The following is a 59,675-nucleotide window of genomic DNA, read 5'->3' on the forward strand; positions in this document are numbered from 1 at the left end:
TGTCTTCAATTCTTTTCATTTTTTCTTTAGTCTGATCTGCTGCAGTTATTTCCACCATTCTATGTTCTAACTCACTTATCCATCCTTCTGCCTCAGTTATTCTGCTATTGATTCCTTCTAGAGTATTTTTTTAGAGTATTTTTAATTTCAGCTATTGTACTGTTCATCACTATTTGTTTGCTCTTTAGTTCTTCTAGGTCCTTGTTAAACATTTCTTATATTTTCTCCATTTTATTTCTGAGATTTTAGATCATCTTTACTATCATTACTCTGAATTCCTTTTCAGGTAGTTTGCCTATTTCTTCTTCATTTATTTGGTTGTGTGGGTTTTTATCTTGCTCCTTTGTCTGCAAGATATTCCTCTGTCTTTTCATTTTGTCTAATTTACAGTATTTGAGATCTCCTTTCCTTAGGCTGTAGAGTCATAGTTCCTCTTGCTTCTGTTCTCTGCCCCTGGTGGTGAGGTTGGTCCAGTGGCTTGTGTAGGCTTCCTGATGGGAGGGGCTGGTGCCTACACTCTGGTGGGTGGAGCTGAGTCTCTTCCCTCTGATGAGGATGGTCATGTCACATGGTGTGTTTTGGGCCTGTGTGAGCTTAGCATGACTTTAGGTAGTCTGTGTGCCGATGAGTAGGTTTGTGTTCCTATCTTGTTTGTTGTTTGGTGTGAGGGGTCCAGTGCTAGAAGCTGCAGTCAGTTGGGTGGAGCTGGGTCTTGGACTCAGATAGAGGCCTCCATGAGAGTTCTCAGTGATTAATATTCCCTGGGGCTGGGAATTCTCTAGCCGTCCAGCATCCTAGATTTGGCTCTCCCACCCCAGAGCCTCAAGCCTGACTTCTGGTCAGGGAACGAAGACCCTGAAAGTTGCTCATCATGGCAATAAAGGGGATAAAAAAAAAAAAAAAAGAAAAAAGAAAGAAAGAAAGAAAAAAAGACTAACAACCCCCCAGACAAATGGTAAAAAGTAAAATCAAACAAATAAAAACAGAAACAAGGCTTGCCTTCGCTCTTTAACCCTAACTTATAAGTCAGCAATTATTTTCAACCAATCTGCAAAGTTTTCACCTACTTTACTTACAAAAATCCCCATAGCATTATTTAATATATTTGAAGATATGAACATCAATAGTTTTAAGAAGTAGAGTTAGATGCTTTAGATTATAATGTCAGCTTAGTATGAGAGCAAACTGACTGTGACCTATGTGCCTCCATCATCTCCATGATTGCCATGACTGAACTTGCTGACCAGGATGGGAGCCTTTTCCACCAGAGCACCAGTTTCCATCCCAAAGTTACTTGCTCAGCTGAACAGAATGCCCTTCTAAGAAATGAGGTGTGTACATGAGAATCTATACTTTATTCTTCAAATTAAAATCTTTTCCCATCTATTACTTTTTAACCTGTCATTTTCTTTCATTCCTCAGCCTATGCAATGCAGGTTTCTAATCTGAGTCTATAGACTTCTAGGTTGCTCATGAGTGAATTTTTAGGTGAATGTGCAATGTCTATTATTCTAAAGGAAGGTATCCAGTATTTGTCAGATTCTTAAAGGGTTATTTGAACCCAAATGATTAAAGCCACTGTTGACAACTCATGTTAAATTCAGTGGCTCAGATAATCCTGGTATTTCACAGAATTGCCTCCAGCAAAGGGAACAGTAGAACAGTGAACTGCTAATTCCTTATGATATGATTTATGTTTTTTTGTACGTGTGGATCTTGCATAACTTTCCTCTGATCTTTCTACTGAAAAGCCTTTCAGGTTCTAAAAGTTTTATTCAGTATAAAGCACTCATCATACCACCAGGGTGAATCCTTGCACACAACCATGTGATCTGGACACTGGGAGCTGGGCTTGATGGTCACCCACCCTTCCATGTATCCACATATATTAAGAAATATATTGTTGAATTTAAAAAATATAATCATGAAGATCACTAAAATGTTAGCTCTCCTTTTAATTTTCATTTACATTTGGAGTCTAAAAAAACTATCAATCTCATAGAAGCAGAGAGTAGAAAATTTAATACTGGGGGCAGGGAGTGATACAAATAGGGAGAAGCTGGTAAAAAGGTACAAACCTTCAGTTATAAGATGAATACGGTGTTAGAAACTAATATATTACATGGTGGATATAGTTGTATTGTATAATTGAAGTTTCCTAAGAGAGTAGAAGTTTTCGCACACTTAAGAAAAAAAGTGTTGAGAGGTGCCTACTGTCCCCATGGTGGCTGTGCCGGAACACAGGGAGCCAGGGAAGGGGAAGGCCTTTAAGCTCCTAGGAATTTTAGATGTTGAAAACATTCCCTGTGCACGAGATTCAATATTATATGGTTCGTTAGGATCTGTTGTGGCTGGCCTTGGACACTTTTTGTTAACTAGTAGAATTAGAAGATCATGTGATGTTGGAGTAGGAGGATTTATCTTGGTGACTTTAGGATGCTGGTTCCATTGTAGGTATAATTATGCAAAGCTAAGAATCCAGGAAAGACTTACTAGGGAAGGAATTAAAAACAAGATTTTATATGAAAGTACCCACGTTTATCCTGAAAGAAAACAAACCAATGGTGACAGCAGCAGCAACTGAGCAGTCCTGAGCATAGGAAACCCAGATACAACTCACCTTCAGTGTGAACAAAGCTGAGATCAACTACAGATAGCATTTTATGTACCATAAGGCAGCTTTCAATCAAGTAAATAAAGCATGTGTAAGTTGTAAAAAAAAAAAGAAAAAAGGTGTTAATTTGATGAGGGCAATCCTTTCACAATGTCTATATCTATGTATGTCAAATCATCATATTGTACACTTTAAATATCCTACAATTTTATTTGTCAATTACACATCAAGAAAGCTGAAAAAACTGAAAATCTTTTAATTAAAAAAAATTTCTGGTGTTGTAGAAATAAAATAATATATTACTATTTCACTCATATTTAAATAAAAACCATAAAATTAAAAATAAAACCCAAACTGAAACAAAGTAAAAATTTAAAAATGGTGAACATCTTACATAATGAAATATGTATCTCAGCATTAACAGTTAAATAGAGAATGAACTGTTTCAATTTTTTAAATCCTACAAAAGAAGAATGTATAAATTATTTAAAATCTAAAACTGATGTTTGTTCAAAAAACAACAAAGGTAATAATGACTTTCGCCTCTGAAGAGCTAGATCCAGGGTCACTAACCTAATGCTACCAAATCTTATGGGAAAGCAAGATGCTACATTGTCACCTGGAGTTGCTTGTTCATATCTGGACCTGGGGATGACACTCTGTCTCTAAATGGCATAGAGGAGGTAGTCCCTCCAGGCCAGAGTCAAGACTCATTTGTAGGTGACATGTGCAGAAAACCATACCTGCCCTGAACACCTGCAAAGATGACTGGAGAGCAGAAGACCTAAGCAGGCCTTAGAAAGGACTTCAGAGTAGACACAAAAACCTGTAGGACACGTTCAGTGGATGACTGCTAAGCACCGTTGTCCCATTTGTACTACTGCATAAAAGTACCCCAAACTTAGTGGTTTGAAACAGCTCTTTTATTACGCTCAAGGATTCCATGGATCAGTAACTTAGGAAGGACTTGTCTAGATATCTCTCCCCTGAGATTTCTCATTCAGTTGTGGTCTTGGGCTATAGTATCTGACTTGATATGGCCAGATATGGCTGCTAGTTGATACTATTTTTTGGAGCCCAACTGGGACTGTCATATTTGTCTATACTTGGCCTCTCCATGTGGTCTGAGTATCTAAACTTGGCCTCTCTATGTGGCTTGGCTTCCTCAAAGTAAGGGAGGCTCAGGGAAGCTGGACTACTTACATGGTCACTCAGGACTCCAAAATCCAGTAAGCAAAGGAAATTGCATTGCCTTGGAAGTCATACAACACTGCTCTTCTGGATTTTGGTGGTTATGAGTAAGTCACTAAGGCCAGTTCGCATTCAAGGAAGAGGGACAAAGGCCCCATCTCTTGCTGGTGGAGTTTTAAAGAATGTGCAGACATGTAAAGCCACTGCAACCAGTCTTAATGAGAGCCCTTGCTATTGATTGGGAGTCTCATTCTTGCTACCTGATATGGAGACCTAATATTTTCTTATTTATTTATTTATTTATTTATTTTAAAAACTTGTTTCCGACTTTGTCAATAAGAGACCCACACTGGCTGGAATGTTAACAACATTCCCAGGCATATCAGAAGTCTGCATAGAGCTACTGATATACTTTCACAGCTTGTCAACGATCCCAGTCTTTAAATGACGTTTTGTGGATCTGGTCAGAGTGATAATTCTCTAGGGAAAATTCCTTTCTAGTATATTGACACTAGTTTGTACACGTATCTTTTAATGTATTCTCTTTTCTTTCCAAAGAGAATTCCAACTTTCCTTCCCTTGCATAAGCAGCCGGATATTGTCCACATTGAGCAGTGCTCTGACCAGCTGGATTTCAATTAGTGATCAACTTGCTGGTGGAAGCCAAAAACTGCAGCACGAAGTGACTGAGGAGAAAGCAAGAGGAGGGTGGAAGAGTAACTGATGGGAGGCAAGACAGAATAATGAAGACGTAAAAGAGGAAAAAGAGAATGGGAAGTTGCTCAGGGCAGGTGGTTTGGCCTTTATCATAGCTTCTGCATCCTATTTTCCTATTTACAAAGCGTATAGATTTTGTGACTACACAGCAATCCAAAATGACATCAAAACTCCTAACATCAGCTCTTGTGAGGCATAAGGGATGAAATCACTAAGAATGATATGGCCTGATAATGTCACATATGTTCCTTAGCAATTCTATTCCACACATATTAGTATGAATGCATCCATTTGCAGATGGGAAGAAAAAATGACTTAGAGATGACTGAAATGAATCAAACAACAAGGAGAATTTTGTCTGCTTCTGAAACTAAGACAAAACAGGGTGACACTGCAATTGTATACTTCTCATCTAGGTCTTACCTGCGGGATCTGACATTAACAGCATTTTTCAAGTGGTAAGCTAAAAGTTACTATTAATGAAACCCCTCCAAACTGATCATCACCAAGTGATGATGGATTTCTTCATTCTACACTTATATACTTTCCTCAGTGTCTTCTTACCTTGCTGCCATACTGTGGGGAAGGGTTAACTCAACTCCTCCACTATCCAGCAAGTTAGCCTTAGTCCAAACTCACCCAGATTCAGAATGGGCATTTCAATTTGCTCTCAGCATTCCTAAAGTATAGCTACAAATAAAAGAACTGCATTTTTTTCTCATACTCTCCAAATATCCTGAGAACTGCAATTGCTAATTTTGAATCCTAGCACCGCAATTTCTCCTGATTGCAAAACTTTCTTAGAGATTTAATGGATTCCTGCCCATGGGGAGACTGATAACTTTCGAACCCTTGAGAAGGACGGTAAAGGAAGTGGGAATGAAGGGGTGGGCGTGGCCAGAAGTCTGCACCAGCAGGATTTGCTGCAGACTGACCGCAATTTTGAGTATAGAATTCACCGGAATACAACGTGCGGAGGCAAACAGCAGCAAATTGCAGAGGTGGAACTCTGAGAGACTGATGAAATACTGCTGGGAGAAGGGTGGGAAAAGGATGGTGTAGAGCCTTGGCTTCGGTCACTTAGAAAAAGAAATGTTTTGGCCTCTGTTTTCTACGTTGCTCTGTGTATCTAATTTGTTGGCCTCATTTTCTAGCACATGTAATGTTTTTCAAAGGTCCATCTTTTCCAGTGTGGACTGGTTCCCTGAGGTATGACAGAGAAGTTGGATCCCAGCAACACTTAAAAGCTGTAAGTTCAAGGCAAGTTCTTCAAATTGCAGAGTGTGTATCTCCCTCTCTAACAGGGGCACATTCTACATTATTTGCATCATGAGGTTACAGGAAATGCCTCTCTATTCACACAATGGTTAGACTTGGTGCCTAGGGAAGGAGTTTGGTAGATTGGCGGCTTCATTCCTTACACAGAGGGAATGAGAGAGGTAACCTCAGCCTGTGGCCCCGTTAGGCACATGAAGGGCTCCTGAGCATATATCATGCAGAGGTGGGTGGGAAGGGCTTAGTCTGAGAATCATCAGATTTCTCAGAGCTGCCTCTTTCCTATCAGCATCTTTGCTCTCAACCCTTAAAGCAGCCCAGAGTCTTACCCCCACTTCCTCCCTACAATAGACACCATAGGGGAAAATGTAAAATATAGGTGTCTTCTGGCATCCAGGCCTCAGAGTGAAAGACAGCAGCCGCATGCAGGGGCAGGAACAAGTCAGGGAGGATGCTTTTCAGACCAGAGGCCACACATGGGAAGCCGGTTCTCTGGGTCCAGCTGATGGACCTGCACCAGAGCCCTGCACACGGCTCTGGCCTCGGTGCCATCAGAACTGGGGTGTGGCCTAGGCCTCCCGCACAGATGAGAGGCTAATAGGCACTTGGTTTTCCTTCTGGCTGTATGAGCCGCTGTTTTTCCTTATGGTCAAAAATTCCTATCACTAAAATTATGAAAGTATTCTACAAAAAAAGTTGGAATTCTGCAGAAAATCTGATTTACTTCTTGGTCTTTGTGCCTAATTCTAGATACTACTCTATGTATATTCTCTGTAAATATTCTCACTTGAAGAACTTTCAAATAAGTATATATGTTTAATTTTTAGCATATACAGATTTCCTATCTAGGAATTAATTTTTAAAGAAAGCACTCCAGTGGTGTTTGTTGCCTTTTCTTTTGCTGCATAGCTCTCTGCACTAGTTCTACTGAAGTTTTACAGAGAATCCATTTCCTGTAAACTGCACCTGACTGATGCTTCTGAATGAATAAAATGCAACTAATGGCATTATTTTCCTCTCAGGCAAAGTATAAAGTAACTGCAAGAAAGAGAGGTATACCTTTTATTTAAAGAAAGTTGTGAGAAAATAAGTGATAAATGGTAGCCTTAAGAACAAATTTAACACTACTTGCATCTACGGAATATGATATGGAATTGTGTAGCTTTTCCAAGCCTACCACACGTTCCACCTTACGTGGTCCATGTCAGCTACATACAGCTCTGGATTTTTGTGGACCTAGGGAAGGAATGGACGCTTAAAAAGTAAAGCAGACACTCAGTATTTGGGCCTATGGAGAATCGTGCAAAAGCAAAACACTTTTAATAGACTTGATTTTTAAAAGAACAAAACAAGAATAGGAAAAGTACCCGAGGGTTAATTAAAAGTAATGTCTAAGGCCCAGTGAAGAATGAGACATAACGTGGAAACAAGATTTAAGGTTCCTGGAAGAAAAAGAAATGTTTCGTTTCAGGGTTGGTTTGCTGTGTTTCCAGTGGGTCTGCAATTCATGAAGTGCAGTGTGGCTAATTTGTGTGTGATCTAGATAACACAACTCCTTCTATTTCTCTAACTTCTTAACATTTATGATTTTCTGCATTTGAGGCCCCTCGCTGGGTTATAAGATTGGAATGTAACTGTTAATTTTAGTTCGGTGTCTTTGTGAAATGCATTCGGCTATCCACACGACATTTCTCATTTCTTGTTCCTTCAGCTTGGTGTATGCATAAAACACCCCATAATGGAATTGCCTGTTGAATGCCAGCACGTTCATCTGTACCTGAGGAAGGAAAAAAAAGAAAACATGGACCATCAACCTCTCTGGAACATACTACGTTAATGAAATAATATTAAGCTACAAGACTGGCTTGTGCTTGTGCAGTGCTTATCTGTATTTAAATAGACAATTTCCAAAATGGGTCAAAGAAAGGGAAGCACTAGGAAATTTTCCTTGGTCACAACTTTTAAAATTTTAAAGCAGTTTTAGGCTACTGAACTCCCTTTCACGGTAATGCCACTGGCCTCTGGAATTTGCACCAGGTGATATTATGAGTTTTCTTAGGACGCTCTGCAAAAATCTGACATACAGCTGAATTGTTTTATTTCTGCAGAAGACAGATCAGTACAAGAAAATTTTCAAAAAAATTTTTTTAAACTGGGGTACAGTCTGAAATGGAACAATTCCTTTATTCTTTACCATTTAGAAAAAAGGAGAAGGGGTACTGCGTCCCTCACACAGTTTTAAAAACCTTAAGCAAAGCAGTCAGGAAGGGGAGGCCCCCTGCTCTCAGAAACAAGCACAAGTTTTTCCTGCCAAGGGCAGCTCCTTTAACAGCCATCTTTTCAGTATAAGTGCAATAGTGTGGAATTTTAAAACATCCCTAATATATGGGATAACCTGCATTGTTTTCACGTCTTTCTAAAGAATCATTGACAATGTCTAGACTAGGACTTACAGGAAGACCCCCATACTACTTTCTCAAGCCAGTCTAACCTTAAAGTGTGGGTAAATTTCAGTGTTCTCTGTTAGTTCCAATCAGACTGAGATGGAAGGACCAGTGGTTTTAGGGAAATGAATAAAGTACACTAGAAAAAAATTTTCCAGGTTTGGAGGACCTATCAGGCTACCCTCCCCCAAAGTCCTCTTGTTGCACATTTCAGTAGCCCAGGATTTGGCTATAAATGGATTAAAGTACTCTTCAGCCTTTTCAGGGAAAGAGAATCTAGACTGGATGGATTTCCATGCAAATAATTCCTAAGTGTTATAACTGTGCACAGGAGTGATAAATCCTTCTTGAATAAGGGCTAGGTTACAGTGGGATGCACTTAACAGTGTGACCCACGGGGACAGTCAATATGTGATCATGAGAACATCCTAGCTTTGTTTCCCTAGTTAATTACAGAATGACTGCCTTACTGCCAGAGCTTCACTCTGTGCACATCCATCTGGATATGACAATCCCGCAAGAAGCCATCATATGTGAATCACAGGGCCTTGACTCTCCCAGGCAGAGATACTAATATCCATTCAAACGACAAATATGCCTAATTAATTGGCCTGATCAACTGTAAAAAGAAAATCCAAGTTAAAAAAAAATACTAAAACCCAGAGCATGAGAAAAAGAGTTTAAAAGCTAGCAGCATCTCCTTTCACATCATACCTCACGCTCATAAAACACATCCTCCAATGTCTTTCCCCCACTGCTATCACCTACAGCCTCAAACAAGGGCTTGTATACCTGGAAAACAAAGACAAGAAGTTGTTTTTTTAAACAAATTTTCATTTTTTAGTAATATAAAAACTATTTTTCTAGCAACATAGAAATTGGGCATTTATTTTAGAAAATCTATCCAGAAGGCCTGGATGTTTTTTTGTAGGATCTTTGGCCTCTTAAGGAAATACTGAAAAATCCAAACAACGAGAGTATGGATGGAATTCCATCCTGTTGGCTTTATCGGGCCTACAAGGCAAGAGGCAAAAGCGGCTCTACTCCCAGTGTACACTGTTTGAGCTAATTTCCACATTTGATTCTTAGGCTAGTTAGACACATTATAGAAGCTAAATGAGTACTTATGGTTTAATCAGTATGGCTTCATGGGTTCTTTGAGATGACAACTGAAAAAATTTGCATGGAATTTCAAATGAGGAAGGGGTGGAAATGGGGGAGAAGCTCAAATTTTAATATTATGCTAAAGAGCCTCTTACAGTGACACAAGAGATGTTACAAAGGTTCATGCATTGTTTGCTGGCTTATCTTTGCTGGAGGGCTTTGGAAATCCACAGGCAAAGATTAAGAGGGGTGTCATTCAAGTTCTGGAAAAGCTACCTGGAGGGTATGTTACTGTTTGCAGGTCAGAAGGAACAGTATGAGGGCACGAAGTTATAACCTTGAGCTGAGAAGCTTCAGGTTTTCCAAGAGCAACTGGGTGCTGGAGTGGGAGAGGACATAGCAGCCCTCTTTCCTTTCCTGGATCCTGGCCACTCAGCAAAGGGAGTGGTATAAACAGCATGTCCACATTTTCCCCTGTCCTTCAAGTAGACATTCTGTACCTAACACTGTTTGCCCAATGGGCACTTGAAAGGACGGCTGGGTCAGGCTCTTTTACATAACTCTGACATGAGCTCACATTTCCAGAACACTGCACCCGTCCCTTGGGGAACTTGCTTTATCAAGCACTTTCAAAAAATAAAGGGCTCAAATGACCATTCCTTGGAGACTTAAACAACTACTTGCTTGGCAGGAACCTTAAAAAACACCACTAGCTTGCGTTAGAAGCGCGATGTATTTCTTTGGGAGAGACATTATGGCAAGAGACACTGTTTTCAATTCTACAAACATTACAACTGCTTTAGCTAAGAAATGTGAATGTGATATGTGGACTTCTAAAGTACATGTGACAAAATTATGCAAGGCGTTTCGGGGATGAGGGATAAGCACATACTCCGTAATGGTCCGCTACTCTCTTCATCTGCTCAAAGTCCTCTGCTTGGGCCAGGAGGCGCAGCCCCTCGGGGTAGAGCTTGCCACAGGTCGGGTAGAGGGTCTCCCGGTCCTCTTTGCTCAACTCGGTGCCAAAGGAGTTAAGAGTGATGATAAAGGCACGTCTGTCCGCCTCAAACTGAATTTGCAAGGCATAAAAATCCATGAAATCGAACCACCTTACTAAGTGCTCTAGACAAATTCATTTCCAAAATGATTTGCTTTCCTTTCCCGATCTATGTCTAATTATAAAACTGACATATGTTATTAATGTTCCCGTAGTCTCTTCCTGTAATGGAGTAACTCTGCTTGCCAGAGAAGGGTCACACAGCAGTGATGACAGCTCAGGAGCCCAGGACATCCCACTAAACTTCAGTTTCCAGGCTCTCTGTTGTGACTCACGTGTCTCTCTCACGTAGGCTACTAGAGTCTCAAATGTCTCTTCCATAAAAATTGGAATAAAACATACTTGCTGGGGTCGATTCAGAGATAGAACAAGATAATGTAAATAGAAGGGCTTGGCAGAGTGTTTAGAATGAAAGTGCCCTGTCATACGTGTTAACATACCTTTCTGGTTGTTGACGTCAGTATGACTTTTTTACATAATGAAACTGTGCTAATTACTATTTGTTTGTACTTTCCTGGTTTTGGTATTCTTCTTTAAAGTCCTAGGTTAGATATCAATAAATCTAAGTCTGTAGATAAGGATTACAGGGCTCAGGACAAGTGATTGTCTTCTCAGGGCCTCAGTTTCCTTATTTGTAAATGGTGGGATTTGGCTACACGATCTCTCAGGTGGGTCACATACTCTCCCAGCCTGTCTTCTCTGTGCTGAGCACCCACTAGGCACCTGAGCTCCCAGCCCCACGTCAGGCCTCTCTGTCTCATCTAACCACGGAGTCCTTCTTGAAATTGCCTTCTATTCCTTTGGACTCCTCTTAGTTTTCCTTCTATCTACTCTAACCATTTCATCTCAGTCTTTTCCTCCATGGGCACCTCCTCTGCCCACCATAGAAGTTTGCCATGATGTCCTTGGGCTAAGAAGGCCTTCTCCATCCACCCAAAGCAACCGGCACTTACCACGTTATTTTAAAATATGTGCATGTGTCTTTCACCCCACTACACTCTAAAATCTTTGAGGGATCATGTCTTTCTTGTTCACTGTTCATTTTTGAATATCCAGTGCCTGACACAGGCAGATCTGAACTGTTTACTAAATCCAATAAAATGGTCCATGGTTCTATTACTTTAAAAATTCTCTAACATTCTCTACAATGTTGCTACCCAAGGTGTGTTTCAAGGATTAGTAGCTTTGACATCACCTGGAAGCTTGTTAGAAGTTCAGAATCTTAGACTGTAGTCCAGACCTAGTGAACCAGAATCTGCATTTTAACAAGATTCCAAGCGTGTTCACATGCACAGGAAAGCTGAAATGAATTGCTCTACAATATTATTTTTGACTAATTAACCAATAACAAATCCAGACTTGCAATAGATTTTACTGGAACTCTTCTGTTAGAACAGGTGTTTCCTATCAGTAGAGCGAGAGTTGGTTCCTTCTGATCCTTTTGATTGCTCTCATGGAAATGATGGGCGCATCAGAAACGAGGAGCAGCCTCATTGGGAAGCAAAGGCAGCTGCCTCTGGCTACTGAATGTAACCAGTCCTGTCTGTAATTTTAGACCTTCCAGGGATAAGAGAAGAAATGCAAGAGGGAGATTTCATGGCAATAAGAAATATCAAATAGGGTAGGAGGAGCAACAGTGGAGTTAATTGTCCCAGATCATCTTCAAGGTCCTTTCTAGTTCTAAAATGTTAGAATAATGAGAGAAATAGGGCTGGGTAGGCAGCACTGCAGGCATGCAAGGCAGAGCAAGAAGCTCTATATAGAGCTTGACATTTTGGAGGAATGGTCACAGCTCAAACCCTGGGGAAGCAGCTGGAGAGGCAGGATGGACAGGTAGCTGGTGAGGGAACAGGAGAGGCTTCACAAGTCACACCAAGAAGAGAGGACTTTGATGTGGCTGGTTATCTGAACATGCCACACACTTTCCAACTTCCTGTCCTTGTTAATACTTGTTTCCTTTGCCTACAGAGCACATACTCTGTTGCATAACTCTCCAGGCCGAAATCTGCATCTTGAGGGTTCCACCAAATGAAATCTTTTTCACAAGAAGCCCTTCTCTTTCCTCTCTAATTGGATATGATTTCTTTTGACTCCTTATCATACTTTAATTTCCCTTTTATTATAACTGTCTATCTACTTTGCTACTTTCTTCTAGCCGAAAGGCTCTGTGTGTGTGTGTGTGTGTGTGTGTATTCTCTTAGTGAAAAGAACTATAATTTCTGAATTGTGAAGGGGCTATCCTGTCTTTGACCATCCCTAAGCAGACAGTTTGCCATGGCATCTGATTATAGCGGAGAGTAGATGGGGTGTTCCTAGTTTCCTGTAAGCCCTTGTATCATTTTCAGAGGGCAGCCAGCCTGTGTGGTACAGAGTATATCAGAGGTATTTCTGTTCACTCTTCCCTTCAAAGGCTCATGCATTTTAAAACCATAACTTATTTTTTGTTGTTGTTGCAAAAGATTACCATGCACCATGGATGTATTCAAAACCATTATCCATTGCTCATGATGGAGTTGGGCTTGATCAGGTCAAAAATTCTTGCCAGTTCCTTACAGGAGGAAGGGCTCCCTGGTGGGAGTAGCGGATAGAGGTGTCAATGGCAGTGGAAGAGAGTGAAGTGAACGGGGACCAAACCCAGCCTTATTAGCATGTGCACTGACCAAGGGAGATGAAACAAACTTATGCGGTGCTTGTTTTTCACTGCTTCGTTAACCTTACAGACTGTCAGAAGAGCAGGAATAAGAGACAAACACGGCAGCACATTGCCTGGAACATAAGTCAATTTCTTCTTTTAAATATGAAGCTACAATCTTGTAATTAGGTCACATTTTCACCTACAAGCCTAAGTTAATGCCCTCTTCCACTACATTCAGTTTTTTGAAGTCTCCTGTCAATTGAGACCAAATGAGAATATATATGGAAGAACTTTAGAAATTCTAAATGCTCTACAGTTGCACAAATAAAAGGGGAAGTAATTACATGATCTGGTATATATATATATAAAACTGACAAACCTCTTCTGATCATATTATTAGAAATGGTATAATTGCATGCCATGTGTAACTGATATTTTTATATAAAAGTATAAAGATAGTTAAATGGATTTTTATTTTTAACACAGCTTGAAAAAAATCTGATCTAATAAGGCAGTATCATGGGTATAGGAAAGGGACAAAGAGGACACAGGGTATATAGTATGAGTATTTTGACCGAATCTTCCTGATGATGTGTTCTTCTAATATTGTGCTGTCCTTTTTACACTACCAAGGGTTACAAAGACGTAATTCTTATTTTTTTCTGATTTTTATAGCACGTGCAGCGTGATCTTGCTTAAGAATTAGCACTTTCCTTTATACAAAAGAACTGTGTAGGTGAATTTAATGCAGAGGTAATTTAACATAGTAGATAAACATGTAAGAACTGGAACCAGGCTACCTGGGTTCAAATCCTGACATTACCACTTACTAGCTGTTTGACATCAGGCAACTTACTAGCCTTCTCTGTGCCTCAGTTGTCCCTTCTGAAAAAGAGGTGCTAAGCTACCAATCTCATTGTGCTATTTTGAAGTCCAAGTGAATTTGTGTACACAAAGCACTTAGGATAGTATCTGGTATATAATAAATGTCAGCTATTAATAGTGCCATTGTAGCATAAAGAAGATGTGGCACATATATACAATGGAATATTACTAAGCCATAAAAAAGGAATGAAATTGAACTATATGTAATGAGGTGGATAGACCTACAGACTATCATACATAGCGAAGTAAGCCAGAAAGAGAAAAACAAACACTGTATGCTAACTCATATATATGGAATCTAGAAAAATGGTACTGATGAACCCAGTGACAGGGCAAGAATAAAGATGCAGATGCAGAGAACGGACGTGAGGGCATGGGGGGCAGGGGGTGGCGAAGGGGAAGCTGGGATGAAGTGCGAGAGTAGTACTGACGTAAATACACTACCAAATATAAAATAGATAGCTAGTGGGAAGTTGCTGCATAACATAGGGAGATCAACTCGATGATGGGTGATGACTTAGAGGGCTGGGATAGGGAGGGTGGGAGGGAGTCATGGGAGGGAGGGCATATGGAGATATATGTATAAATACAGCTGATTCACTTTGGTGTACAGCAAAAACTGTCACAACAGTGTAAAGCAATTATATTCCAATAAAGAGCTTTAAAAAAAAGGCAAAAAAAATGCCATCGTATACCTCTGTAAGGTTATTATTTTTTCTTTTTTTATTGAATGAAAGGTTCTTTAAATTCTGTAGTGCTTTATAATTTTCAAGTTTCACATTTCACATACTCTCATAACAACCCTTTTTCCCCTTTCCCCTTATACTGCCCTTCCTCCCTTCCCTCTCCCCACTGGTAACCACTAGTTTGTTCTCTACATCTGTGAGTCTGCTTTTTAGTTTTATTCACTGGTTTGTTGTATTTTTTAGATTTCACATATAAATGATATCATACAGTATTTGTCTTTCTCTGTCTGACTTATTTCACTTAGCATAATGCCCTCCAAGTCCATTCATGTTGCTGCAAATGGCAAAATTGTATCCTTTTCTATGGCCAAATAGTATTTCATTGTATATATATACACCACATCTTTTCTACCCATTCATCTGTTGATGGACATTTAGGTGGCTTCCATACCTTGGCAGTTGTAAATAATGCTGCTACGTACATTGGGGTGCATGTATCTTTTCAAATTAGTATTTTTGTTTTTGGGGATATATACCCAGGAGTGGAATTGCTGGGTCATATGGTAGTTCTATTTTTGGTTTTTTGAAAAACCCCCATAGCATTTTCCACGTTGGCTGCACCAATTTACGTTCCCAACGACAGTGTAGGAGAGTTCCCTTTTCTCCACATCCTTGCCAACATTTTTTATCTGTATTCCTTTTGATGATAGCCATTCTGGCAGGTGTGAAGGTTATTAATTGTAACATAACTCTTTTCCCACATATTTTGTAGGTATAAAGTACATGAACCATTTTTGAACCACAGGAATTATGCCATGTAGAAAGTATACTTCTGAGCCATAGGTAATGTGGCTTTTTGTAGTGTGGCTAGTAGTTCAGTTTATGAAAAGAAAGGGAGGAGCTTCATAGGGTCACTAGGCTGCTTGTGTTATGTGATCAGCATGCCTGGAAGAGACTAGCTCACGTACTGACAATTAGTATGCCATGAAAAAAATGTTATTTATTGATGCCCACTGTCTGTGTAATATAGATAAAGACAAAAAATATTTTTTGGAGTTCTCCAAAGAGTTCTTCAAGGACTGCTTTGACCTTAAAGTTTCAACAGTATCTTTAACTGTAAAATGTTAAAAATTAGATATTTGAGGGGAACTAATTTTATCAAATGCACAGCTTCAGAGCGTTAGTTTAAAATATACGTGGGTGAAGTTGTTTCAGTTTTTTTCTCTTCCTGCCCAAAGGGTAGTTCTTATCAGGCTTTTCTTGAAATCAGAAATCACTGAACTATCTAAATATCTACCCACCAATGAAGCTACTATATCAGATAATCTAATGATTAAAGATATTAAAGATATTCTTTAGGCAGAACTTGTTTCACAGGGCAAAGCAAGTGCTTTCTAAGCCCAGTAAGGTTTTTGTTTGTTTGTTTGTTTTGTTTTTGTTTTTTGGCTGCAGGCTTATGGGATCTTAGTTCCCCAACCAGGGATTGAACCCACATTCTTGATTGTGAAAGAGCAGTGTCCTAATCACCATTAGACTGCCAGGGAATTCCCTAAATTTTTTTTTTTTTTTTAAGATTCAAGTGAAATAGAAAGTCAGCAAGAGACATCTATGTAGAACACTCAGTGCAAACTACGCCCAGAATTCCCCTCAGATCCTTCTGATCTGTGGCCTTAGTCTCCCATACATGTGCAGGTTGACATTTGCAAGCCAGAGGACCTCTGGGCACAGACGAAACCTGTGATTAAAAAGAGGAATTAGAGTATAACGTCAATTAAAGAGGTGGTGGCACCTGACACACTGTGAGGATGAAGTGGTCATGCCAACCGTGAATCACCACCCACAGAGTCTTCCTGCTGAGAGCAGGGATGCGCAAGGTTGCTTGGGGTGGCCTTTATTTTAGGATTTATAGAAGGAATGATGCGCACAGTGGACTTTGTTGCCAAATTGTGGGGGTTCCCAGCTGCTCAATGTTGGGAGGGAAGTTGGTGATTATTATAAGAGTACCTATAGAACATCAGTTGTCCAAACCACACTAAATTTTTAACTTATTGTAATCTACTTTCTTCATACTACATCAGAGTGAATCATGATCAAACTTCTATGAACATTATTCTTTTCTAATTCCAAAATAACTCTTCTATCTAGAAAACTAGGAAAATACCGCTTTTAATTGAAGACATCAAATGATATATATATAATAAAATATACTGTTAAAACATAAAGGAACTTCTAAGATTTAAAAAATTGGTACAATTATATAAATTAAAAGTGTGTAAGCACATTACTTGACATAAAAAAATTCAAGGACTCTTTCTTACCTCAAGAATGGGACACATAATTTCTGCTGTGACATCACCATGATTCTTACAGAATTTATAGAATGCCTCGATGTAAGACTTAAAAAGAAGAATGATCATAAAACAAGAAAATGAATATATTTTCCTTTTGGAAATTTCTAGATCAGCTTTTCATGGCTTATTAAACGCTTTAATGGAAATTGAATTACTTCTCCCATAGGGAGATATTTTATGATAAATTTGGTGCAAACTTTCACCTTGAAGCACATTGCACAGCCTAAAAAAGGAACTCCATAAAAGAACAAAATTGCACTTATCATAGCTTATAATTACTTAACAAGCACTTTTTTGCATAGCTCTTAGATTATTTCACATGGTTAATTCTTGCTACTCTAATAAGAGTGCCAAACTCTTTTATGAGCTCAGCAAATAAGTCTAGATTTGGTCCTATGCTGGCATTTAATCTCTCCTAGTGCTCAGGAGACACATTTGGGATGGCATTGAGCATGGAAGATACACTGGAAAGACAGAGGCTAGGCTATAGAGTCAGGCAGCCTGTGTTTGAATCCCAACTCTGTTACTTACTAGCTAACTGACTTCTGCCAAGTAGATTTACCTCTCCATGCCTCAGTCTTCTCATCTGAGGAATGGGGATGGCACACAGTTTTGCTGGGTGGATTAAGTGAGCTAATGCCTATAAATGTTTAAAACAGTGACTTCTGTTAGCTATATCTCAGGGATGCCTCCTCTAAGCCCATAAGTCTCTTTATAAAAAGGAAAACTGCTGCAGTGCAATGCTTTTGAGAGGCCCACATGTTTCAGCATAAGAAGCCAGCTATACAGCATGACAGTGTATATATATACATGTATATATATATATATGAAAATATATTACACAGAGTTACTCAAATGGTGGCAGCACAGTCCAGACAGACAGCTGGTCAGATTATACAAAGTGGTGTCTATAATGTCATGTCCACAACTTGGTCATCTTGATGTGCTGTACACTGTCAGTAGATTAAAACTGTGTGGACAGGTTAACTGTAAAATTCCGGAACTCTGTAACAGGATCGAGGACAAAGATGGACACTACATAACACAAGGTTCACTATATATGCTTGTTCTTCTGAAATGGATTAATATGGCTCATCCCACTCACCTATCCATCCACCCACCCACCATCCATCCATCCATCCATCCATCCATCCATCCATCCATCCATCCGACAGCTTTTATGTTCCATCCATCCATCCATCCATCCATCCATCCATCCATCCATCCGACAGCTTTTATGTTCCATCCATCCATCCATCCATTCATCCATCCATCCATCCAACCAACAGCTTTTATGTTGCAGGCACCATGTAAAGAGCTAAAGATACAGAGAAACATGGGACCCTCTTAAGAATATTGCTGGTTGGGAGAAGTTGACATACACACGTATGTATTTAACTCGAAGACAGGCCAGGAGTAAAAGAGCTTTCTTCCCAGTATGTCTAGCTTCATAATTCAGAAGTTGGCTAACAGGGAAGTACATTTAATAAAGAACTCTGGTTATGATGTATTAGGTAATAAAGAAGAATGTAATTTTTTGGGGAAACAGTTACCTTGTATAGTTTATTGCGCAGTATTTCAATATTCAGTTCGTTTAGAGTATTTTCAGACATGCAGTCTTCAAAGAACGGAGCTGAAAGCAGAAATTATTGTACAAAATAAATTAATCAAAACACGATTACAAACTGTAGAAAACGCCTCCCAAATGCACCATCCTCTGCTCACCCCTCACTAGGACACTGTGGAGTGGCAATCCACAGACTCATTGAGGCTAACACTGACGGTGACAAGAGGAGTGATTACTTGGGAAGCATTTGCTCTGTGCAAGCCCTCACTAAACACTGCAAATACTTGAACTTATTTAATCCTAACAACCTTGAACTTCTCACTTTATGGCTTACTTTTTGAAGCCCCCCTTCCTCCACAACTCGCCTTTAGATAATAGTAATATTTACCATTTGCAACCTTACCTATGTGCCAAGCATTGAGTTGTGTCAAAACTGTCTTATTTCATTTTCAAAACTCTGTTATAGTAAGATATTATTATTTTTAAAATGAGGAAACTGAGGTAAAATGAATTGTTTCAAGTCACCTGCTTGGGGGCGAGCAGAGCCTGGCTTCCTGCTGGCGGATGTCTACTCTCAGATTCAGATTCTTTCTGCCATGCTATGCTCCTTTAGCATTGGACACCTAATAATGATGTATTTTTTTTTTCTTTTTAAAATTTATTTTAAACAGAAACTATTTTGATGAATGATCAACAGTGAATTGCTATAATCCAGGTTTCCTGACAGTCACTGTACAAAATTATCCCATTAGTATTTTAAATACTACAATGATTGTCAGTGCTAAATTATGATGAAATTAACACTTATTTCATCATTGCTTCAGGTCATTAGATAGACACTCCTGAGCATCTCAGAAAAATGGCATTCCTAAATTTCCTAAAACCAAATGTTTCTTATACACAGCCTTATTAAGACAGAAATTTAAAATGAAAAGATAAGGAACTAAACACATAAAACCCAGCTACAAAATTAATTTTTTGAAAAATTAAAAGTTCTATCATTTATTTGTTATGGTCAGGAACAAATTACAAGGGTTCGGAGGTTGGGAGATGAGCCCTAGCTCCTTCTCAGCTAAAAATGGTTTGTATGTGATCTGGGGTAGTATACTTCATGTGTCTTGATCTGAAACATAAGGGAGTTGGACTGGATGATTCTTTAATGTCCCCTTCACTCCTAGGGATCTGTATAGTGTGACACTGTATTCATGGAGAAAACTGTGAATTGAAAATGCATTTTCTAATACTGTGATAACATACACAGGCAGCTGTACAATTATTTATGCATTCATACCTAATGGTGTTTCAACCAGAATAGCATTAAAGAGATCAGAAGGTGTCTCTGCAATGTTGACTGCTTCCATTTCTGTGAAACGGCCCAATGGGTGGCACTTCACCAGAATTTCTTTCACAGCTTTTTTTTGCAATGCACCATTCATCAGTAGAATCACATTGTCTATCATGTAACTGCACCTGGTGTAGAAGGAAGGCTCAATCGTTAGGAAAACAATTGCATGAAAATAAGAAGCATCTCATGGACTGAAAAAAAAAAAGTACACACAGTTCAGGCACATACTCTCTCATTAAGGAAATTATATCTCCTTTTATTTTAAACTATGGGGTTTGAGAGACGTGGGTGGGGTAAAATATCTGACTCTCAGAGGGTACCATAGTTTGAAAAACATATTTACTGTTATGCTAACTGACTGGTGGAACCACGCAGATGACCCCTACACAGTAACTGTAAAATGTTGGGGCAAAACAGAGAACAGTGAGGGTGTAAAATTGTTTGGTTTCTCATAATGGACTTAAAAAGCTGAGAAACACAGACCTAAAGTGTTTCATTCTACTTTAAAAACTGACTATTTAAATCTGTGATGAAGCTCATTGTTGAGGTTTCGAAGTTTTAAATATTTAAAAATAAAAATAAAAATATTTATTAATTTTAATATTAAAATGTTTTATGTATTAAAAATTAAAATACTCTGTATTCTTTTCCTCCATAAGAGCAGAACATGAACTTTCTAAGAGCTTTTTCCCCTCCCAGAACTCCGAGAGTCCATAGGTTCACACTTTATGTGATTTCTTTCTTCAGTATAAGCTCTCCCCAGGATAGAGAAGTAAGAGAGATGCAGTGGCTTCCTTCACAGAGAATACAGCTTAAGGGAGGTGCTAGACAAAGGATCCATTGAGATCCATTGCAATGTAGCATACAGGCTGCATAAAGGAGATTACAGGATAGTGTGGGGATTCAGAGCTGGGTAGTCTGGGATCAGACTTCCTAGGGAGTGACATTCAGGCTGCAACTTGCAGAATGAGTAGGAGTTGCCCAGGCAAAAGCGGCTGGGAATTGGGGTAAAGACTGCTTCCAAGCAGAAGGGAGAGCATGTGAAAAGTCCCAGAGATGAGAGGGCCAGGAACAAGGATGTTCTTTTGCCTGAGGCCGAGCACTGGAGGTGGGGCCCAGGCTGAACGTGCAGGGTCCTGAAAGACAAGATGAGGAATTTGAATTGAGGGCGATGGGAGATGCTGAACGCTTTTAAGGAGAGGAGGGAATTATAATCTATGTAGATAGAACATGCATTAAAACAGGAGAAGAGGTAAACCAACGGTTATATAGTGAAGTGCTTTACAAAAGTTATTTTGTATTTTTACTTAATCATGATAGTCACGCTGTGATGATAATGTGTACTATTATTACCTCTCTTTTACAGATGAGGAACCAGAGGCCCAGACAGGTAAAAATCTCGCACATAATGACACAGCTAACAAATGAGAGAGCTGAGAATCAAACTCAGACAGTCTGCTTCTGGAACCTTTCTCTTAACACTCAGATTATGCTGTGTTTAGTTGTCAAGGATGACATATAGGTTTCTAGGCTTAACAGTTAGAAGCTGGACCCATTTATTGAGATGAGAGCATTAGAGGAAAAGCAGGCTGTAGTGGGAGCAGATGTTTTGGGCAGAATGAGTTTAGATGCCCAGGAGGAGATGCCAAGTAGGCCTTAGATGTTTGAGTTCTGAAAAGAGAGCTGTGGACCAGAGACATTTAGGGGGTGGGGGTGGGGCAGTTTAAAGGTAGAAGCGGATGTCTTCGGAATGCTTGAGACCACATTCTAGAATGTATGTCAAGAGTTCTGTCCTGAGAACTCTGGGGAACCCCAACATTTAAGGACCTTGATGGAACCTGAGAAGGAATGACCAGATGGTAGGCAGAAAACCAGGGGAGAGAATGCTAGGAAGTTTTAGGAAGAAGAGGTCAACGGCCACAAGAAAGTCAATGTCTGCATTGAAGCAAAGTGTTCTCAGGATGCAGCCACTAAGAGGTCATCTGGCACTAGTGTGAAAAAATGTTCAGTGGAGTTTGCTTGTGGAAGGCAATGTTTGTGGGTTTTTTTGTTTGTTTGTTTTTTAAGATGGGAGAGGAGAGAACACGTTGAAGAGCTGAGAGGAAAGAGGCAGCCAAGAGGCTGAGGTGGCGGCTCAGAGAGGAAAGGGACAGCCAAGTGATGAGACAAAGGTTGACAGTGATAGGACTCAACACAAGTTAGGCTTGAAAAGAACACCTTTCACTGGGTGGAAATAAACCTGGTCACTCAGAAGCACTGTCACTGCAGTCTAGCTGTATGCGTTACTGACTTCCTGTGCAAGAATGCATTTCCAGCAAGAAAAGTCTCCTTCATTGCAACTGAGCTTCTGCAATTTACCCCACTAAAAATTTTACCTAAAGAAATTTAGAAGGCAATTATCCCTTTATAAAAAGCACATGATTATAAAGTTTCTTCACCCTCCCCCCCAAACAGCAGTACCAAATTTAGACATTATGGAATTTTAGAATCCTTTTCATCTCTTGAAAATGATATTAAAATGGAAGTGCTTATTTAAGTGTCCCTTTATGGCTCAAAAGCTATTACCTGAGAGGGGAATTGCCAGCACTTAACAATCCTTAGCAGACTCCAGATATTTAATTGTTCCCCACAGCACCCCTGTAATGTAAAAAACATACGAGCCGCCAACATTCCCAATTCGCAGAGGACTATTAGACCACAGTTGATGGGGGTAGCGAAAGTCAGTGCTGTGAGAATTAAGCCCATGCGCGACTCTCAAGCCTATGCCTGTGCAGAGTGTGTGGGGATGTGCACATGTTATGTGTGCACGTGTGTAAGGAGCGCTTTTTTTTTTAATATAAGTTAATAGAGAGGCCCTGTATTGCAAAAAGCAAGGGCTATGGAGATTGAATTGTTTTATTTCAATTCATTTAAGTGGCCTTGTTTCTAAGACAGGGCAATAATAGCAGTTCTCATACTTTTGTTCAGAAAATGAAGTGAGAACTCAGGATTTGACCCATGGCAGGGGAGAGGGGTCTCTTTCCTGTCCCCTCCCTCATCCCTATCACAGAGACACCAGGCATACAATTATCATTAGTTGTTTGGGATGGCAGGGGGATCATATGCCCAGAAGACAGCTTACTCTCTCCAGACTACAATCTTGATAGACCTCCAAGGCCATGTCTCTGGTGATTAGGAATGAAATCACTGCTGGTGTTGCTTGAGGAATGTTTCAGTTTAAAGACATCTGGATGTTCACTCAGTTCAAACTCCTCATGTGTTAAATAATTGTGCTTATAAGTAGTAACAGAGCCAAGAATAGTGCCCACCCAGTTGCGTTAATTTTCCTCCCACTCATAGTCTAGACAAACATCTTCACTTAGAGCACCTTCTAAATATTTTCTTCGGTAACTCTGATATTGGCACCTGTGAAAATCATGCAGTCATCTAAAATTGTAAGAGTAAAATGACTCTATTTCAAAAGTTTTAGGTTGTAAAAATAATACGTTTTTTAAATGCCAATCCTTCTTGAGGTTGTTGCTATGTGACAGGCATTACATGCATTACACTGCATTGCATACATGTTCCCATTCAAGCCTCCCCACAAGTCAGTGCTCTAAGGACCATCATCACCACCACTTTACACATAAGAAACTAAGGCTTTGAGAGGTTCCATGCCTCGTCCAAGGTCACACCGCTGGAAAGGTGCAGGGTTGGGACCCCACAGCCAAAGCCCCAGCTCCATGTTGGATTCAGATAAAGCAGCTTCAGCCAGAAGATATTTTAACATTTCCTTTTGGACTTAGCACTGACCTTTTTCCTTTTGCTCCCAAACTTATTTAAGGCTCTTGCAGCTAACTAAATTACATTTCTTGTATGATAACTATCACATTCTGGCCTAATATAACAGTTGCTAAATGGTCAGATAATGCAGAGCCATAATTTGGTGAGTTAGAGGAACTGTTCTATGGATAAAAATTTTAAGTACTTAAATGTCATTAGCAACAGCTGAGAAATGACCGTCATTCCCTAAGCACTTTGGCATGAGATAGACAAAGAAAGAGAGGGCTTCTGAGAACACAGGTGAAGTTAAGTTCAGAAGAAAGGTGTCAGGTGCTTTCTGAAGATGCAGCTGCTAAGATGTGGGCACAGGCAAAAGCCAGAGGATTTTATAAATCCTTTTAGGCCTCTCGACAGATTTTGGGCTGAGCATATACATGCACTATTTGACCCTCCCCAAACCATATTAATATTCAAGGTATATGAAAAGGGAAACATTCATCATAGAGTGACATGAGGAAAACAGAGATTTCAATAAATTTTTATAAGATCTCAAATAGAATCTTATTGATGGATTAGAGCAAAAGAAGTCACTGATTAGAACGTACACGTGATAAAGCAGCTGCAGAACTGGGAAATTATCAAGAAAAGTGTCAAGCTTGGATTGGTTCAGGAACAGAGGCAAGGACTGGGCTAAAGGCAAAGGATCAGGGCAATTAACTACAATGACTTTCTAGGGGAGTGACCTCCCAGGTGGGATCAGGCAGCAAGTGTGAAGAGTGTTGGCCTGGAACAACATAAAACAATGTTGAAGCTATGCACTACTGCATTTATTTTAAGTTGATATGTAAAAACTTTTATTATAAGTTTAAATACTGCAAAGATATTTCTGGTATATTGTGAATGTCAGTATTTAAAGTGAAACTGTTAAATCAGTCAAATTAAATTATTCAGTGAAGTATCTGGATACCCACTTGCTATAGGCTGATATTTGTGCCCCTAAAATTCACGTTGAAGCCCTAACCCCCAATGTGATGACCTATGGAGATGGGCCTTTGGGGCTATTAATTAGTTTCAAGTGAGGTCATGAGGGTGGGGTCTGCATGATGGGATTAGTGTCCTTATAGGAATAGACATGGAAGAGCTTGCTCTCTCTCCCTGTGCTACACGAGAACACAGTGAGAAGGCAGGTGTCTACACCTGAGGAATAGAGTCTTTACCAAGGAACCAAATTGGGTGGCACCCTGATTTTGGACTTCCATGCCTCCAAAACTAAGAGAAATAAATTCCTATTGTTCAAGCCACCCAGTCTATGGCATCTTGTTACAGAAACCTGAGCTCACTAAGACACTGCTATTATTTAATTATAAATACATAAACAGAAGGAAATTACATTCTCATTTTTTTCCTGGAAATGTTACTTCTATTCCAATTCTCTGATGAGATTTTACCCTAATATAGCATTTATATCTTTACATCAAAAGTCTTTTATGCCTCTCTAAAACTCTATGTACATATAATTGAATACTAATTTTTCATTTCCTGTGATCACAGGCTTCAAATTTTAGAAGAAATTTTTTTGAGTTATTATTACTATTACTACTATGTGGGCACAACAACATGGTATAAGTTTTTAAAGCTTTTTATCTTGAAATAATTATAGATTGACAGGAAGTTGCAAAAATAATACAGAGAGGTCCTAAGTACTGTTCACCCAGTTTACACATAGCTGTAGTAAAATATTAGAACTAGAGAATTGAATTGGTACTCTGTGTGTGCATAGTTCTGTGTTGGTTTATCCCATGTGAAGATTTATGTAACCACCACCACATTCAAGGTAAAGAACTATTGTATCATCCAAAGATCTCCAATGTGCTACCCCTTCATAGTCACACCCCTCTCTTCCCACCCACCATCTCCTAACCTCTGGCAAATACTAATCTGTTCTTTCTATAATTTTGCCATTTTGTGAATAACATTTAACAGGAATTGTATATTATGTGACATTTTGAGATTGGCTATTTTAATTCAGCTTAATTCCCTTGAGATACTTGTAAGACATACAAGTTGTTGTTGCATGTAAATAATTTGTGCCTTTATTGGTGAGTAGTATTCTCCCGTATGTGTATACTTGTTTGTTTAACCATTCAGCTATGGAGGGCATTTGGTTTTGGGTTTTTCCCCCCAGTTTTTGGCTATTATAAATAAAAACTGTTACGGATATTTGTGTATCATTTGTTACATGGAAATAAATTTTAATTTATCTGGGATAAATGCCAGTGCAATTTGAGTTGCATGGTAAGGGTATGTTTAGTTTTTCAAGAAACTACCAAACTATTTTCCAGAGTGGCTGTACAACTTTTAGTGAAATATATAAATCTTACATCTTTTAAAATCTCCTTACCTTCCCTATTTATAATAGAATTGTCTTAAATGCTTCCTCTGCATACAGTAAGGACATCAGACAAGTATTAATTTTTGCTTCAGCTGTCAAATATAATTTAGAAAATCAAGTCTATTGTATTTACACATATCTTCCTGCTTTTTATTGTTCTTTTCCTGTTTTTTTCAGATTCCTTCTTTTATTATTTTAAGGTAGGTCTATGGGCCACAAATTCTTAGTTTTCATTCATCTGAGACTGTTTTGAGTTGCCCTTTATTCTTGAAAGATACATTCATTGTATACAGAATTCTGAGTTGGCATTTTTCCTCTTAGCATTAAAAAATGTTATACCCTTTCCTTCTGAACGCCCTGGTTTCTAATGAAAAATCCACCATTGTTCACATTGCTTTTCCCCTACAAGTGTCACAGCTTTCAGGCATTTTTATCTTTGTCTTTCAGGAGTTTGACTATGATGTGTCTTGGCTTGGATTTCATTGGCTTCTTCTTGTTTGGGGTTCACTCAGCTTCCTGAATCAGCAGGTGTATGTCGTTTGCCAAACTTGGAAAATTTTTAGTTATTGTTTCTTTGAATATATTTTCAGCCTTTCCCCTTTTTTTCTCTCCTTCTGGGACTCATTGCTGCTGTGCATTTTGAGTCCCAGAAGTGAGGGAGAGAATGGAGTTGGGGGAGTCTTAATCTTAAAGGATGTGGAGGGAAGAATTGGAAGCTTGAAATCCAGAAGCTTGGAGAAGGGTTCTGTGTCCACCTGACCCACCCAGTCACCCCTGCAGACTACGTCTGCACGTCCACAAGCTAAGCAGAAGGAGCCGTTTTCATCACATCATATCAAAGGCACATGCTATGAGTACAGTTTGTGACTGTGCTGATCTTGATCGCCTGGCTCAGGAACGTCTGCCAGCTTCCTCCACTGAAAAGGTGCTGCGCCCTCTTCCCATATTGTACTCTTTGGAAGAAGTCACTATGTGCAGCCTACCCTTAAGAAGCAGGGAATATGATTCCCCTCCCTGAGGATGGAGCATCTACACAGATTATTCTGCGAGGGAGATCTGTCTCTTCTCCCTCATTTATTAAGTTATTCAATCATATATTTAGACCAGGATGGCCTTATCAATATTTATTTTACATGTACTTTATATTTTGGGTGACAATTCAGTACAACTTCCTTTATTTTGGGGCTCAAATTGTTCCAGTTGTGGCCACTGGTGGTTCTTGCAGTTGGCTGCTGCGTGCTCTTTTAACATGCCCCAGCCACTGCAGGTTTTTTGTTTTGTTATGTTTCATTTTTCATGGCCCCATATTCTGGCATTACAAGACAGTTTAAGCTCATATTGTGTATTTCTTGCCCCAGTCCTAGAATTAGCTGTTTCTCCAAGGAATGTTGATTCCCTTTATGGGAGAATGGTATTAGAAACCAAGATCTGGGCAACAGGTGGGCTATTTGCTAGTGTGGTTTCTCTTGTAGGGTTTCTCAGCTGAGAGCAAAGAAATATATACACATGTACTGAGCAAGGATTCCATCTGAGTATTATTCTCACTTAGTATGTCCCACTTCAAAAACCTTATCCATGGCCACACTTCCTTCTACTATGTAGAAGCAAACTATTTGCAAATCTTCAGCTCCAGGCAAAACCTTTTTCCCCAGCCTCTGATCCATATTCTTTCACTTCCTTTCTGTGAACCTGATTTTCTCAAAGGCACCTCAGTCACACTATCTCAAAAATCTTATTGCCCCTAATCTTTCTCCTCCTTCTGGAATCTCTATCTGTATCAGCAACCTCACTACTCTTCTTCCTAAAAATCTGTCAATGGCTTCCTTCTGCCTTTAGAATGAAACACAAATTTCTCATCATTGTATAAAGGCCCTTTATTCACTGGTTTTTGATTACTTCTCCAGCTATTGATGTCAATAATATCATTAAAAAGAAAGTGTGTATTTTAGAAGAGAGAATAGAAGAGAGCCCGCACAACTTTTAAAGGGCAGGAAGAGACTTTACAAGGAAGAATGATGAAGGGCCAGAATGGTTAAAGGAGCCCAAAGAGAAAGTGTCTTCACAGAATGCACGGAATGAGGACTTCAACTGTGAATACCACGATGACTTACGAAAAAGCTGAAAATATATCCATTAGACTTAGCAACTAGAGTGGTTTTGAGGGCTTGGTGGGGTAGAAAATAAGACTGAAGTGGGTTGAGTAAATAAGTGAGAATTTAGGAGTAGAGACTATCCTTTTTAAGAAGCTTGGCATCAAGGGGTAGGAAAGGGTAGAATATCACTGTCACTGGGCAAATTAAAGCAAATCACACATATGAACACAGTTTGTAAATCATAAATTGTCACAGTAAAAGGAGCCCAAGCTTTGAAACAGATAAGTCTAATTCTAAGCCCAGCTCTGTTACTTAAAAACCAGTTTAACAAGAGCTCTGCTTTCTCATTCTTAAATGGAAATATTTATTCAACTTGAATGGCTGGCACCAGGGTTAGTCGTACATATGAAAGCATTAGTACAGTGCCTCCTGTAAAGAAGGAGGGTCATACACCCTTAGAGGAAGTTAATTCCCTATAAACCGGACCTTGGAGAAAGAGGGGAAAATTATAAGCCACACACATAATCTTTAGTGTAAAAAATTTACAACGGTTATACTCTCTCATCAAGTCTGAGATTTCTACATCTCTGTACATTTACACTTAATTCTAGTTAACAGAATCCTTTCTAAATTTACCTATTGCTCTTAGAAGATAAGGGGTTAACCCCTGGTATGGCGTGGAGACAAGGAGCTGAGTGGTACAGTCATTTGGAAGACAGAACATCCATAAGATCATAAATCATCTGTTGGGATAGTGGCCCTCAGGTCTGAGTTATATCTTTTATAAAATCTGTTACCATCCTGTTCTGCATCTTATTTCCCTAGAGTTATCCTTGTGTGCTCATTATTTCATATGATGTTTCCTTCAAGATATCTGAACTTCAAAATATTTAATGCTTTCTCTTTGGAAATGTGATCATTAATCTTGAAACAATGCTGGTTAACTCATCATAAATGATAGCTGCTTTTATGTAATAAAAAGGCCTGAACTCCTCTGTTAAGATGGAAGCTCTTTACAACTCAGTCTGAACTTCTCCCGTCCGGCACGACGAGACAGGAAATAACTCGGTGAACTTGGAGATGGCAAAACATTGTGACTAAGGTTTGGCTTCATCATGGGAGCCACACCCTGATGTCAGGACTGGTTCCTTCTCCCTAAGTGGCTGGGTCAGCATCCTTTCATCTGCAACATGTGATACACCGTTCTCAGCGATCACCCTTCCGTTTTAGGCGAGCAGGACTGTGATATGTTTCTAGGTCATAATTGTACATATGGAAAATACAAGATCAGGGATATAAAATGCACAATCAGGAGTAATTGTTCATGGAAAGGACAGGGGTGTGTGTGAAATAACATGAGTTATTTCATTCCTCAGTGAAATGTCTCAATGAAAGGTGCTGATCCACCCCTAACAAGCCCACCAGTTATTTATTGTGACGTGGACAATAGGATCACGTTGAAAGTATTTTCCAATGCGTTAATTTTCAAATGAAAGTTTTCCTTGATCATATTGATAAACATTTCTGATATTCCCCAGATTTATTCAATCCAATGCTAATCGCACATACTCAGGTGGGGCAGCCCTCTGCCACTTAGTCCGATTTGCTAAATAGACAGTTGAGATTTAGAATATCCCAATAAACATTCTGCTCCCTTTTGAAATTTGACATTTTGGTTAATATTTCTCACTTCCCTTAAGTTTCCCATTTTTTAAACAGAGGAAGTGAAAATGAAAACAATTTTTAAAAGCAATTAATTTTGCTTCCACACTCATTTTTTTTTTCCTTCTAGGAAAATAAAATACTGCAAAACTACTCAGAAGTCAGCATTGCCGTAACAGCACTTTTAGAACAAAAATGCTGATCACTACGCATTTCCCAAAACCTTGGTAGCTCTGGAATCTTTAGAAAACTCTTTTCTCTAGTGCTTCAGATTCTCTACAATCTTGGTCTAATCCATGTGTTTGGATTAAAAATTCTTCAAACTGATTCATCCTTTTCTATATGTGTCTTTGCTCCTACCCTTCTTTAGATGGATAAAGTACCCCTTCCCCACCAATTACTAAAAGCTGAACTCTTTCCCATCCTTTATGGCCAGTATTCAAATATTCACTTTAAGCTTTTAAAGTGTCTCTAGCTAGAAATGATATCTTTTTTCTCTCTAAATTTCTGTATTTATATTTATCTTGGTGTGAAATTAATTTTCAATATACATTGGCAGCAGCAACGTTGAACATGAGGAACAGTTAGCTCATTCATTCACACATATTTGTTACATATCTAAGGAGCTAAGACCTGGATTCCTGCACTACTTTCACCACTATTCAATTGCTCTTGGGTGAGTGATTTTACATGTTCATTTCAACTGTAATTATCTACAGATAATTCCTACTCATCTTTATTACTTATAATATTCTTAAAATAAGAACTTTGTTCAGTACATTTTTTGTGGCCTCCAAGAGGCCTGAACCATACTTGCATAGAACAGGGACACACTGAGGATTTTTTGCAATTGATGGGTAAATTGTTCTCTATGTTCAGACAAGTATGTTCACTCTGATCTTCACTGAGTAAACAGAAAGGAGATAACTGGCATTTTTTCTAGGGGTCCTAGCTGCTTGTTCCCTGCTTTTTCTATATTTTTGTACTGAGGAGAATAACCTTAGCGAGAGTGCTCCAGCGTTGCCCCTTCTCTAGCAGTGTATGTAAACATTACAGAAATTCACAGGAAAACACTAATGGAGAGATTCTTCTTGCCATTAGACAGTTAAATGTGCTGCTATCACAGCCTGTTCTCCACCTGGTCAAGAACAGTGACTGGTGAATCTCATGTTAATTATATTCAAAACACCAGTCACAGTGGATTTTGGAGAATCGTATTTCTTCCAATGAGGAAAGAAAGGAAGAAAAAGCTGAGACGACAGGGAGAGGAACAAAGTTTTCATACATGGTTAGAGCAGGAGAGAGGAATCTGCTAATAGCCATCAAAATCAAGAACCTGCACAGCTGTTGACAAAGCAATTTCACTTCTGGGATTCCAATGTAAGGAAATTCTGGCATGAGAAAGCAAATATATACGTACAATGGTGTCTGTTGTACCATTACTTGAAACAGCAAGGAAAGAAAACTATATGGACAAAGGGGGATGCTTAAATACATTATGGTACAACCAACGCAATGGAATATAATGTATGCTTTAAAATAAGACAGATCTATATACATTTATGTAGAAAATTCTTAGTAGATTACATAAAAAAAGATAGTTTGCGGGCAATGCATAGCATAATCTCATTGTTCTAAAAAAACCCCAACTATGTGTATTTATTGGTTTAGATATAAACGTATGCAGACATATAAAACTTTTTTCACATAGAAAGAAATTTGGAAAGGCATGCATAAAACTTATGAGTGTTTGCCTCTAGGCTTCAGAAAATAGGCACTGGAATATACTCTTTACTTAAAATCTCTGTTCCGTATTTCTAAGAAACCATCTCATAGGACTGTAGTGAGAATTAAATAAGTTTAATACATGTAAAGTGAATTGCTATAAAATTGCTGGCTTGTAGTGGGCACTAAACACATTTTTTAATAAAAATTCTTTTTTAAAAAAATACACACATGTGCTTCGTTTTCAACTTAAAAAAATAAAATAGATGAGATAAAATACAACTAAAGCAGTGGTTATCTGGGTTAGTACCAGGGTGGATTTTAATCTCTCCAGATTATGGGACAGCCTCAAGTCTTTTCCTAAACAACGACTGGGGAAGGAGCAATTCTTCGGAATACAGATTACTGGGATCAATCACGCCCCCTGGTGGGTGATTGCTGCCTAGCCAGAATGCTGACAAAGCAAAGGACAACTTGTCCACCTGTGCCCTGATGTATCAATCTTATATGCTCTACTCAGGGGAGAACTTTTGTGGTATCCATTACCCTCATTAACCCTCAGACACCACTTTTGCTGATGTCAAGTGGCACCGGCAACCCAACAGCGGTACTGGTTAAGACTGTGTTTCTGCTTCCCCGCTGGATGTGCCTCCTGCCCACGGACTAACAGGGTCCCATTCTTCAAGCCTCAGTTTGAGCATCACCTCCTTTATGCAACCTTTTCTCACCTTCACGGGTGATAAGACCCTAATGTGTAAAGTTAGCTATATTTTTTGAGTACATGCATGTAGATATACTGCATGTGTGGATTTATTTATATATTATATATGTGCATATTTTTCAATTAGCTTGTTTCATGGATGTGCTATTTGTATAGGCACACAGGGCTCCACACTTAGAAGGGCCCCATGCTTGGCTTAATTCTCTGCTGTTGTTCTCCTGAAATTACTAAACATTTTTTAACAAGGCCGCTGTCTTTTCACTTCACTAGGCCTCATAAAGTAATGTAGTTGGTTCTGTTTTCAATTAAACTCACAACTCTATATTGAATATGATAATTATTATTCTAGATGAGGAAACCAAGGTTTTGAGTGACTCAGGAACTCTTTACAGGGTCGCATAACTGGTGTACACTCAGAACCTACCTACTGGCTATAAGAATTTCTTATGTACACCAGGGTCACCAGAGGGCTTATTGAAAGTGAATGTTCCTAGATCACAAACACAATTTTTGGAGGAATGGTCTTGGAATCTGCACCTTAAGTAACTCTTCTACTGGCTGAGAGAACAAAGTCTACGTTCAATTCACCTCTAATCTTAGAACCTAGCATAGGCCTTCACTCATAGCAGTAACTTAATAAATGTTATGCTAATTAAGTGAGTATCATTCACTTACAGATCGACTAAGTATCACTTTTGCAGAAGAGCACCAGTATTTTTCCATTCAAGTGCTTCAGAGTTTTATACGAGGAAGGCTTTATCAGCAGCTAGAGTTGAGATAGTTTTGCCCTGCACTTGTTCCCCACTGAACATTCACATGGAATCTACGGATATAAAACCTTTAAGTTGGGACAGTCTTTATATTTCAGAACTTTTCTGGCCAAAGAGTCAGAATCACATATGTACCATGCTGTCAAATAGTCAATCCCATAATATTATTGGGAATTCAATTCTTGGAATCAGAATTTAACAAATTGAATACTATGCAGACTTGGAGGTAAGAAAGACACAAAACACATCTAGAATGTTCATGACCAGACGGAAGGCTATATAGACATTTAAAAATATTAGAGTGGGGAGGGGGAAGCAGAGGAGAGGAGAGGAGGTGGAGGAAGAGGCTTGGGCTCACACTGCTAAAGTCGGCTCATCTACTGGATGCCTCCTGACAAGTGGAAGGGATCTGCTGTGGACCAAGGGAAGCGGAGGAGCCTGGTGGCAGCCACCCCTTTTCCCACTTCTCTGCCCTCTCATCTCTCCCGGCATTGGCCTCTGACATGAGAAAGAGATGCTGGTTGAAAGTTTTGGAGATTCCTGTTTTTTATGGAACACAGTTCTGTAAAGTTTTCATAAGATTCCTTGGCAATAACATACACTTGTGATGGACCCTAGAACTACTGCTATGTTAGGATTGGGTTCTGATTCCAACGGATTTTCAAGGAGTTCCTCTGCCATCAATACTGGCACACTGGTCAGCAAGAGAGAAGTAGAGCTAGAGAACAAAGCAAAAGAAGAAGAGGACCTTTGCAAGCGGAATCAGGAAAGAAACATCGAAGTACGGAAAGATGATGGTTTGATGCACCGCAAGTTTTCAGTGAAAGAAACAAATTTTTCAGAGGGAAACTGAAAATTGAAAACTGGCCTTCAGGCTAAGAGAACTAAAAAACCTCCAAGGAACTTAGAGAACTATGTATGTCGACCTGCCAGAAAAACAGCTATCAAGCACCCAAGGAAAGCACTTAAAAATGGGAAGATGATAAAAGAAAAGAATGAACACCATCCTTCAAAACGGTGTCCTCTGATCCACAAATGTTTTCAATTTTGATAAACTCCAATTTGTCTATTTTTTCTTCTATTGCCTGTGCTTTGGTATCACAGCCAAGATATCACTGGCAAATCTAACATCGTGAAGATTTCCCCCCATGTTTTCTTCTAAAGGGTTTTACAGTCCTGGGTCTTATGTTTAGGTCTTTGAGAGATTTTCAGGTATCCATCTCACCCTGAACTTGCTCTCTGAATTCAGAAACTGATTAAGATAGCAAGGGATGCTTTGGACAAGGGAAACTGTTATAAAAAATTTAATGTATAGGAGTATGGATATTAGACTAGCAACTATTATTTTTGAGTAGGTAATACACTCCTAGGATTCAGAATTTAAAAGATAAAAAAGGAAACAATAACACATTGTTACCATCATTATCCTTCTTTCCCGAGTACTCAAATCCATTTAGGAATCTCCTCTTTGGCAATCATGTGATAACCCCCTACTAACTATGATAACTAGTTAAGCAGAACAACCATTTCTGAACCAAAATGAAGAAAACTGTTCTGTATATTGAAATTATCTTACTTGGAAAATAAATAGGAGCAAATTGTTTGGAACCAAAATTGGTGCAAAGAAACCTCCAGGAGTGTAACTCCAACATCAGTGCCTTTGATATCTCCCACAAATATATTATGCTGTATTTATACATATACAAGCAAATATATATAAACCTGTCCATTTAAAAATACAAATGGTACCATACTGTAAAAAAAAAATAAAAAAAACTTTTGACATGAAAATAATGGTGATAATAGATATTTAAAATTAATTAAATAATTTTTACAGAGTGATTTTCTTTTAAAATGTATAGAGAGTATAAAAATATGTCAAATCATGGTGAGATTAAGGATGATTGAGTTATTTATATAATTTTACCTAACTTAAATGGGCTTCTTATTCTTTCTGACTAGACATAAAAAGAAAATCCTGTATTTTACTTGCAAATTCTTTCTTCTCTTAGCTTAGAATTCCCAGGAATCATTGACTGTTTTCTTTCACTTATTATAAATCAAGATACTAAGTTCTAAGTTTACCTCTCAAATGCATCTAACTACTGTCCCCCTCCTTCCTCACTCTAGTATCAATATTTTCACTCTAAACTTTAAAAATAGCTTCCTCTATGGCTTCTCTGCTCCAAGCCTCATTTCTTCAATGCCTCTTTCACAATAACAGAATCATCTTCCTAAAATATGTATCAGATCATCACCCCTCATTTTTCAAGGCAATAAGAGTTGAAAAATAAAAACAAACAAAAAAGAAAAAGTAGCACCTTTGAAATACTGTTTGGAGAGCCCTGATGTCACATCTTAACATCTCTATTACTTACTAGCTACGAGGACTTGGGTACTTGCAGCTTGAAATAGTAGCGCCCTTTCTGAAAAGACTTCCTTGATTGTTACTTAGAGAGACTTAGGTCAGAGCCCTAAATCAGGCCAGGCTTTTGACTCTCGTTCCCCAGTCCATGCTCCTGCTCTTGTCTGGGCTCCAGCCACACCTGAGATGACTTATCTTCAGATACACAATCTTTTCATGCCTCACTAGTACATATGTATTCCTTCAATCTGACACCCACTTGAAATACTGGTTCAAATTCTATTTTCTCTGTAAAATCTTTTAAAACCAGAACTAGTTATTTCATCTTTCAGACCCCTCCAACTGAATGTCCAAGTCTCTATTATAGCTGTTGCTTAATTCTGTTATCTTTTCACCCTTGGTGGACACATCTGCCTACTCCATTAAAATGTAAGTTCTTAGTGACTCAGAATTATGTTGTTTATGTTTTGACTAACAAGTGATGGGGTGACCAACTCATCCAGTGTGCTGAGAACTTTCCTGGTTTTAGCACAAAAAGACCTGATCCTGAGAAACCCTTTAGGGCAAACCAAGGTATATAGCCTCCTAATGTACAGCACAGTTCAAAGCCTGAAGAAAGGTTATAAAGCGTCACTGGGATAGTCCAGAACTTTGATTAGTTTTTATAAATGAATCTCTAAAGATTTCTTCACTGTGTGGTCCTTAACCTATGATTCTTGGTTGATGTTACTGTGAAGAATTGAATATTCCATTTCCTTGGTCATCCTATAAGGAGAAAATTTGATTATTTTAAAAGATTAAAATAATCTTTTACTTTAAGATTAAAATAACCTTAAAGTAAAATTAGTATTTTGAATATTAAAATATTATTTTAATCAGATGGCTAATCTCAAAAGATAGGAGAAATTGAAATGCTGCTGGAAAGTGTTGAGTAGGAGGGAAGAAAAATGAAACAATCCAAGCCTATATTGCATAGTCTCTTCATTAAAATGCTATTGGATTCATTCCTTTGTTTCACACCACTGTGTATAATTATAGTACACAAAACCTCCAGATTTTCCTGCTATTAGGCATTTAAAAATATCCATTTCAGATTTCCAAACAAGTTTCACATATACAGTAATTATATCACACGAATGTGCAATGCTTTGGTTATATTCATAATACCACCTTAAATTTAGACCATCTCTATTAGGGTTGACTTAATCATTTTCATAATGATGCCCTGGACATTTCCTAATAGGGCAGGAAGTAATCCTACTTGATGAGAGCTCACAGGTGCTAGACAGACACTTGACTGCAACATATTCTAAAAGAGAAATAAGAAAAATAGTTTCAGAACTATTGGACACCTGTCCTGCACACATACTTTTATTACCTTTTATTATGGTAACACATCTCTAGGCTCTGCAGAGCACAGCTGGATGCTGCCAGGGCTGGTAGGCCACACGACATGGTGGAACTAACCATGGACTGAGATTCAGAAGACCTAGCTTTTGGTACAGTTGAGCTCTCTGGTCTCTGACAAGGAGATAATGCTATCTGTGTACTTCACTGTGGTGAAAAACTCATACAGTTGAGGCATCATAATGCGAGATTTTAAATTAAGGGTGCACATCAGAATAACCTGGGTGCCTTCCAAAATACAGGTGGACCCCACTCCAAGGCCAACTAGATCAGCATCTCCTGGGATAGGGATCAGAAATATACTTCTTTTTTAAAGGCCCACAGATATTCCTGATTTACTTGCCTTTTTATAAATTATTGGACCCATATAAGACCATTAGTTTTCTAGAATGGACCTGAAATCAAATCCCTTCCAAATCTCTTAATAATGTTGTGACTTTGAAATATACATTAATACATTGAGCCTCAGTTTCTCTAGTTTGAAAATTGGAGTTATAAACACTCCTTTGAAGGGTTCTTGTGTAGAGATGTAGGTAAAACATCTAGGTCAGATGTCTGATAAGTAACCTAAATACCTGGGATCTGATAAGTAACCTAAATACCTGAAGATCATAAGACAAGAGGGAGTGTTGGAGACTGCCACTAATTGGAGAATGCAAGCCTCAACTAAACATATTTTTAAAAATTATTCTAAGGACTGACCTGATCAAACAAAATGTATCTGCAGGCATGGCATCTGGTTTTTACCCCTAACATACTGGCCAATAAATAACCAATTCTCAAGTACTATATGAAATATAAAATCCTGAATTGTCTGAGAGTATGTTTCTATATGCATGTGTAAGATGCTGGCAAATACAGGATGATATATTGGTTCAACAAATATTCAATGCCCATCATGTACTTGTGAGTCCAGATAGAGATACTAATTTGAAGAGCTTACAGCAGAGAAAGAGAGAGAGAGAGAGACAGAAGATAAATTAAAACATGTCCATTACTAACAACACTAATACTACCAAACCTACATTTCCACATCCAATTTTGTATTAACATTCTATCCAGGTATTAGTGACGATCTGTATTCTTATATACAGTTTTTAATAAACATTGCTAATGACTAGAAATATTTGGGATTTTAATTTTTTTTTTTAAGAAACAGAGTATATTTTAACTAGATCAACATGGTAGTTTGTTATAAAATAAGGCTTCCTTAACTAATACTGAGGCTCCTTCCTGGTTTAAGATTCTATAATTAGGAAACAGTAAATCATGGAATCATCTTGTAAGAGATACTGCTGACCAAATGACTCAGAGTCATCCTTAGAGCTAGAGCATCTCAATATATTTGGGGAAAATTTTCATCATGTGAGATTGTCTTGCAACCTAAAAAGTACAAAGGCTGGCAGCTTCCTGATTTAGTTAAAATTGGACTGTCCTCTGTCATCATTATAGGTCAGATTTTCTGAACTCACCTAAAATCTGAGCAAAATAATTCTACAAAGCCTACGGCTAACATTTATTTCTAATCATGACTCCTCCACTTTTTAGATTTGTGACTTGGGCAAGTTACTACACTTGCCCAAGTTTTCATTTTCTTACCCTTAGAATGGTGATGTTCAGGACTGAGTAAGACTTCTCATGAGGGTGAAATGAGAAGTAAAGCACTTAGCAGAGCCTTGGCATATAGTAATAGTGCATAAGTGGTGTCCATTATTCAGATCATCATTTTACTGTCACACAACTAGGGCCATCTTGTCTTGAAGCTTGGGAATCTTTAATGTCTTCATAATCATATGTGCCAGACACCTTTGCAAGAGCCTTCCCTGCTTGCAAAGCCTCTCTCGCAGGAGGCCCTTCAAGATTAGGTATAAACTCAGGTCTGACTCAGTCCAAAGCTCAAGTGCATTCTGCTTCACCCCAACTGTTATGGGGAGGAAAGAATCTTGGGAGCAAACCTGCCCTTATCTTTTATCTCTTTTACATTTGAGGTTTCTGCTTAAGATTTTTATTTTTAAGGAAGGGGCTTGCTGATAACCAACAAAACACACACACACACACACACACACACACACACACACACACACACACACACACAATACTCTAATGTGATAAAGGCCAACTTCCTTAACCTGCCACTCACTGAAGACGCCACAATCTGGCTGGAATTTACTTCTCTAGCCTCCCTTCCCTGTTTCCGCACAGCCAGCTCTAGCCAAAACTGACCTGTTATTCCTCAGGCAGGCAGCATCCTTCCCATCTTCATGCTTGCGCACCAGATGCTCAGCCTTCTCCCAAATCTACCCCATCTCCAGACTTGGTAACAATGTCGGCCCTGCTGGGAAAGCTTTCCAGAATTCTTCTCAAAGAAAGTGCCTGGGCTTCCGACTGAGTCAGAGCCACGTTCATATCAGATCTTCATTGCTGACTAGCTGTATACTGGTGGAATCTTTAAAAATGTCAGCATCTGGACTTCCTTGGTGGCGCATAAGTTAAGAATCTGCCTGCCAATGCAGGGAACCCGGGTTCAAGTCCTGGTCCGGGAAGATGCCACGTGCCATGGAGCAACTAAGCCTGTGTGTCACAACTCTTGAGCCTGCACTTTAGAGCCCACGAGCCACAACTACAGAGCCCACACACCACAACTATTGAAGCCCAAGCCTAGAGCCCATGCTCTGCAGCGAGAAGCCACTGTACTGAGAAGCCTGTGTGCCACAATGAAGAGTAGCCTCTGCTCGCCACAACTAGACAAAATCTGCGTGCAGTATTGAAGACCCAAAGCAGCCAAAAAAAAAAAAAAATCAGCATCTGTGTTTTGCTTATAAATAAAATCCTAGACTGCGGTGCTGATAGGAGGATGGACTGCACAAACAAGGAACACAGGCACGAACAACACGTCTCAGGGACGTCAACGGTCACTTCCTGCTGCACTTATGATCATTTCTTCCACTTGCTTATTTATGGAAATGATACAGAACCACTGGATCACTATCTGGGAAACACAGTTTGAGCTGGATCTCTAGTCTTGGTCCTTACACCAAAATAAATTTTAGATGAATCAAAGTTTTAAATGTAAAAAATGAAACATCATCATCAACAACAAAAGAATGCAACAAAAGACAGGTGAATTTATTGATGAAGTGGAGTGGAGAAAACCTTTCTAAGCAGGACACAATAATCAAAAGATTGTACAATGAAAAGACTGACAATTATAGTAATTTAAATTTTTCAGTGTTCCTACAGCAAAAAAATAAAAATAAAAATTAAATTATATCAAACTGAGAAAATAAATTTTCAATACATGTGATAAAAGGCTAACTTTCTTAATTTACAAAGAGCCCTTATATAGCAACAAAAAATGATGAATACTCCAATAAAAAAAAATAAAGTATTTGGTCAGGTAGCAAATACACATGACTAGTAAGTGTGAAAAGATGTTCCCTTTTGCTAGTAAAAAAAAAAAATTAAAGCAAAGAGAGAATAGCTCTTAACCTATTAGAAGGGCAAAAATTAAAAAGATGATATCTGATGTTGATAATGGTGTCCGGTCATATGCCTTCTCATGCACCAATGTGGGGGTGCAAATTGGTGCTACTTTTGTTGGGTTCAACTTAGCAAATTTTACTAAAATAAAAAAAGGGACATTCCTTTGACTTACTACTCACACTGCTAGAAATTTAACTTAGAAATAAATTCAAGACCTACACAGTAATAAGCTAATTGCACACCTTTTTGTAATTAAAGAAAAAAGTTAGTTATTTGTCAATAGATGCCTGATAAATTGAGTCATGATATATACCAAACATGGACTTCTACGCGGTGATTTAAAAAGTATGACATTGACGAGGATATTTCTAACAAATAGTGGGAAAAAACTGATTCCATTTGTATAAATTTGAAATGTGGGAGTAGGATGGGTTGAGTGTGTATCAATATACATATACAACATAAATTTTTTTTTTTAAGAAAAATAATAAGAAACTGAGAAGTGCTTACTCTTAGGGAGAGGAACTGAGTGGGGAAGGAGGGGACATGTGGAATAGAGGGATATTTTTATTTTATGCCTTTCTCAACCAGTCTAGGGCCTGGACCTAGTAATCATAACTTTGTATGTTACATCTAAATTGTATACACACGATAAACAGCTCATCTATTGAGGGCGTTCGTTCCCAGCTTGTCAGCTAAGACAACTAGAGAGGCCCAAAGTTTTGAGCAGTGGATATAATTTTTTAACTCAAGAAATACAATTTACTATCGTGTATAAGTTCAAACATTTTTTAGAAAGAAGAGCCTTCACACTGAAAGACTGGAAGCACTGGTGACAGAGAGGGGTGAAAATAAAACATGTAACTATGATGGGAGCTCCTTATGCTGTCGAAGGGGAATCAGGAAAGCGTAGGTGTGGCTTTAAGAACGATTTGTGATATGTCAACCCCACCCTTATAAGTGATCCAAAAACACTGCACAGTACCTACCTTCAAGCATCAGCAGTATTTATCATTTTTAGAATGAAAACTGAAAACCTTGCTTTACACGAGGCCATTGCCACCTACCTAATCATGTTTATAAATAAATGAAATCTATTTTCTAACAGTGAAAATGCAGCTCTGTAAGCTTATCAGTTGCTCGGATTTGAATGTATTCAAACTTACAAACACTAGAAGAGGCCTTAAGCCAGCCTAACACCCCACCTGTAACTGTTCGAGGTCCTTTATACCTTCACGCTGGGGAGAAGCACGCCCTTCTGCTATCACTTACGTCATGTACGTGAAAAAGGTGCTCAGGGGCTCCAGGGAATGATTCTGGAAATACTCAAATTCTCTGCATAGCTTTTTCCTCATCTCTGTGTCAATAATGGAAACAGTAAGAGGATTTGTTTGATTAGCCAAGAAGTTGCCATAATCGGTAGTCTGGAGATGAATTTTCAGATCTGAAATTAAAAGAAATCCCAAATTAGGTTAAATTTTGAACATGCACGAATAACCCTTCAAACACTGAATTTATGGTAACTTTATGATAAATGCATATTTAATTATTACTGTCTTATTAGACTGTAAGGTTTACATATGATTTAGACTTGAGGGTCAATCTCTAAAGCAGTAAAAATTTAACGTTAACACAGACAGTTTAGTGCAACTAACAATTTTTTTTAAAGCTCTTTATTGGAGTATAATTGCTTTACACTGTTGTGCCAGTTTTTGCTGTACAACAAAATGAATCAGCTATACATAGTTTTTAATTATCTAAAAAATCTAGAATTATTTAGCACACTTGAAAAGAACATTAAAAACCACCTGGTCCAGGGATTGCAAATTGGTTTTAACTGAACCAACTTAATTGTTTGAAATAGTGCTAAGAAAACTGTTTGAGAATACTAAGGCTCCAACCCAGCTTGATGGAAAAGGAAAGTTTATTACGAATATTTACCACGGGTATGGGAGGGCAGCCATCAATATCCTTTGATGACAGATGAAGAAACTGAGCCTCAGTGGGTCTAAATGGGTTTTGCATAGTAGTGGAGCTTAAACTAGGAGATAGGTCTCCTTACTCTTGAATTCCAACATCATTTCCACGGGACCATACTAGGTACCCTTTAAATACTTATGTTTTTGGTTGACAGACAATTTAATTGATTTCCGACTTCGTTTACTGTCACTTCACCCTGAACAAACCAATTGTTTTCCAGCCCCACACTTCTGTTAATACTGACCTCACTGCACTCTCTAGAATTGCCCCTCCTTTTCAGATTGCCCATTATAATGTACCCTTCAACATTAAAATAATAGTTACCAGCGACAGAGTGCTTACTGGGTATCAAGCATGTATTATCTAATTTACTACTTATGGCAGCCCTATGAGTTAGGAATGATGTTTACCCCCTTTTACAGATGAGAACTCTGAAGCTCAGAGAGGTTAATAACTTGTTCAAGATCACATTGAGAAACGGATTCAAAGCCAGCCTGCTACCTTAAAAATCTGTATTTTATTGCCAGTCAATCAATTCAGATTATCAATTGTTTTCTAAAGCCTTAATTCTGTCTGGTGAAATTATTTGATCTCACTCATATGAATTTCAAAGTACTTGGACAATACTTCTAGCACAGCTCCTGTCTCAGGATATTATGAAGTCTTAATATGTTAACTCCAAAGAGGCAGTTCCACTTTCCTACTATATCTTTTATCTTTTGGTTCCTGTGTGGTACCCAACACATAAGTGTTTTTAAATATCTGAATATCAAAAATGTCTTTGGCACCATCTAGAACACAACTGGAGCCAATACAGCATCCTGGAGCTTATTGTGTTTTTCATTCAAACATTTATCAAGCATCTATTATGTGCTGTTACCAGGGAGACCCAAAGATGAACAAGACATATTCCTCATCTTCAAGGAAACTCTAATGGGACTTCCCAGGTGGCACAGTGGTTAAGAATCCACCTGCCAATCAGGGGACATAGGTTCGATCCCTGGTCCGGGAAGATCCCACATGCTGCAGAGCACATGTGCGCCACAACCACTGAGCCTGTGCTCTAGAGCCCACGAGCCACAACTACTGAAGCCCAAGTGCCTAGAGCCCGTGCTCCACAACAAGAGAAGCCACCGCAATGAGAAGCCCGCGCACTGCAATGAAGAGTAACCCCTGCTCTCCGCAACTAGAAAAAGCCCGTGTGCAGCAATGAAGACCCAATGCAGCCAAAAATAAAAAATAAATACATAAATAGATAAATTTATTTTAAAAAAAAAGGAAACTCTGGTGGAGGTAGAGGCACAGCAAACAGATGATGCAAACAACAAAGTTCAATGATAAAGATAAAAACCTTGATTTATGGGAACACAGAAAATGAGAGCAAGATTCATTAGGGATGAGAGCAAAAAAGCCTAGGAGGGTTTCCAGAAGAAGGTTAAGCCAGAGATGAGCCTTAAGGTGCTATGTAAGAGTGCAAGGAAGGCATTCCATGAATTAGTATGGGCACAGTGAGCCCAAGAAACTCAAAGTAGTTCAGTGTTGTTGAAGCACTGAGTGGGAGAGAAGGAGAGGTGAGAAATGAAGCCAGAGAAATAAAGCAGGGGCTGTCCCCAGGAAGGCTTGGTGTGACATCCTTGATCCTAAGGATAACAGGGAGCCCCTGTGGGCTGTGAACTAATCACTCTGGTAGCTGCGGGGAGGGTGGATTTGCAGTTAGGCACTCACGTGGTTCTTGAGCCTCCGAGATTCCGCAGACAGGCATTCTTCCTCGGTGTCTGGAGTAGATCACGCGTCAGAAATACTCTTCATCTGACTGACTGCAGAATTTATTTGCTCAATTACCTATTTAATTAACTTAATTAAAAAAAATCATACTCCTTTGCCATGTCTTGTTTGGCTTTTATTTTGTTAGTTCGGATTTCTATATAATTTGACAGTTTCCATTCTCAGCACTGAGGAATATTTGCCAACAGAAGTGACACAAATGGTATTTCTTCCAAAACCATGACATATCACTCATATGACATATGTTTCTTTTAAGCAAAATAACTTCCAAACCTTTCAGCTGCCAGTGAGATTCTGAGATTAAATGTGTCAAGTGTTTCAGACCCTATAAACAATCTTGTAATCCTGTGCTCAGGGGAGAGACAGTTGAGATAGAAGGAGTCCTTGGGACTTCCCTGGTGGCAAAGTGGTTAAGAATCTGCCTGCCAATGCAGGGGACACAACTTCGATCCCTGGCCCAGGAAGATCCCTCATGCCACGAAAAAACTAAGCCTGTGTGCCACAACTACTGAGCCTGTGCTCTAGAGCCCACGAGCCACAACGACTGAGCCCACGTGCTGCAACTACTGAAGCCCATATGCCTAGAGCCTGTGCTCAGCAACCAGAGAAGCCACTGCACCACAACCAAGAGTAGCCCCCACTCACCGCAACTAGAGGAAGCCCCGCAAGCAGCAACAAAGACCCAGCACAGCCAAAAATAAATAAATAAATAAATAAATGAATAAATAAATAAATAAATAAATGAATAAATACAAATGCACCTACTCTTTTTTTTTTTTGGGGGGGGGGTACACCAGGTTCAATCATCTGTTTTTATACACATATCCCTGTATTCCCTCCCTTACTTGACTCCCCCCACCTCGAGTCCCCCCCACCCTCCCCGCCCCAGTCCTCTAAGGCATCTTCCATCCTCAAGTTGGACTCCCTTTGTTATACAACAACTTCCCACTGACTATTTTACAGTTGGTAGTATATATATGTCTGTGCTACTCTCTCGCTTTGTCTCAGTTTCCCCTTCACACCCCGCCCCCTCCCATACCTCGAGTTCTCCAGTCCATTCTCTGTATCTGCATCCTTGTTCTTGTCACTGAGTTCATCAGTACCATTTTTAGATTCCGTATATGTGAGTTAGCATACAATATTTGTCCTTCTCTTTCTGACTTACTTCACTCTGACTTACTTCACTCTGTAGTTCTATCCACCTCATTACATATAGCTCCATCTCATCCCTTTTTATAGCTGAGTAATATTCCATTGTATATATATGCCACATCTTCTGTATCCATTCATTTGTTGATGGGCATTTAGGTTGCTTCCATGTCCTGGCTATTGTAAAGAGTGCTGCAATAAACATGATGGTACGTGTTTCTTTTGGGATTATGGTTTTCTTTGGGTACATGCCCAGGAGTGGGATTACTGGATCATATAGTAGTTCTATTTGTAGTTTTTTAAGGAACCTCCAAATTGTTTTCCATAGTGGCTGTACCAACTTACAGTCCCACCAACAGTATAGGAGAGTTCCCTTTTCTCCACACCCTCTCCAACATTTGTGGTTTCCAGATTTTGTGATGATGGCCATTCTGATTGGTGTGAGGTGATACCTCATTGTGGCTTTGACTTGCATTTCTCTGATGATGAGTGATGTTGAGCATCTTTTCATGTGTGTGTTGGCCATCTGTGTCTTCTTTGGAGAAATGTCTATTTAGGTCTTCTGCCCATTTGTGGATTGGGTTATTTGCTTTTTTGGTAGTAAGCTGCATGAGCTGCTTGTATATTTTGGAGGTTAATCCTTTGTCCGTTGTTTCATAGGCAATTATTTTTTCCCATTCTGAGGGTTGCCTTCTTGTCTTGTTTATGGTTTCTTTCGCTGTGCAAAAGCTTTTAAGTTTCATGAGGTCCCATTGGTTTATTCTTGATTTTATTTCCATGATTCTAGGAGGTGGGTCCAAAACGATCTTGCTTTGATGGATGTCATAGAGTGTTCTGCCTATGTTTTCCTCTAAGACTTTTATCTTGTCTGGCCTTACATGTAGGTCTTTAATCCATTTGGAGTTTATTTTTGTGTATGGTGTTAGGAAGTGTTCTAATTTCATTCTTTTACATGTTGCTGTCCAATTTTCCCAGCACCACTTATTGAAGAGGCTGTCTTTTTTCCATTGTATAGTCGTGCCTCCTTTGTCAAAGAGAAGGTGCCCATATGTGTTTGGGCTTACTTCTGAGTTCTCTATTCTATTCCATTGATCGTCCTTTCTATTTTTGGGCCAGTACCATACTGTCTTGATCACTATGGCCTTGTAGTATAGTTTGAAGTCAGGAAGCCTGATTCCACCAACTCCATTTTTCCTTTTCAAGATTGCTTTGGCTATTCGGGGTCTTTTGCGTTTCCATACAAATCGTAAGATTTCTTGCTCTAGTTCTGTGAAAAATGCCATTGGTAATTTGATCGGGATTGCATTGAATCTCCTTTGGGTAGTACAGACATTTTCACGACACCTACTCTTAAAAAAAGAAAAAAAAAGAAAAGAAAAGGAGCCCTGTCTCCCCAGCCCCAGGACGATCCAAGGGACCCTTGCAATCAGATCCTAAGAAAATCTTAAGACCTGAAATATCTGCTGAGATATCATTACCTGCCAATAATAACAATAATGCTTATAGTTTTACAGTTTCTAAAATGGAATCACATATTTTTCCTCACATTTCCCCAAGTGCTTATCTAAATAGGTATGTGATGAATAGAGCTTTGCGGCCAAATACATTTGGAATAAACAGGCTTCTTAACTGTAGGAACTGAAAGCCTTTCATACATTAATTTGAATGATTTTTTTGGAAAGCGTATGGTACAGAACCTCCCAAGCTACTAGAAAACAACAGAGCCACCCACAGAGCACACGTTGGAAAATTACACTCTTTTTTTATCCAGAGTAGTGTGTCAAGTGGCATTTTTTTCTTGTTTTATTCAAATGAGGAACTGTGAGATCACTACCAACTAAATCAATTTTATAGTTCCCACAATAGCAAACAGGGAATAGATTCAGCTATTATAACAAATATCTTAGTATATCACCCAGAGGAGCGTATGTGCAATGTGCCTGCCTTTGTGTACACAGGACCATAAAGTAAAAATGCATCTACTGCGGGTTGTAGTCACTGGGTTCAGGGAATTATCTAAGATCTCTTGGCCAGTGAGGCAAAGACAACTATCTGGTGGTTATCTCTTCTTTATCAATTTGTTGGATAGATCATTGTTTTTTTTCCTGTGCAGCTTCCTATTGGGACTCTATAAAAATGAATGTCCAAACCTTTCACACTCTAGGTAGGTTAGGCCAAGGAAGCACCTTCAGAGGTACCTGTAAAGGGTAGTATCTCTGAGCAGCCCCCCTTCCTCTTCCCCACACTCTGTTGGTGCTGAACTTATGAAAGTTATCTTACCTTTCTGAACTCAGTTTCTTCATCTACAAAATAGGTATAGAATCTATGCTTTTGGGTTGTTGCGGGGATGTAGGTGAAGAGCCTTTTTCCCCCTCACTTGTACGCATCTGCTTCCAAAATAATTTGATTCAGTTGGCTAAGACTTTGAATTTTATTCTCTAAACCAGAATTTTCTTAAATAATACGTTGGAATCTACTATCATATCTTATGATTACTCAGACATTAATAAATCTATCAGGATCTATTAAAACCAGGGGCTTCTTCCTCCATTTTTGCTAATGTACTGCCATTCTCATGGTGATAAGACTTCAAGTCCTGTTTGATGCTTTTAACTCCACATCCCCTGCATTATTCCTTAATATCTTCCTGGACTTCCTCTCCTTATATCCCCAGTTTAGAATGACCATATCATTAACCTAGATCACTGTGGCAATCTCTTAATAGATTCTCCCAGGCTTGTTTCTCTTCATGTACTCCATGCCTCAAAATTTAAGCTTTCCTAAGAAATATTTTGATCTTATAATGATCCTATAAGTAGTTTGGAGCTACTGAGTTTTAGGCAGATTAAGAGCAACTTGCATAATATCTGTAGAGTATTTTACCACTGACAGGATGATTTTAATATACATTACCTCTCAACCTTAACAATAATCCCCATTTCACAGATGAAGACACCGACACTCAGAGAAATAACTTGTTCGTGTTTTCTATGCTTACAAGTATTTGACTGAAAATTCAAACATGTCTCTTTCCTCATTCAATATTTTGAAATTCCATAATTAGACTTTCAAGGGCCTTCAAAAACTTTCCCAGCCTAAATTCTTGCCTTATTCTCCAGGTATGCTAGTATTGCAGTCAAAATGCTTTACTACTCCCTCAACCATATGCTTTTATTGTTTTTTATCTATAGTTCATTAATTCTCCCCAAGAGCCTAGAATGTCTTGCCATCTCAACTCCCCTCCCCCCACCTCCCATTCCCCATCTCATTGGCATTTTCCCAACTTACTGTCTTTCAAGATTTGATTCACTTTCAAATATATTTTCTATCTATAGGTTTAAATTCTTCTTATATTTTTAATTGTTTTTATTTATTTACAGAATGAATATTTCCAAAAGAAACCAGTGCTCTTTGAAGGCAAACAGAATCAACTGCTTAGAATCATATCCAAAACACCATTAACCATAACCAAGAAATGGAAGGGTTATTTTAGGAATTCAAAAGTCCAGCAGAAGAGGGTAAATTAATTCTTGTTATATATATTGCAGTTCAGGGAGTGTTCTTATGACTTCCCAGGAATTCTTATGATTTACAGTTTACAAAACATCTTCAGAAATTTCTATTTCCCTTGGTAACTGGGAGTAAGGCCAGGAAGATACCATCTAAATATCAGATAAGAAAGCACCATGACTAACAGTTAAGCAGCTGGCTTAACATCCCAGAGCCAGAAAGTAGAAGAGCCAGGACTTAAATATGCAGGCATTTCTAATGTGTATTTTCAGATACTTACTATGTGCAAAACACAGCCTTAGGCTAGAGCCACTAGGAGACAAAAAAGTATAAGGTGTGGTTTCTACCCTTAAAAAAGAGTGTTCTTTAAAAAAATTTAGTTTGATGGAGGTATAACCAACAAATAAAATGGTAAGATCTTTAAAGTGTGCATTGGGGTGATTTGATAAACATTTACATTGTGAAAGGATTCTCCCTCCTAGTTAATTAACACTTCTATCACCAGACATGTTTATAGTTTCTGCCCTTAAAGCTTACAGTTTAGGAGAGGATAGATTCATTTATTCATTCAGTTAACTGTGATAATTCAGGGGAGTAGATAGATAAACAAGACAAATGTCCTGCCCCAGGGTGACATACTTATGCAAATATGACAGATGCTACACAGAATTAGGCCCATTACAAGGTACAAGAGAGCACAAAATTGAGACTTGTCAATTCTGTCCTTATAGGGATACAGTAGAAAAGGGTTTATAGAGAAAGTGACTCTGAAGTGGAGACTTTGAAGAGGAATGGGCATTCCCAGGCAAGTGGGACAGAGGATGGAATTTGTGGCTGAAGAATAACTGTCAAAAGGCAGAAGGGTTCTGAGGAAATGCTTACCAGGTAGAGATAGGACAGACTGCTCCAGCCTTTAAACTGAGTGAAGCTTATCTTGCCTGATGAAGGTATTTTTGAACAGAAAAGTGACAGTAGTGGTATGCATTTTGTGTGTGTGTGTGATATGCATTTTTAATACAAGGCAGAGAAAATAAGTACTATAATTACAGGTACAAATAATATCTAGAGGAGCTTGGTGAAAGCCCTTTGAAATAAGAGTCTTCGTTCCATATGATTTTTTTAAAATATAAAATAGGTAAACAGTGAAAGGTCTCCTATTTGTCATCTACCTATCCACCACCCCCACCACTCATTACTAGCCCCAGTAATTACTATTTTTAGTTGCATTTGAACCCTTTCAGTTTCTTTGTATCGAGACAATCATATAGAAGATATATTTTAAGTGTACTTGCATTTTTCAGTAAAGAGTATCTATATGTTACACAGTTCTTCCCCTTGCTTTCCTCACCTAATACATCTCAGCTATCTTTCCATATCAGTCCTCTGAGAGTGTGTCCTCATGCTTTTTCATTTTTTTTTCTTTTCTTTCTTTCCTTTTTTCTTTTTTTGTAGCCGTATAATATTCTACTACATGACTGTTCTGTAATTTATTTACACTAGTTCTCTGCCAATGGACATTTGATTTATTTTTCATTTTCTGCTATTCCCAATAATGCTGCATGAAGTCCCAGATCAAGTGTACGTGCCTTTGGAATTTTGAGGCCCAACTGCTCTCATTAAGGGGTTCTTATTTTTTCAATATTCTCTAGAATGGGAGCCCTTTTAGGGCAGGAACTATATCTTTTCCATCTTTACTTTCTCAGCTCTAACTAGAAAGTGCTCAGTATATGAATTAATTCCCACGTGAAGGTACAGTTGTGAAAGAATGAAGATCATGTCCCTTGAAAAGGAAGTAATTGTTCATGAGCTATAATCAGCTCCTCTCATTCTCTTCCCAAAAACAATGGCAGAGAGGATGCGGTAAAGGCTGGGTCCAGAGTGCTCTCACCCTACCTGGAGAGCCAGGGATCTCTTTCACTATATATTTTAGAAAATGCTATTTCTTACTAAATTCTAAAGCTCTGAAATATTAACGTTACCAACTTTGTCTTTTTTTTTTTTTTGGAAGAGGAAAGAATACTTATAACAGTCTTGTTTGTAATTAAAAAAAAATCTGATATAAATAGCAGTGTTGCCATGAAAAGACACGGAGAAGCCTCAAATGTATATGACCAAGTGAAAGAAGCCAGTCTGTATGATTCCAACTACTTGACATTCTGGAAAAGGCCAAACTAGGGAAACAGTAAAATGACAGTGGTTGCCGTGGTGGGGGTCAGCGAGAGGGAGAAAAGTCAGAGCACAGAGGAATTTTAGGGCAGTGAAAAATATTCTGTATAAATACAATAATGGTGGATACATGTTATACAATTGTCTAAACCCACAGAATGTACAGCACCAAGAGTGACTGCAATGTAAACTCAGGACTCTAGGTGATTACAATACATCAGTATAGGTTCACTGATTATAACAAACGTATCACTCTGGAGGGGGATGTTGATGGGGGGGAGATTATGCATATGTGGGAGTAGGGATTATATAGGAAATCTCTATTTTCTCCTTAATTTTGTTGTGAACCTACACAATTAAAAAGTTTTAATTAAACAAAATAGCAGTGTTAATTCCTCTCAAGACTATTTTATGTGCCTTTAACATTATTATTTTGGTTCAAGTTAATTTTAAAGAATTTTTTAAAAACTTACTTTTTAAGAATTTTCTATGTGAATATAGCCTCCGAGCAGTACCAGTGATACAGGCCTTGTGAACTGGCTTCCACTCCCGTCCCCGGGAAGGACTGAGTCACAGAGGGTCCCCGTGACTGGCTCAGGTTACTTAGTCAGGGTCAGGCCTTGGAGCGGATGAGTATTTCTGACCACACTGACACAATCATAAATACTAGGATTTTTCAAAGCGTTTCTGGTCAATTTTCATATTTCTCTCTTCCACATTTACCTGATACCTTATGTGTTCCTGGTAAGTGGTTCTAAAACAATTTGTTGATATCAGGACACTTTTCTCTTAAAGATTAGAGGACCTTAAAAGACTAAAGGCAAATTTAATCTTCGCCAAGTTAGCTTTGCTTTACAGAAAGTGTCTGCTTCAGCAGATAGTACTATCCTGACACTGTTTCACCTACTCTTCTTTACCCATAATTTGTATGGTGCATATTATGTGCAAAAGTAAACAGAAATCCTAAAGTCCTTAACTTCTGTCCCAAAGAGTGTCCTTGTTTCTTCTCTTCATGTCTTAAGACAGCTCAGAAGGTGGCTGGGTTTCTCTCTACATTCACATGTGTAACAGTTTCCTTGCTTTTCACAAGTGATTTATTTCCTAACACCCTATACAATAAACAGGCAGGGCAGACCTTATTATTTTCTATATCAAAATGGAGCTCTGAGCAACATGGACCTATTCATGGATCTTCCATTCACATGCAGGAGGCAGACATTTTAGTGGAAAAACAGATGCAGATGTCTGCATACCTCACCCCAACAAGGCGGATAGATTAGTCACAGCCACGCTAAGCCTCAACTGTTAAGGGAGGACATTGAACACTTACTTTACTTAGATTGATTTTCTCAGCAGTCATTATAGTTTAGAGTTTGATGGCTCATATTTGATATTTTCAGGAGTCTCCAAACAGACTGGCAACAGATTCAAACACAGTTGTGAAAGAAATGGTTGAAAAAAAAATTATTGGGAGGAAAGAAAGGTAGAAACCATGAGATACAATGACAATAAAGCAATGGTGTACATAGGAGGGTTTCTTACTCAGGTGCAGGATGACTGCAGGTGGTCCATGACCCCCTGATGTTATATGGAAAATTCTATATGTCTGCACCTGTGTGTATCTTTCTAAGAAGTTCATTTTTCAGGTCTTCAAAAGTGTCTGAAACCTTTCCTTCTCCCTCAAACTGAACTGAAGCTGAGGGTGGTTTCTCTGTGAATTCTTTAGTGAGCTGGCTAAACCTTGCTTTGTATTACGAAGACATTTTATGTATTGTTTGTGTTTAAATTTTCATTTCTCAGCCCATTTCAAAGTTTGACTGAAAACTATTTAGAGTTCATTCAAATGGCTTCTCTCAGAAGCATTCATTCTGCCCTGTGTTCATTAATTTTTCTAGTTCAATTTATGCTGATTTTCTATATATAATTAACATTTTCCAGGCACCAAACTCCTAATTAAATATGCTGAAGTGATTTAGGGTTTGGGATTATATTTGTAATTATTTGTAGCCAACAGAATTAGTTATCACCTACAAGATTTGTGTAGCTGTTTCCATCATTAATAAAAGGAGATGGTTTCCCTCAACTTGGGCAGTTCTGCCTTAACTCTGGCTTTAACTGGTCAGAATCATAAACAAATGACCTCAGGACCCTCAGCCCTACTTGAGAAGCCTGCAAAGTCACCTTCCGGTTTTTTGTTTTGTTTTTGCTTTCTAATATTCTTCCTGGCAGTCCTGATCCTTACTGCCTTTTTGCTTTTTCTAGAATAATCTAGAAATTTTAAAGCACCTTATTATTGACTATTATATTGATTTTATAAGCATGTTTCAAAATAAGTGAATGTAGCTGTTTTTAATAATGAAAATACTATATTATAGATGTGAAATTTTTGGTAAGTCTTTGAAAATACTGTAGCTTAAAGATAATTTCCAGAAAGGCAGGCAAATGAGGAGGTATGAGTCAGAGGGTATCAAGTGTTTGTTATACAAGATGAATAAGTCCTTGAGATCTACTGTAGGGCATAGAGCCTATAGTTTAAACACATACACACACACACACACACATACACACTAATAGAGGGCAGGAGGAAACCTCTGCAGGTGATGGATGGGTTTATGGCATAGATTGTGGTGATTCCCAGGTGTATACTTATCTCCAAACTCAGCTGTACACATTAAATATGTACAGCTTTTTGTATGTCAATCAAACCTCATAAACTGATTAAAAAAAAGAATTTCCATTTATAGAGTGCTTCACAGTTCTTAACACATTCTTTTGTGTACTGCCTTATTTATTTCTCCAAACAACTCAGCAAAGCAGGCGTTACCATCAAGTTTTACAAATAAGGAATCAGGCTCAGAGGCTTTGAGCCCCAGGTCACCTACCTACACCTGGCAGAGGTCAAAGTCAGGACTTTTGAATCTAGGATGGCCTCACCACATGCTATGTCTCTTGATTTTTTTCTTAAGCTCCATTAAAGACAAACCTCAAATATACATACTCTCATATTAATAGATACTGAGAAATGAGATAGAATAAAATTCTCTAGACCAAAGTTTAGGGGTTTTTTTGTTTTGTTTTGTTTTGTTTTTTTGGCAGTGGACCCCTGGACAGTTTGGTGAAATCCTTCTCCAAATAATATTTATAAATATGTAGAATGAAAATACACAGCATTACAAAGGAAACCAAATATATTAAAATATAGTTATTAAGATATTTTAAAGTTTGTAGTAACGTGCTTCTTTATTGACATTAAATATCAAGGATGAGTGCAATATCTAGTATAATTTTGAAATAGTGAAAACATAAATGGTATTTCAAGGTATCTGCAAGAACTGTATGAGGATATGAACACTGAATTTTTATTGGTGACAAAGTACTAACCGCCGTGATTTCTTGCCTACATTCATAATGAAAGGAAATGCTAAATTTCACTTAGAGAAAATTGAAAACAAAAAAGTAATTTTTTTTTCCTTGTCCAAGTTTTTGGACCCCTGAAGTCTGAACCCTGGGCATAAGAACCCACTCTGGACTCCCAGGCCATGGGAATGCAGTCCCTGGTCCGTGCAGGCGGCATCAATCCCTTTTTTTTTTTGTCTTTTTAAACGGCGAGAAGAGCAGCACTTACCTTCTAAGGTCTCACACTGGACCAGGTTGATGTAGTCCTGCTGGGTCAGGAGGCCGGCCTTGCACCCTCGCACCAGGCCCTCCAGGTAGCCATGGTCCGCATTGAAGTACAGCTCGGCGGCCTCAAGCATCGGGGATGCGGTCGCGGCCGAGGGAGGCTGAAAGAGCTCTGCGTCCCGGGCAGCCCCGAGGACGTGCACCCGTCTAGAAAGAGTGCTAGCAGGTCTCAGGAGCTACCGGGAAGCGATGTCTCAGCTGATAGTCGGGGTTTCGTGGTGACTAGTTTCCTCCGCTTTCAGTGGCTTTCAACACAGGCTGCACAGCCCTGTTTTTATATCAACAGTGAATCAGCTAGATAACCCGAGTGAACCCGGGAGCAAACCCCTGCTGGGAGAGGAGGGTTGTGAGAGGGAGGGTCAGGGCTCTGCTCTTTCCCTGCCAGAGCAACTGGCCCCTTCCCAGCTTTGCTATTGAAACCCTTGCTACACCTGAATGTGGTGAAAACATTCCTCCCCCATCTGAGCTTCTGAGCTTTCAACTGTAAATTACACGTGTCCTAAATGTCTTGAGGACTAGTAATAAGAAGAAATAGAGGGCTTAAAAATTAACATGTAAATAGATCAAATATGAGCAGGCAATTTGGAGAACCCTGAGAAGCTAGTTCAGCAGCACGGTGTTTGAAAACAAGTGGCTAGTAATGCCTTAACCTGGTCAAAGACTTGTAGCTGCTTCCCTCCCTGCCCCCAGTCTTGGGGCAGAGACCAGAAAACAGTCCTGGAAGCAGATACACAGTGTTGTGATCCTATAATAATAAGCTGCTACCTTCGCAAAATTTGACCCTTTACAAGGCGCTCTTCATTCTCTTTTTCCCATTTGGATCTCAGGATAGTCAGACGAGTATCTGGACTCAAATATTACTCAAATCACAAATGAGGAACCATCTCTCAGAAGTAGGGAGGCAGCTCAAAACTCACAGCTTAATTAAGCCAGGGCATAATTGTTGTTTCATGCTCCAAAAAGGAATGCTGGTTCTCCCTTGCACTTAGCTCAAAAACTGTATCAAATATCCTGAACGTTTTGTTACATATGTAGTATTTCACTTTCATATATATTGTGTCAAATTCTTAATTGAAGTTAAAATGCCAGAAATTCTCCAGTCTCTTCTCAGTGTTTCCAAGACTGCAAGCCACCTGGCAGAGCACCTGGTTCCCTTACCCTGCTGTCCTCCATCTGGGGCCCCTTCCCAATAACATCTCTTGCTTTGTCAGCACATGTCTCCTCGAACAATTCATTTCACAGTGTTAGGCAAGAGACCACTCTCCAGCCCTGGTAGGGGGTCTCCTGTCCAGTAACAGTTACATCGTGAATTGCAAAAAATTTGAAGAAATAGTCTTTCAGCATTCAAAAGCCATTGTCTGAGTCAGCAAGGAAGCCACTCATATTACATATGTCTTCATTGTTTCATTTTTGTCCTACTCATTTATGTAAATAAAAATATCAACCGACAGTCAATGGAACTGCACTTGTTTGTCAATCGCAACCATAGTTTGGTTACAGATACTAGAGGTGAACAAAGATCAATGAAAATATACTGTGAAAATCAATGGACTATATGGAATTTATAAGAAAGTATCATTTTATTGTTATTTGTAAATTGGGTGACATATCCTTTATATCTTAAAATTTATAATAAACATATATACATATTTTAGAGGGAGAGCCAGTTGTTAAACATTTAGAGCACAACACGAAGTCTTCATAGTTTTGCCAAGAACTAGCCCTGAATGTCAACGTGCTCAAAAAAGAATGGATTTTGTGTGAGAACTTCAGTTTGCCATATTTTATATTTATAAGCAAAGTTCCAACATTTCTTTAAAATGATAGAGAGCTACTTTTTTAAAAAAAATAAATTAATTTATTTTATTTTTATTGGCTGCATTTGGTCTTCGTTGCTGTGTGAGAGATCGTTCTAGTTGCAACGAGCAGGGGCTACTCTTCGTTGTGGTGTATGGGCTTCTCATTGAGGTGGCTACTCTTGTTGCTGAGTACAGCCTCTAGGCATGTGGACTTCAATAGTTGCGGCACATTGGCTCAGTAGTTGTGGCGCACGGGCTCTAGAGCACAGTGTCAGTAATTCTGGAGCACAGGCTTAGTTGCTCCGTGGCATGTGGGATCTTCCTGGCCCAGGGATCAAACCTGTGTCCCCTGCGTTGGCACTGCCCCACCAGGGAAGTCTCAGAAGTCTCTACTTTTTAAACTATTATGAAATTGGTGGATGAAGCAGGCAAAGTATTTCCTTTTCTTCACATTACTCTTCCAACCTAGCAGAAGCAAAAATGTCTCATTCCTGCTAAAGGCATGTATCAAAAATGAGGTCAAACTCATGGGATATGAGAGGAAACCCAGTACAGTGACAATAAATGGGTCCTTCTGGTGGAAATGTAATAAAAATGTTCATTTCAGTGTTTAAACTACCAATGATGTTTAGGAGAGTGGGCTTTGGAGTATGAATTTAAATGACTTCTTCTCTCTGAGTGTCGGTGTTTTCACATGTAAAATGAAGATAACAACACTTACCTCAGTTTGTTGTAAGTATTAAATGAGATACAATCCTTTATATGCTTAGCAGGTGTGGGAATGTGTGCTAAGAAGCTACTGCAATAGCTTCTCTTCTTCCTCCTGTTGCTACAAACCACTGTAATCCTAATTCATTAACTACACTGAGTTCCTGAAAGCCAGGAGCAGTCTCTTATCTTTCTGTCTCTCAGGTGCCTAGTAGCATGCCTGGAGGGGAGCAGATACTCAATAGCAGTTTGCTGGATAAAATTGCTCTTACAGAATTTTTAGTTCCACATTTCTCTAGGACACACTATATTTGGTAATCATATCTGAAGAATGAAGATATTTTGTGGTTTTGTAGCATTCTATGCATATATATGTGTATGTGCAGGTGTGCTTATCTATATAGAATATATAGGACTTATGACAACTTTATGGCAATTTAAGAGCTCCCAAGCATCATTAGCTTCTTAGACATCAGAGGGTCAACTATACTCTTCTGAAGAATGGAGGTATTTTTTAGAGAGGTACAATGTCTATTCTCCTAATCATAAAAGGTTTCCTTTTAGATGTAGTAGGCTCTCCAGAGGACAGCAAGGAAGCAAAGAAGATCCAAGCTGCTTCCTGTGAGCAGTCCTCCGGATGTCGCCATGCAAATTGACCAAGGCAAGCCAAGTGCTTGCTAAACTCTGAGGTAGCTGTGGACAGCCATACCCACCCTCAAACAGTCCCTCGGAGTATCTTTAGCAGCAGTGTTGTGTAGGATACACCTTGGGGTGGGCCCAGGATGCCATCCTCAATGACAAGGTGAAAGGCCAAGTCAAAGTCCTTTCCTAAAGCTATCAGCATTTAAAACAAACAAACTTTAAACCATTTTATTATGTGACATTTCAAATACATGAGTGGAAACAATACTATATAATGAACACCCCATAAATCCATCACCCTGCTTCAATAATTACTCACTCATGGCCAATCTTGGTTCAGCTTTACCAGGGCTTAGGAAGCTTTTTTCCTATAGGGCCAAATATGAGAGTAAGTATTTTAGCCTTTGTGGACCATACAATCTCTATGACAAATACTCAGCTCTGCCTTTGTAGCAAGAAAGCAGTCACAGATCACATTAATGAATGAAGCTGACTGTGTTCCAATAAAGCTGTAATTACCAAAAGTAGGTGGTGGGCCAGATTTGGCCTCTGGGCCATAGTTTCTGGCCCTGCTCTAACATCGCCCACTTCTTCCCTACCCTTAGTTATTTTCAAGTAAATCCAAGATATCATTTTTTATCCATAAATATTTCAGTGTCTCTAAAAGATAAAGATCTTTTAATAATAGTATAATATTGTTATATATACTATATTATATATTATAATATAATCATAATTCTATTGTACTTGAAGTTATTCCTTAATATTAAATATCCAGTTACTGTTCAAATTTTCTCAACATAAATTTTTTTACACTTGGTTTGTTGGAATGAGGAGACATTACAATTGGGTTACATGTCTCTTAACTTTCTTTAGGTATGCCTTCCCTTCTACTAGCCCTGCTTTTTGTTCAAAAAGCTTGGTCACAGATTCTAGAGAGTTTTTCACAGTCTGGAATTTGCTGATTACATCCTCAGGTGTCACTGAACTTGTTGCCCTATCTCCTGTTATTCCAATAAATTAGTAGTTAAATCTGGGAGCTACATCACTTTCATGTTCGATTTTTTGCAAGAACACTTCCCAGCAGTATTGAATGCTTCCATCAGGATGCGTGCAATATGTTTCTTTTTTAAAAATGTCAGCTGCTATTTAAGATCACCACTTAGATCCACTGTTTCATTCAGTCACAAAATGACTATATTTTAGTTTATCAATCCTTCTTCATTTATTAGCTGGAGAACTTATATAAAAAGAGACTTTTCAACATCAGCTGTTGGTTACCCTAGTTGATGTTTCACATAAGAATGGCAGGATAAATGCTTACCTCATTCCATTTACTTACCAGTTTTCCAAATAACGAGTTGGTTCCTTAGCATCCTCCAAAAGTGACCAAAAAGGGTTTTTTTAAAAGTAAAAAATAATATTATTAACATATGGATTTAAGCATAGTCATCATGTTCTCTCTTTTTTTTAATGTTTTATTTATATATTTATTTATTTATTGGCTGCGTTGGGTCTTCGTTGCTGCACATGGGCTTTCTCTAGTTGCGGTGAGCGGGGGCTACTCTTCATTGTGATTCATGGGCTTCTCATTGCGGTGGTTTCTTTTGTTGCAGAGCTCAGGCTCTAGGTGCGTGGGCTTCAGTAGTTGTGGCACATGGGCTCAGTAGTTGTGGCTCATGGGCTCTAGATCACAGGATTAGTAGTTGTGACACATGGTCTTAGTTGCTCCGCGACATGTGGGATCTTCCTGGACCAGGGATCAAACCCATGTCCCCAGCACTGGGGGGCAGATTCTTAACCACTGCACTGCCAGGGAAGTCCCATCATGTTCTTCTGATATAACCCTGTAGTCTTTGACAACTTGTAGTCCTTGCTTTCTGTCATGACAGGCTGTTCCATGCTCATTTTGTACAATTTTTGCCCAGACTTGGAATCAGCTATTTCTCCAAGGAGCTCTGGTTTAATACTGCAATTCTTAATAATGAGTGTTCAGAAAAAGGC

The 59,675-nt window shown here is 38.8% G+C and overlaps 1 protein-coding gene and 1 pseudogene across 1 annotated transcript; one reads left to right on the forward strand and one right to left on the reverse strand.

Moving 5' to 3' along the window:
- The first annotated feature begins 2,221 nt into the window (after nucleotides 1-2,221).
- On the forward strand, nucleotides 2,222-2,495 carry LOC130854526 (cytochrome c oxidase assembly protein COX20, mitochondrial-like; annotated as a pseudogene).
- A 4,344-nt stretch (nucleotides 2,496-6,839) lies between these two features.
- On the reverse strand, nucleotides 6,840-55,048 carry ATP6V0D2 (ATPase H+ transporting V0 subunit d2). Its single transcript, XM_057736132.1, has 8 exons — nucleotides 54,467-55,048; nucleotides 41,524-41,695; nucleotides 19,818-19,996; nucleotides 18,513-18,592; nucleotides 16,927-17,004; nucleotides 10,238-10,414; nucleotides 8,956-9,033; nucleotides 6,840-7,574 (listed from the first exon to the last, which is right to left on the reverse strand). Exons 1-8 carry the CDS (start codon nucleotides 54,594-54,596, stop codon nucleotides 7,413-7,415), a joined length of 1,056 nt encoding a protein of 351 aa, XP_057592115.1. The 5' UTR covers nucleotides 54,597-55,048; the 3' UTR covers nucleotides 6,840-7,412.
- Nucleotides 55,049-59,675: the final 4,627 nt, after the last annotated feature.

Source organism: Hippopotamus amphibius, chromosome 5, assembly GCF_030028045.1.
Source record: "Hippopotamus amphibius kiboko isolate mHipAmp2 chromosome 5, mHipAmp2.hap2, whole genome shotgun sequence".
NCBI classification, from domain to species: Eukaryota; Metazoa; Chordata; class Mammalia; order Artiodactyla; family Hippopotamidae; genus Hippopotamus; species Hippopotamus amphibius.

Excerpts from the sequence above, each read along its gene's own strand:
- ATP6V0D2 (XM_057736132.1), bottom strand. The coding sequence starts at position 54,596 with ATGCTTGAGGCCGCCGAGCTGTACTTCAATGCGGACCATGGCTACCTG. Across the intron at positions 19,997-41,523 it reads ACCTTTTTCACGTACATGAC|GTGCAGTTACATGATAGACA; the intron begins GTAAGTGATAGC and ends CTTCTACACCAG. Across the intron at positions 18,593-19,817 it reads TCTGGTTGAAACACCATTAG|CTCCGTTCTTTGAAGACTGC; the intron begins GTATGAATGCAT and ends TTCTGCTTTCAG.